This window comes from Schistocerca americana, chromosome 3 (genome assembly GCF_021461395.2).
Source record: "Schistocerca americana isolate TAMUIC-IGC-003095 chromosome 3, iqSchAmer2.1, whole genome shotgun sequence".
NCBI lineage: Eukaryota > Metazoa > Arthropoda > Insecta > Orthoptera > Acrididae > Schistocerca > Schistocerca americana.
Window position 1 is genome coordinate 149,058,512 of NC_060121.1, and position 72,089 is coordinate 149,130,600.

General features: G+C 43.8%; 1 protein-coding gene across 1 annotated transcript; it reads left to right on the top strand.

Moving 5' to 3' along the window:
• Positions 1-7,964: 7,964 nt before the first annotated feature.
• Positions 7,965-50,553, top strand: LOC124605933 (15-hydroxyprostaglandin dehydrogenase [NAD(+)]-like). Its single transcript, XM_047137891.1, has 6 exons — positions 7,965-8,057; positions 14,608-14,731; positions 19,594-19,700; positions 30,055-30,228; positions 33,621-33,775; positions 50,172-50,553. The coding sequence occupies exons 1-6, from the start codon at positions 7,965-7,967 to the stop codon at positions 50,287-50,289; spliced, it is 771 nt and encodes a 256-aa protein (XP_046993847.1). The 3' UTR covers positions 50,290-50,553.
• Positions 50,554-72,089: the final 21,536 nt, after the last annotated feature.

Below are 72,089 nucleotides of genomic sequence, written 5' to 3' on the forward strand. Positions count from 1 at the left end.
TGAGCAGGTGAGAAGAGAAGCTTCTGGAGTTTCATTGTTAAAAGAAGAGTGCAATTTACAGGCCATCTATTAAGACATAAAGGACTCCTGAACACATAGAGGGATATGTAGAGGGGAAAAAGACCAAGAGGAAGACCACGGCTGAGGTACATGGAGCAAATCGTGAAAGATGTGGGATGTAACACCTATAAAGAAGTGAAGAGAAAAGCTGAAAGACGCACAGAATGGAGACAAGCCGCCATTGTAGCTGTTGAAAACTAATCCTTGGATTGACCACTGCAGAAGAAGAAGAAGAAGAAGATTCATTGTATTACGTGTGAATAAAACAGCCCTAGGTTAACGGCAATAAGAGAAGCCTCTCACATATTGCGCCGTGACAGGTACTTCCCGGCTGACAGAATGAAATTTTCACTCTGCAGCGGAGTGTGCACTGATATGAAACCTCCTGGCAGATTAAAACTGTGTACCGAACCGAGACTCGAAGTCGGAACCTTTTCCTTTTGCGGGCAATTCTACCACCTGAGCTACGCAAGCTCGACTCACGACCCATTCTCACGGCTTTATTTCCGCCAGTACCTCGTCTCCTTTCCAAACTTCACAGAAGCTCTCCTGCAGACTCTGCTGAACTAACAAAAAAAAAATGGTTCAAATGGCTCTGAGCACTATGGGACTTAACATCTATGGCCATCAGTCCCCTAGAACTTAGAACTAATTAAACCTAACTAACCTAAGGACAGCACACAACACCCAGCCATCACGAGGCAGCGAAAATCCCTGACCCCGCCGGGAATCGAACCCGGGAACCCGGGCGTGGGAAGCGAGAACGCTACCGCACGACCACGAGATGCGGGCACCTGAATTAACACACCTGGAAGAAAGAATATTGCGAAGATATGACTTAGCAACAGCGTGGGGGTGTTAGAACACTTTCCCGCAAAAGAGAGAGGTCCCGAGTTCGAGTCTCGGTCCGGCACACAGTTTTAATCTGTTCGAAAGTTTGACTTCCCGGATGGTTTTTCACAAACCCAATGGTGCCACGTTGTGCAATAGGACGTCGCTTCCTAATGTAATGGAGCGGAGATGTTCCTTTCATTTAGGGAAGTCTGGAAGCTGACACTCCTCCTTGAACTAACCACAAATCTTTAGTCAGGGATACGAGCACTGCTAATGCCCTGATATACACCGTCAAACACAAACACCGTGGCTAGTTGCGCCGCTATGAGGATGCAAATTAGGTTCCTTTTAAATAGGTTCTGTAACGATCTGAGCGTTAGGTACCTTAGGGTCACGTGGCGAGTTAATGTTAATCAACAACGCCTTTAAGGCGACAAGCCGACATTATCAGCACCTCACTGAATTTGAATGAGGCCTTGGAATGTGGCTACAAGAAGCTGAATGTTCCTTCTGCGATACAGCAGAAAGGCTTGGCGGGAATGGAGGCACTGTGCATGATTGCTGGCAGCGATGATCGGTCGAATAAGGCCGAGTTCCGGACGGCCATGTGGCACTACCGAGAGCTAACACCATCGTATTTGGCGTATGGTTCTGGTGCGTCGTACTGCAGCAGCAATCTGAGCAGCAGTCGCCACCACGATGACACAACGAACTGTTACAAATCGGTTGCTTCGAGGACGGCCAGATGCCTTGTAGCGTGCGTTCCACTGACCCTAAACCACCACCACTTGAGACTCCAGTGGAATCAAGCGAGAGTTCATAGGAGCGCAGAGCGAAGGTCGGTTGTGTTTTCTGATGCCTCTGTGGCAGTGATGGCCGTGTGTTGGATAGAAGGAGACCAGTTGGCCTGCAACCAACCTGTCTCCAGCCTAGACACACTGCACCTATACCTGGTGTTATTGTTAGGAGTGCGATTTCCTATGACAGAAGGAGCACTTTCGTGGATATCACACGCGCCATCACAGTAAAGTTTTACGTCAACCTTGTGATTCGACTTTTTCTGGTGCCATTCATGAGGAGCATTCCAGATGGTGTTTTCCAACAGGATAACGCTCGCCCGCGTACCGCTATTATGACCCAATGTGCTCTATGGAGTGTCGACTTGTTGTTCTGGTCTGCTCGATCATCAGATCTGTCTCCAATCGAGCACATATGGGACATAATCGTACGACAGCTCTAGCGTCATCCACAACCGGCATTAACCGTTCCTGAATTATGTAATTCTGCAGGCTTTCGTGGCCTTTGTCACTGAAGTTAAAATCTCCTGGGTTATTAGGCCGCGTCATATTTCTACTAAAACGATCGACGTTTCGACTCCTCTACTGGGATCTTCCTCAGGATCTTATGGAGTCCACTACTGCTAGAACACTGTCAGAGACTGGTGTCGTGTCCTCTTATAGAGGGAGTTTTCTCGCGCTCATGCTGGAGAAGTGAGAGTATTGGTTACAGTTCTTGTGGCTACCACTGGGCCATAGTCATAGGCTAATATTCCCGCTCTGATGCGGAAGAAGGGGCGTTGTTAGCTAATCTCCTGTGGTTACCACTGGCGGCCCATCGTCATTGGATAGAAATTCACTATTCCACACTTACACTGGAAAAGGGAGTATTGGTTGAAATTCCTGCTACTGCCATTGGTTGGTCGTCATCATTGGCTAGATTCGAAACGGACAGAGCAAGAGAGGGGGAATGTTTACCCATAATATTATTGTCCGCCGAGGTGACTTACAGCGCACTGTTCATGTCGCTCGCACACTGCGGCCGCGTATTCACTTCCTTGATGGCGGGGAGCCATGATGCCGGAAGCCTATAGCCGTCCTCTCTATTGAAATTACATGCATTCTTGGAAATTTCAACCGCTTCTCGGACTTTCCTTCTATAAATGTTTGTTTCCTTAGCCAGTACACGTACGTTATTAAAATCGATGTCAGAGCCACAGTTCTCCCGATGTTCCGCTACTGCCGATTCTGAACTTTGTTTTAGCCGCATGTGGCGTTCGTGTTCCTTAATGCGTTTCTTAACAGTTCTTCCCGTTTCGCCTGTATACACTTTGCCGCAGACACATGTCACTTGATAGACGCGTGCATCGTGGAGGCAATTGGGTGCATCCGTTTTCCGTCGGAAAAAATCTTTTATTTTGTTTTAACTAAAGAAAAATGTCTGAACGCCATTTTTCTTTAGAATTATGCTTATGCATAAGCAGAATTCTAAAGATGCATTAGCAGAATTCTAAAGAAAGAAGTTAAATTTACAAAAGCGCTGGTGGTCGTGTATACACTTTCGAAGAGGAGTATCTTTCAATCCCTTCAGTGCAGTATCTTAGAACTACGCTGCAAAGTTAACACTGCTTAGTAATAACACATCACTTAAAGTTAAAAACTTACTAAAGTTAAAAAGATGAAGAAGCAAGCCAGGGCCCTACTGCCCCAATGAAAAACACAGAATAACTGGAAATGAAATGCGACAGATTACCTTCCATAGGGAAAACATCAAATAGCATAAGTAACTTCTTGAAGGCAAAGGGTTTCTCTGTGTTTTTCTATGTCCCTCAGACAATAGGTAGTTTCTTGTTCAATGCAAAAGACAAACAACCAGCTATCACAAAAAGGGGGTTTCATAAAATCACATGCCGTTGAGTGTCAGTCTTGCTACATTGGACAGACGGGGAGGTCAATCAGTACCAGGCTTAAAGAACACCACAGAACCTGGAGACTGAAAAGGCCTGGCTCAGCCTTTGCAGAACGTCGCCTGAACAATAACCACGGATATACAATAGATGTAAAAGTCTTATACACAGAGGAAAAGGGGGTCAAACTCAACCAATTACAAATTTTAGAAATTAAAAGACAGATGTATGTATCCCCAGACCTATTATGAAACGACCAAACCTAATTCAATTATTCACCTCTTTGAGATGACATCACAATCTCAGGATAGAAGCAAAACTTTGGGCCCCAGTAGTTAAAAGTTCTTGGCTGATGCATAACTTTAGGCTTGCCAGCATAGGGCAGACACCGACAACATCCATAGGAGAATGAAGAATGTGTATCTACATCTACATATTCATCTGCATGATTACTCGGCAATTCAAAATTAAGTGCTTGGCAGACGGTGCAGCGAATCACTTTCAAGCTATTTCTTTACCGTTCCACTCTGGAACAGGACGCGGGAAAAACGAACATTTAAATCTTTCCGTGCGAGCTGTGATTTCTCTTATTTTATTATGATGATAATTCCTTCGTGTGTAGGTGGGCACCAGCAAAATATTTCCACACTCTGAGGGGAAAGTTGGTGATCGAAACTTCGTGAAAACGAAAACCGCCATTGTTTTAACGATTGCCACCTTAACTCCGCATCATATCCGTGGCACTCTCTTCCCTGTTTCGCGATATACAAAACAAGCGACCCTTGTTTGAATTTTTTCGATGTCCTTCGTCGATCCTATCTGATGCGGTTCCAGCACCGCACAGTAATACTCCAGAAGGTGACGGACGAGAGTAGAGTAAGCGGTCTCTTTAGTAGCCATGTTATATTTTCTAATAATGTCTTTGGTTTGTTTTACCCACAAAATTATCTATGTGATCGTTTCAAATGAAGTTTTTCTCATTTGTAATCCCTAAGCATGTAGCTGAATTTATAGGCTTTAGATTTGTGTCCTTTTCGTGTAACCGAAACTTAGCGGATTTCTTTTAGTACTCATGTGGTTAACTTCACATTTTACATCATTTAGAGTCAAGTGTCACTTTTTGCACCATACACATATTTTAACTAAATTGTTTCACAATTTATTTTGATCACCTGATGACTTTATAGTACGGCAAAGGACAGCAAACAATCTAAGAGCGCTACTCAGACTGTCTCCTAAATCATTTATGTAGTTCAGGAACAGTAGACTGTCTCCTAAATCGCTTATGTAGATCAGGAATAGCACAGGGCCTATAACACTTTCTTGAGGAACTGCTGCTGCTGCTGCTCCTCCCGAACAGGCCATGATGGCCCAAAAGTACCGACCGGCCGCCGTGTCATCCTCAGGCCACAGCCGTCACTGGATGCGGAGATGGAGGGGCATGTGGTAAGCACACCGCTCACCCGGCCGTATGTCAATTTACGAGACCGGAGCCGCTACTCCTCAATCAAGTAGCTCCTCGGTTTGCCTCACAAGGGCTGAGTGCACCCCGCTTGCCAACAGCGCTCGGCAGACGGGGTGGTCACCCATCCAGCGGCTAGCCCAGCCCGACAGCGCTTAACTTCTTGGCGAACGCCAGCTATTAATTCTGTTCTACTCGATGAATTTCGCTCAGTTACTAGGACTGTGACCTTGTGACCTTCTTCATAGGAAATCACTAATCCAGTGGCGCTATTGGGACGATACTCCGTAGGCATGCAATTTTGTAGGATTCGTTTGTGAGGAACGGCGTGAAAAGGAAATCTAAAAATATGGAATCAATTTGATATCTCACTGGTATGGAGCAGCATGTCTGTCGGAAAGCACTACTGAGGAATGGTGTGCAAAGGAAAGATGCTGCTCCATGATGACGCACGTACCTATATCGCAAATGTAACGCAGAAGTTACGCCAATTCCAGTGGGAGGCACTCGAACAGCCACCCTACTGTACTGATCTTTCCCCATGCGATTATCACGCCTTCGCTTCCTTTAACAAAAAAGGACGAGGATCTCCCGAAGGCAGTTACGGAGTACTTCACGCAGCAGGACATCTTCAACCTGGTGCGCCGGGTACATGATTGCCTCAATACTCACGACAACTTTGCCTGACTGGCGCACCGATTTTGGAATGTACGGCCTTTGAAACTTTTTGATCGCATCTTATAGAAAGTGTTACACGGTCGTTTCCTGTGCAATCCCCTTTGTTCACCGATTGCATTTTCCTCATGTCCTACCAACAAACGGAAGTCGGCTACCTACTTTTGCTACCACTGACACGACACGGTCGTTACATTTCATATCCTTACAAATTATTAGACCCCAGGTAAGTGTGCATTGAGGTAATGCATACAGGGTGGTCCATTGGTAGTGACGGGGCCAAATATCTCACGAAATAAGCATCAAATGAAAAAACTACAAAGAACGAAACTCGTTTAGCTTGAAGGGGAAACCAGATGGTGCTATGGTTGGCCCGCTAGATGGCGCTGCCATAGGTCAAACGGATATCAGCTGCGTTTTTTTCTAAATAGGAACCCCCATTTTTATTACATATTCGTGTAGTACGCAAAGAAATATGAATGTTTTAGTTGGACCACTTTTTTCGCTTTGTGATAGGTGGCGCTGTAATAGTCACAAACGTATAAGTACGTGGTATCACGTAACATGCCGCCAGCGCGGACGGTATTTGCTTCGTGATACATTATTACCCGTGTTAAACTGGACAGTTTACCAATTGCACAAAAGGTCGATATCGTGTTGATGTATGGCTATTGTGATCAAAATGGCCAACGGGCGTGTGCTATGTATGCTGCTCGCTATCCTGGACGACATCGTCCAAGTGTCCGGACCGTTCGCCGGATAGTTTCGTTATTTAAGGAAACAGTAAGTGTTCAACCACATGTAAAACGTTAACCACGACCTGCAACAAATGATGATGCCCAAGTAGGTGTTTTAGCTGCTGTCGCGGCTAATCCGCACATCAGTAGCAGACAAATTGCGCGAGAATCGGGAATCTCAAAAACGTCGGTGTTGAGAATGCTACATCAACATCGATTGCACCCGTACCATATTTCTATGCACCAGAAATTGCATGGCGACGACTTTGAACGCCGTGTACAGTTTGCCACTGGGCACAAGAGAAATTACGGGACGATGACACATTTTTTGCACGCGTTCTATTTAGCGTCGAAGCGTCATTCACCAACAGGGACAACGTAAACCGGCATAATATGCACTCCTAGGCAACTGAAAATCCACGATGGCTGCGACAAGTGGAACATCAGCGACCTTGGCGGGTTAATGTATGGTGCGGCATTATGGGAGGAAGGATAATTGGCCCCCATTTTATCGATGGCAATCTAAATGGTGCAATTTATGCTGATTTCCTACGTAATGTTCTACCGATGTTACTACAAGATGTTTCACTGCATGACAGAATGGCGATGTACTTCCAACATGATGGATGTCCGGCACATAGCTCGCGTGCGGTTGAAACGGTATTGAATAGCATATTTCATGAGAGGTGGATTGGTTGTCGAAGCACCATACCATGGCCCGCACGTTCACCGGATCTGCCGCCCCCGGATTTCATTCTGTGTGGAAAGTTGAAGCATATTTGCTATCGTGATCCACCGACAACGCCTGGCAACGTGGGTCAACGCATTGTCAATGCATGTGCGAACTTTACGGAAGGCGAACTACTCGCTGTTGAGAGGAATGTCGTTACACGTATTGCCAAATGCATTGAGGTTGACGGACATCATTTTGAGCATTTATTGCATTAATGTGGTATTTAGAGGTAATCACGCTGTAACAGCATGCGTTCTCACAAATGATAAATTCACACAGGGACATGTATCACATTGGAACAACCGAAATAAAACGTTCAAACGTACCTACGTTCTGTATTTTAGTTTAAAAAGCTACCTGTTACCAATTATTCGTCTAAAATTGTGAGTCATGTGTTTGTGACTATTACAGCGCCATCTATCACAAAGCGAAAAAAGTGGTCGAACTAAAACATTCATATTTCTTTACGTACTACACGAATATGTAATAAAAAATGGGGGTTCCTATTTAACAAAACGCAGTTGATATCGGTTTGACCTATGGCAGCGCCATCTAGCGGGCCAACCATAGCGCCATCTGGTTTCCCCCTTCAAGCTAGACAAGTTTCGTTCTTTGTAGTTTTTTCGTTTGGCGCTTATTTCGTGAGATATTTGGCCCGGTCAGGATCAATGGCCCTCCCTGTATATATTTATGCAACTATGTTTTCCAGAGCTGTCAGAGAATCGTTTGCACCCTTCTCGTCCTGCCGCGCGTCACACAGCAGTTCTCTCGTGTTGCAGGATGGACCCCTCTGGCAAGGTGGCGCTTATCACGGGAGCGGCCGGCGGCCTGGGCAGAGCCTTCAGCAGGGCGCTGCTGTCCGCGGGTGCCAAGGTCAGTGTGTGTGTGGGTGGGTGTGTGGGCGTGAGTCACGTGGCCACAGGTCACGTGTTCGCGGCGTCTGGATCAAGGCCGGGGAAAGCGCGCAGCGTCCGCACCGCGCTGATAAGCCACGCTGAAGAGCGCGTCGCGGGATGTGCAGTGTTGCGCAAGCCACCGATTTGTCCGCAACAAGGTCGATCTTTTTCACACATCTGCCATTGTGCACCAGACGTCAGAAGACTAGTACCTCGTCTGCCTATTACTGGTTTGTGTAGTCGATGTTGCTAAGTCGCTCTTGTGGGGTGACATTCGACTCGTAGGTAGTCGTGCGACTCCTGGCATAAAGTACCTACGAGGGTAATCTCAAAAGTAATGTCTCCTTTTTTTTATAAGTAGATAGACCTGTTTATTTCTACAATGACGTACATCACTTTACAGCTTGAACATTTACCTACTATTCGACATAATCACCATTTCTGTCGATGCATTTTTGTAGATACTGTGGCAGTTTTTGTATGCCCATGTCATACCAGCTCGGCGCCATGCTGTTCTGAAAGTTATGAGCCTCTTCTTTCACCTCGTCGTCGGAGCTGAATCGCTAACAGGTACTGTGAGACTCTGAAAAACCTCAAACGGGCAGTTCAGAACCGGAGAAGAGGAATGTTGAGCAAGGGCGTACACATTCTTCATGACAACGCTAGCCCACACATCCCTCGGCAAACCGTTGCTCTCCTGCAACTGTTTCAGTGGAACACAATCACCCACCCTCCATATAGTCCTGACTTGGCGCTCAGTGACTATCACCTGTTCCCTGGGTTAAAAGAACATTTGGCCGGAAAGCGATTCAGCTCCGACGACGAGGTGAAAGAAGAGGTTCATAACTTTCTGAACAGCATGACGCCGAGCTGGTATGACATGGGCATACAAAAACTGCCACAGCGTCTACTAAAATGCATCGACAGAAATGGTGATTATGTAGAAAAATAGCTAAAAGTTCAAGCTGTAAACTGATGCAAACCATTGTAGAAATAAGCAGGTCTATGTAATTATAAAAAGTTAGGAGACCTTACTTTAGGGATTACCCTCGTACAACTCAATTTTCGTCTGTGAAAATGGAATCGATAAGCAACCTGAGCTATCAGTAATAGGAATCTAACCTGCATAATAGTGTGTACGCGTTATTTCACTGCCATTTAAGTCGTCAACAGATCGTTACACGAAAAGCTTAAAACTAACGTTTGGGTAAGCTATCTGACTGCGTATTCAAATGGTTCAAATGGCTCTAAGCACGACTACGTATTCAAATGGTTCAAATGACTAAGCAGTATGGGACTTAACATCTGAGGTCATCAATCCCCTAGACTTTGAACTACTTAAACCTATCTAACCTAAGGACATCACACATCCATGCCCGAAGCAGGATTGCACCCTGCGACCGTAGCAGCCGCGTAGTTCCGGACTGAAGCGCCTAGAACCGCTCGGTCTTCGCGGCCGGCGACTGCGTATTTGAATATGAAAAACTACAGGAACAAATGAACCTGTAAGAATGAATACCTAATCTATCTGACTTTGTATTTGAATAAGAATTCACAAGTGATACGTAATCTGGCTTGTGGAACGGCATTTACTGGATTAGAATACATGACATTTTGTGGTGTGTCGGTGTCTCTGGTTTGCCCTAAGTTTACACTCACCTCTTTAGGTGAGTGCCTTATTCCAATTGGTTTACAGCAATTCGTAGAGGCATGCAGCAGCAGCAGCTAAAGCTTATGGTTACGAAGAATGAATTTAATAAAAAGAAGTTTGCTTGGGACCTGTTAACTACTAAATAACTTGTAAGATGAGATTTCATAAATTAAGTCTAATTTAAAACCTCAGAAATCAAGACGTGTCACGCTGCCCTCACGTCGTTTATGGCAGATCTTACCACACTCAAAGCCTGATTTCATTTATATGGCCAGGAGAGATTTAGATGTCTTAACTATGCTTGAAGATGGAACTCAAGGTAAAATTCGCAAGCATAGCGTAAAGCGCAATTACAGGGTTAGGCTCTTGATTGTTAGCCCGAGTTTGCGATAATCCCATGTTTTGCTTGTCAGTTATAAGCCTCCTTACCCATCGAAAAATAATTATAATTCTCCACATCTAATTCATAAATATACTGTGGTTATTAAATGTTAATGTAACTTCGAAAGTGAAATAATTTGTTAATCTGGCACTCAGCCATTATTGACACTTACAAGATCATTGTCAAGCATTTCGCCATTATTAATACTTCTCCAACTATTATTGCTCATGATGATTTCTACAGTTTTTAAATAGATGTATGAAATCCTTTCTTGCATGTTATTTAATAGTTAACAGGTCCCAAGCAAACTCCTTTTTATTAAATTCATCCTTAGTAGCAGGAAGCACCAGCCGCTGCTGCTGCATGCCGCTGTGAATTGCTGTAAACCACTTGGAAAAAGGCAGTCATCTAAAGGGGTGAGTGCGAAAACTTAGGGCAAACCAGAGACACTGACACACCACAACATGTCATGTACTCTAATCCAGTACATTCCGTTGCACAAGCCAGATTCTGTATCACTTGTAAATTCTTATTCAAATACACAGTCAGATAGCTTAGGTATTCACCGTTATAGGTTCATTTGTTCCTGTAGTTTTTCATATTCAAATACGCAGTCAGACAGCTTTTCGAAACATAAGTTTTACGTTTTTCATGTACCGATCTGTTGAGGGTTTAAATGATAGTGAAACTGATGCGAATACAACACGCACGTAGTGTTATGTAGGCTAGATTCCGATTACTGATAACCCAGTCCATTTTCACACACGAACATAGGTTTTATTTCTCGAAGGTACGTTACACTGGTGGTGGAAGAAACTTCCTGCACCACTTTTTGACCAGAAAGAGGAAGAAAGGTGTTATTGTTGTTGTGGTCTTCAGTCCTGAGACTGGTTTGATGCAGCTCTCCATGCTACTCTATCCTGTGCAAGATTCTTCATCTCCCAGTACCTACTGCAACCTACATCCTTCTGAATCTGCTTGGTGTATTCATCTCTTGGTCTCCCCCTATGATTTTTACCGTCCACGCTGCCCTCCAATACTAAATTGGTGATCCCTTGATGCCTCAGAACATGTCCTACCAACCGATCCCTTCTTCTGGTCAAGTTGTGCCACAAACTTCTCTTCTCCCCAATCCTATTCAATACTTCCTCATTAGTTATGTGATCTACCCATCTAATCTTCAGCATTCTTCTGTAGCACCACATTTCAAAAGCTTCTATTCTCTTCTTGTCCAAACTATTTACCGTCCATGTTTCACTTCCATATATGGCTACACTCCATACAAATACTTTCAGAAATAACTTCCTGACACTTAAATCTATACTCGATGTTAACAAATTTCTCTTCTTCAGAAACGCTTTCCTTGCCATTGCCAGTCTACATTTTATATCCTCTCTACTTCGTCCATCATCAGTTCTTTTGCTCCCCAAATAGCAAAACTCCTTTACTACTTTAAGTGTCTCATTTCCTAATCTAATACCCTCAGCATCACCCGACTTAACTCGACTACATTCCATTATCCTCGTTTTGCTTTTGTTGATGTTCATCTTATATCCTCCCTTCAAGACACCATCCATTCCGTTCAACTGCTCTTCCAAGTCCTTTGCTGTCTCTGACAGAATTACAATGTCATCGGCGAACCTCAAAGTTTTTATTTCTTCTCCATGGATTTTAATACCTACTCCAAATTTTTCTTTTGTTTCCTTTACTGCTTGCTCAATACACAGATTGAATAACATCGGGGAGAGGCTACAACCCTGTCTTACTCCCTTCCCAACCACTGCTTCCCTTTCATGTCCCTCAACTCTTGTAACTGCCATCTGGTTTCTGTACAAGTTGTAAATAGCCTTTCGCTCCCTGTATTTTACCCCTGCCACCTTTAGAATTTGAAAGAGAGTATTCCAGTCAACATTGTCAAAAGCTTTCTCTAAGTCTACAAATGCTAGAAACGTAGCTAGTGGCAGCGTGAAATTCCTGATCGCCGCTGTGGACACTAGCGTCCTACACTACTGGCCATTAAAATTGCTACACCAAGAAGTTTAGTGAAAAAAATACGAGCTTACGGAATATCGGACCAGGTTTGTGATTGGATTCAGGATTTCCTAGAAGAAAGAACACAACATGTCATTCTTAACGGTTCAAAATCTGCAGATGTAGAGGTAATTTCGGGAGTACCGCAGGGAAGCGTGATAGGACCTTTATTGTTTACAATATACATAAATGACTTAGTTGACAACATCGGTAGCTCCGTGAGGCTATTTGCAGATGACACGGTTGTCTACAAGAAAGTAGCAACATCAGAAGACTCGTACGTACTCCAGGAGGACCTGCAGAGGATTAATGCATGGTGCGACAGCTGGCAGCTTTCCCTAAACGTAGATAAATGTAATATAATGCGCATACATAGGGGCAGAAATCCATTCCAGTACGATTATGCCATAGGTGGTAAATCATTGGAAGCGGTAACGACCGTAAAATACTTAGGAGTTACTATCCGGAGCGATCTGAAGTGGAATGATCACATAAAACAAATAGTGGGAAAAGCAGGCGCCAGGTTGAGATTCATAGGAAGAATTCTAAGAAAATGTGACTCATCGACGAAAGAAGTAGCTTACAAAACGCATGTTCGTCCGATTCTTGAGTATTGCTCATCAGTATGGGACCCTTACCAGGTTGGATTAATAGAAGAGATAGACATGATCCAGCGAAAAGCAGCGCGATTCGTCATGGGGACATTTAGTCAGCGCGAGAGCGTTACGGAGATGCTGAACAAGCTCCAGTGGCGGACACTTCAAGAAAGGCGTTACGCAATACGGAGAGGTTTATTATCGAAATTACGAGAGAGCACATTCCGGGAAGAGATGGGCAACATATTACTACCGCCCACATATATCTCGCGTAATGATCACAACGAAAAGATCCGAGAAATTAGAGCAAATACGGAGACTTACAAGCAGTCGTTCTTCCCACGCACAATTCGTGAATGGAACAGGGAAGGGGGGATCAGATAGTGGTACAATAAGTACCCTCCGCCACACACCGTAAGGTGGCTCGCGGAGTATAGATGTAGATGTAGATGTAGATGTAAACGGGTATTCATTGAACAAATATACTAGAACTGCCATGTGATTACATTATCACACAATTAGGGTGCATAGATCCTGAGAAATCAGTACCCAGAACAACCACCTCTGGCCGCAATAACGGCCATGATACGACTGGGCGCTGAGTCAAACAGAGCTAGGATGGGGTGTACATGTTCAGCTGCCCATGCACCTTCAACACGATACCAGAGTTCATCTAGAGTAGTGACTGGCGTATTGTTCGGTCACTATTGACCAGACGTTTTGAATTGGTGAGAGATCTGGAGAATGTGCTGGCCAGTGCAGCAGTCGAACATTTTCTCTATCCAGAAAGGCCCGTACAGGACCTGCAACATGCGGTCGTGCATTATCCTGCTGAAATGTAGGGTTTCACAGGGATCAAATGAAGGGTAAAGCGACGCCTCGTAACACATCTGAAATGTAACGTCCACTGTTCAAAGTGCCGTCAATGCGAAGGTGACCGAGGCGTGTAACCAATGGCACTCCATACCATCACGCCGGGTGATACGCCAGTATGGCGATGACGAATACACGCTTCCAGACAGGAGCGCCTGCGATGGTGTACTCAACGACGAACCTGGGTGCACTAATGGCAAAACGTCATTTTTTTGGATGAATCCAGGTTCTGTTTACAGCATCATGATAGTCGCATCCGTGTTTGGCGATATCGCGGTGAACGCTCATTGGAAGCGCGTATTCGTCATCGCCATACTGCCGTATCACCCTGCGTGGTGGTATGGGGTGCCATTTGTTACACGTTTCGGTCTCCTCTTGTTAGTATTGACGGCACTTTGAACAGTGGACGTTACATTTCAGATGTGTTACGACCCGTGGCTCTACCCTTCATTCGATTCCTGCGAAACCCTACATTTGAGCAGGATAATGCACGACCGCATGTTGCAGGTCCTGTACGGGCCTTTCTGGATGTAGAAAATATTCGACTGCTCTCCTGGCCAGCACATTCTCCAGATCTCCCACCAATTGAAAACGTCTGGTCAATGTTGGCCGAGCAACTGGCTCGTCACAATACGCCAGTCACTTCTCTTGATGAACTGTGGTGTCGTGTTGATGGTGCATGGGCAGCTGTACCTGTACACGCCATCCTAGCTCTGTTTGACTCAACGCCCAGTCGTATCAAGGCCGTTATTACGGCCAGAGGTGGTTGTTCTGGGTACTGATTTCTCAGGATCTATGCACCCAAATTGCGTGAAAATGTAATCACTTGTCAGTTCTAGATAATATATTTGTGCAATGAATACGATTTTATCATCTGTATTTCTTCTTGGTGTAGCAATTTTAATGGCAAGTAGTGTATTTTGAAGCCACTTCGTGTGTTCACTTTGTTTACGCTGCTGGCAGCGAGAGGGCTGAGCGGCCGCCATGTTGGCAGGTGGCTCTGTCGGACGTGGACGCGGCCGTGGGCCAGAAGTTCGCGCAGGAGCTGGAGCAGCAGTTCGGCAGCGGGCGGGTCGTCTTCGTCAAGGCGGACGTCACCGACCCGGCACAGCTGGAGGGTGAGTCAAGTGGGGCCGTTGGCGACAACGCTGTTTGCATACTAGCAACTGATATTTGAAGATTTCAGGTGTTTCTTGATTTCACACCTGAGGATCTTTCTCTGCCGTACTAGCAAGTTTTCAACTCTACGCCTCACATGTCTTCGCCAACTGTCTGTTTTCCAGGCATTGACAAGGTCTTACCCTTTTGGGAAACGCTTATTTTATCATAATTGAAGAACTACTGAAAGCAATCGAAAGAAAGGATGTAACATCTAATGCTCTAGTCTTCATTAACGTTAATGGTATAGTGTACAAATATAAACTAAACCAGCTGTCTCACACGAAAAATGTATGGAGAAAAGAAGGAAGTAGGTTATGCGTTGCACAGAAATTCTGCATCACTCTAAGAATTGCAAAGTTAGTTAGTTAGTTAGTTAGTTGGTTACGTGTCCCATTGATCAATCGTATGGTACGGTAGCCGTTATGATGTGAAACATGTCAAGTGCACAAGAAATGCACATATGAAACAAAATTTTTAATATATATTTATATATTACAATACAGAGTTAAAGATTAATATTTATTTTATGTACCCCATTCTCTTAAATGGCACAAAATGCATATACTATATTTATAGATTTATTTATTCCTATTCAAGAATTCACCTATGGTATAGAAGAAGTTGTCAAGGAGGTATGATTTCGATATGTCTTGAAGCTATTACTGCTGTCTGTCAGACATTTTGTTTCATCTGGTAATTTATCAAAAAGTTTTATAGCAGCATATTTTACCCCTTTCTGTGCCAAAGATAGGTTAAGCAAAGGATAGTGTAGGTCTTTCTTTTTTCTGGTATTGTAATCATGAATGTCACTGTTGATTTTAAACTGGTCCATGTTGTTGAGAACAAATTTCATTAGTGAGTAGATGTATTGTGTGGCTGTTGTAAGAATTCCCAATCTTTTAAAAAGATGCCTACAAGATGTGCGACTACGAACCCCACACATTATTCTAACCACTTTCTTTTGAGCAGTGAATACTTTTTGTCTGAATGTTGTTACACCAAAATATTATTCTGTATGACATCAGAGAGTGAAAGTATGCAAAGTACGTTAGCTTACTAATTTCTATATCCTCAAAATTGACAATTATTCTGATCGCAAAAGTTGCTGAACCTAGTCGCTTTAGGAGATCCAAAATATGAATTTTGCAATTAAGATTCTCATCTGTATGTACACCTAAAAACTTAGTATGCTCTACCCTGTCTACTGACTTCTGTTGATGTGTTATATTTACTGAAGGAATTGTACTTTTTGCAGCAGAAAATTGAATGTACTCTGTTTTTTGAAAGTTTAGAGCAAGCCGATTTGCAGAAGACCTTATTTGTATCATTTTCAATATGACTTTCTTTTACTGGATTAATAATGATGCTTGTATCATCAGCAAACAGTGTCAGTTCAGCTTCCTGTTTCAGATAGGAAGGGAGGTCGTTCTCATATATCAAGAACAGGAGGTGACCCATGACTGAACTCTGTGGAACACCTAATGTAATTTCACCCCAGTTAGATGAAGCGACAAACTTATTTAAATTACTTGATTCATATAAGGAAACTTTTTGCTTCCTGTTCTGTAGGAAATGAAGAGATAGAAATTGTAAATAACTTACAGCACTTGAGTAGCGCTCTTTGGGCATTGGAACAGACAACAGAAAGAGACCAAACTCTACCGTGTAGTGTGTCAAGTACATTGGAATGAAATATTCTCACAGCCTTCTAAACGCGACATGTACCTTTGTGGCCTATGATTTAGAGGCAACAGCAGTCACTGGATCAGCTAAACACATCTTCAAGTAATAGAAAGGAAGGATCTTCTGTTCTTGTTCTGATATGACAAAAATATATAAAACAAAGTTTGGAAATATCTGATTACAACAAGGATATGCAATAATTTGTTTAAGATACATGAAGTAAAACGATTGTAATGGTGTATCATATGAAGGGAATGGATCTTCACAAAAGCCTGAGCACACGTTGATTTGAACATTTCTGGAAAAAGACCAATAGCTAGACGTCAAAAGCATATTTTTAACGACATCAAAACTAAAGATGGGAAATGGATCAAATGTGTAGCTGTAGGAGAGGCTTGTGCAAATCACAAGTTGCTTTCGGTGTAAAGTAACGAATATAATGATTTCAGCCATGTTTAAGATTACAAACAATTCATATTGAAGACACAATAATGAATCGTTTCACCATTGCTAACTACCAATATTTAGCGATTTGAAAGTCATGAAGTATCTATAAGAGTAGACTTCAAATCACTTGCAGATGCAGGCACGGAGACTGACAAGTAATTAGAAATTGACGTTCAAGGAGAGCCCCAAAGCACCATGGTCTGGAACCGCGCGACCGCTACGGTCGCAGGTTCGAATCCTGCCTCGGGCATGGATGTGTGTGATGTCCTTAGGTTAGTTAGGTTTAAGTAGTTCTAAGTTCTAGGAGACTAATGACCTCTGAAGTTAAGTCCCATAGTGCTCCGAGCCATTTGAACCACTTCATTTGAGCACCATGGTCCATCCAGAAGGGACAGCATTTTGTTGGACAACAAGGTAGGAAATGTTTACACAGTTGAGACGCTAGTGTAAGGCTCTTACAGAACATGCAGTTGAATTGAAGACGCAAGCTGGCAAATCAAAAGTAAGCAGCTGCCTAGAGAAAAATTTTGCAGAACGGCATTGATTATCTTTCAGACCCAACGCCAGTAAACGCAACTCAACTAGACCACTGAAATGCATGAAATGCAGCTGATTACCGCCACTTGCAGAGAGATTTTTTTTCTGTCGAGCAGCATGGACATCATGCACTGCAGACACCATCCACAGACCTATCACCACCTGCTAATACCACGAACTAAGGAACTGCTATCAAATTCTAGCTTTGTATGCTTTGTTAAAATTCATTGTGAACCTTCAGCTGTCCTTTATTTTGCACAGTGGGTTTCGCTACTAGTTTCAATAAAATGAGCATTATCAAGCATAAGCTGGCATGAACAGTTGGAAAGTTATATTATAATAAGAGTAATCTGCTCTTTTGCAATAATAGCTGTGTGCAATAGATTTAATAAAGAAGCAAAGTTCAGCACGACAGCTATTCATCCTCTAGCTACTGTGTGACTAGCTGTCATTGTAATAATAGCTCTGCACAACAGATTTCATAAAGAAGCGAAGTTCGCCACGACAGCAAGTCACACTCTAGCTAGTGTATGACTAGCTGTCTTTGTGAGCTTTGCGTCTTTATGAAATCTGTTGTACACAGCTATTATTGTAAAAAATTTTGTACTACTATGGTGGACACAAAAGAGCAAATTATTCTTATTATGGTGCAACTTTCCAGCACTTCATGCCCGCTTATGCTTGCTAATAGTTGCTTGACCAAAACTAGTAGCGAAAGTTCACCATTAATTTTAACAATTAATTGAGAGCGTTATATCCCATCCTGCAACATACATGATTCTCTATGTTTTATTTCTCTGAAAGTAATAACTTACACCCAAAGAATTAACCATGAGATAATTATTAACACAGTAGCCATATTAACAGTATCTTAAATCTTAGTGTGTGATGGAAAGGGAATATATCACAGCAAATGTTGTAAAGTGTAACAGCAGTCATTTGGCCCATTGTACAAATCAGAATATCTTATGAAAACAAACAGTTTTAATGTAATTACATTTCAGCAGTTGGCACACATAATATGCTAATTTGTTATTGATTGCAAACGCTGCAGTAAGGCACATTTTTTATAGTTAATAAATGTAAGTGATACAAAATTATTTTTAGAGTAGCACAACAAGACCACTACCAACTCATTAGCTTCTCAGTGTGTGCGTAACAGAAGCAACACTAGCTATTATAACTATCACAAGTGGTTCTGACAAATTATTTACTATGTAAATGGTGCACAGTATAGAGGTAGTGAGAATATTGCTTACTACAAAGTGAATACACTAATTTAGAAAGCTTACCTTCATTATTTTTTGTTTTATCTAGAACACTCATTTCTGTAAACATAGAGTTGGGCTCTCCCAATGTGTACTGCAATAGCAAGTAAACAAATGACGGAGACAGCTCACAGATCGCATTATTTCAAAACTACGTTTTGTCCGAGACAAATGAATGGTGACAAGATGTTTTGCTCCTAAGTCTAGATGGAACTGAAGACGCCAGACTGGCGAGCTCATATAAAAGCAGGAGCAAGGTAGTCTTTCAGGAGAAATGTATCTAAGCCAGGATCTAACGAAGAGAAAAATCAACGGAAAACTTATTAGGGGAATGAAAAGCAGTTGCCTAGGACAGCTGTGCGTTCAACAGTCCACAACCCGTGGTGTTGCGACAGGTCTGCTACCGTTCCCGATTTTCCGAGCGTGACCAGCTCTGTTCCATTATAGAAGTCACCAGAAAGAAACAAATATTCAGTACACAACTACTTACTTTCATTGGTTGAATTTTGCAAATTCTTGGTACATGCAGATCAGGTGAAGCACGCGCCAGGAATCACATCAGATGTAATTGGAGACACCCGATGTACTGTATACCTGGGCCATCTCTGTCATTTGTTGTATCTGTCCACAGCCGGGAGAGACGAATGATATTCTGTTTGACTACGGGGTATCCGCATATTTTTTACTTCGAATTACATCACGTCACTCCGCTGCTCCCGTTGCCAGGCTCACGCTTGACTTGACTCGTCTTTGGTATTCGGTGCGTGAAATTTTTGAAAACGGAGGCATAACAGCGGGTGCCATGTACATAGACGAGCCTGATAACGTGTGTGTCGCAAAAGGTGGTGCAATGTGTTCATACTCCTGTTTGTTTCATTTTTCAGAAGTGTTCAAAAAAGCGAAAAGCACCTTCAAGCGCCTGGACATCGTCATCAACAATGCTGGTATCATGCGGGACAGCATCTGGGAAAAGCAAATCGACATTAATATGGTAAGTCACATAGAGGTCGTACTAAGTACCAAGCAAATGAAAAAGTCTTCCAGACAGAATATTTAGAGTGTCAGTCGACTCTTTTGTATATTTTTGTTATAGGTTCTACTGGTTTATTTATTTCGTGTCATAAAAGTTCGATAGGTGTTCCAATCTAGCTAGACAGGTCCGGTATGGAACAATATAAAACATACAGCTAACAAACTAATTTAGACATACACTACTTGCCATTAAAATTGCTACACCAAGAAGAAATGCAGATGATAAACGGGTATTCATTGGAGAAATATATTATACTAGAACTGACATGTGATTACATTTTCACGCAATTTGGGTGCATACATCCTGAGAAATCAGTACCCAGTACAACCACCTCTGGCCGTAATAACGGCCTTGATACGCCAGGGCATTGAGTCAAACAGAACTTGGATGGCGTGTACAGGTACAGCTGCCCATGCACCATCAACACGATACCACAGTTTATCAAGAGTAGTGACTGGCGTATTGTGACGAGCCAGTTGCTCGGCCACCATTGACCAGACGTTTTCCATTGGTGAGAGATCTGGAGAATGTGCTGGCCAGGGCAGCAGTCGAACATTTTCTGTATCCAGAAAGGCCCGTACAGGACCTGCAACATCCGGTCGTGCATTATCCTGCTGAAATGTAGGGTTTCGCAGGGATTGAATGAAGGGTAGAGCCACGGGTCGTAACACATCTGAAATGTAACGTCCACTGTTCAAAGTCCCGTCGATGCGAACAAGAGGTGACCGAGACGTGTAACCAATGGCACCCCATACCACCACACACGGTGATACGCCAGTATGGTGATGACGAATACATGCTTCCAATGTGCGTTCACAACGATGTTGCCAAACACGGCTGCTACCATCATGATGCTGTAAACAAAAGCTGGATTCATAAGAAAAAATGACGTTTTGCCATTCGTGCACCCAGGTTCGTCGTTGATTACACCATCGCAAGCGCTCTTGTCTGTGATGCAACATCAAGGGTAACCGCAGCCATGGTCTCTGAACTGATAGTCCATGCTGCTGCAGACGTCTTCGAACTGTTCGTGCAGATGGTTGTTGTCTCGCAAACGTCCCCATCTGTTGACTCAGGGATCGAGACGTGGCTGCACGATCCGTTACAGCCATGCGGATAAGATGCCTGTCATCTCGACTGCTAGTGATACGAGGCCGTTGGGATCCAACACGGCGTTCCGTATTAACCTCCTGAACCCACCGATTCCATATTCTGCTAACAGTCATTGGATCTCGACCAACGCGAGCAGCAATGTCGCGATACGATAAACCGCAATCGCGATAGGCTACAATCCGACCTTTATCAAAGTGGTGAACGTGATGGTACGCGTTTCTCCTCCTTACACGACGCATCACAATAACGTTTCACCAGGCAAAGCCGGTCAACTGCTGTTTGTGTATGAGAAATAGGGTGGAAACTTTCCTCATGTCAGCACGTTGTAGATGTCGCCACCTGCGCCAATCTTGTGCGAATGCTCTGAAAAGCTAATCATTTGCATATCACAGCATCTTCTTCCTGTCGGTTAAATTTCGCGTCTGTAGCACGTCATCTTCGTGGTGTACCAATTTTAATGGCCAGTGGTGTATTTATAAAATGCAGAAAGCTACACGATTTGACCCCAGTATCGGACACACTGCGTGCATCTGCGTTTGCGCTATCACGTCCTATGTTGAAGAGTGCTGGATAAGCGCGCACTGTGCGCGATGGGCTACATTTCGACGCAGTCACACAGGTCACTGCCACTCTGAAAGGAATGCCCGCTTTATTAAATATCTTTTATTATGGTTGGATCTATGGTTGGGGACCGCCCAAGTGCACAGCCGGTCTTGTTTTCTCTCGAGACGCTCGCGGAGCTGTTTATCTCTTTCTGGAATTGACTTTCTGCCTTGCTTATTGTCTCTTGTAGAGCAAATGAATGGTTCAAATGGCTCTGAGCACTGTGGGACTTAACATCGGAGGTCATCAGTCTCCTAGAACTTAGAACTACTTAAACCTAACTAACCTAAGCACAGCACACAACACCCAGTCATCACGAGGCAGAGAAAATCCCTGACCCCGCCGGGAATCGAACCCGGGAAGAGCAAATGGCTTGAGTCGTGACACCACAATTGCAAATCATGTTCAGAAAAAACAGAACACCTTGAACGACTAGAGACAGGACGCTCACATTCACAGTACATCTACATTAATATGTTCTGCAGAAATGATCAGCATTTCAGTCACCTCGGCCCATCGTGTGTCCTGTTGCCTAGGAGGCGCAGGGTCTCCCATGGGTCCTGGTAACTTGTTCCGTGCGAGATTCTATCGACGCGCATAAGGCGCGAATTGGCCTCCTGTGGTATAGCCATCCATGCTGCATTCACCTGGTTCCAAAGTTCAACTGTGGTGGTTGCCATTGAGTCACAGCACTGCACCCGTCATTTCACCATATCCCACGTGACATTTTCGATTGACGACTGGTTATCTGGCGGACCAGGGCAAAAGGCCGTGGTCCGTGGAATTCTTCTATTCCTAACGTTTCGTCCAATACTACGTTGGACATCTTCAGAGGTAATGCTGGTCCTGCTGAGTCGGCAGGACTCAGCAGAACCAGCCATACCTCTGAAGATGTTGTAAGTAGGCTGTTTAGGTTTTTTTATTGGTAACGCCAGCTCTGTATAAAAATCACTGGCTGTGCTGTGTGCAGTCTGTGTTTAGTTTGCATTGTTGTCTGCCGTTGTAGTGTTGGGCAGCGGCAGCTGGATGTGAACAGCGCGTAGCGTTGCGCAGTTGGAGGTGAGCCGCCAGCAGTGGTGGATGTGGGGAGAGAGATGGCGGAGTTTTGTAATTTGTCATGAACTGCTATATATATTATGACTATTAAGGTAAATACATTGTTTGTTCTCTATCAAAATCTTTCATTTGCTAACTATGCCTATCAGTAGTTAGTGCCTTCCGTAGTTTGAATCTTTTATTTAGCTGGCAGTAGTGGTGCTCGCTGTATTGCAGTAGTTCGAGTAACCAAGATTTTTGTGAGGTAAGTGATTTGTGAAACGTATAGGTTAATGTTAGTCAGGGCCATTCTTTTGTAGGGATTTTTGAAAGTCAGATTGCGTTGCGCTAAAAATATTGTATGTCAGTTTAAGCACAGTCATGTATAAATTGTTCTAAGGGGACGTTTCAATGTCCATCGTAGTATTGGACGAAACGTTAGGAATAAAAGAATTCCATGGACCACGGCCATATAACCCGGAAGAATTATCAACAACAGTCTGGGATGTTGTTGTTGTTGTGGTCTTCAGTCCTGAGACTGGTTTGATGCAGCTCTCCATGCTACTCTATCCTGTGCAAGCTTCTTCATCTCCCAGTACCTACTGCAACCTACACCCTTCTGAATCTGCTTAGTGTATTGATCTCTTGGTCTCCCTCTACGATTTTTACCCTCCACGCTGCCCTCCAATGCTAAATTTGTGATCCCTTGATGCCTCAAAACATGTCCTACCAACCGATCCCTTCTTCTAGTCAAGTTGTGCCACAAACTTCTCTTCTCCCCAATCCTATTCAATACCTCCTCATTAGTTACGTGATCTACCCACCTTATCTTCAGCATTCTTCTGTAGCACCACATTTCGAAAGCTTCTATTCTCTTCTTGTCCAAACTAGTTATCGTCCATGTTTCACTTCCATACATGGCTACACTCCATACAAATACTTTCAGAAACGACTTCCTGACACTTAAAGCTATACTCGATGTTAACAAATTTCTCTTCTTCAGAAACGATTTCCTTGCCATTGCCAGTCTACATTTTATATCCTCTCTATTTCGACCATCATCAGTTATTTTACTCCCTAAATAGCAAAACTCCTTTACTACTTTAAGTGTCTCATTTCCTAATCTAATCCCCTCAGCATCACCCGATTTAATTTGACTACATTCCATTATCCTCGTTTTGCTTTTGTTGATGACAGTCTGGGATATTGTGCAGCAAGTGTATGGGTATGGATCACATAAATGACACAGGTCTCAATGCCCTTCACACGCACCAACTGTGATTTGTGGGTATACCCAATAGCACACCGCACCATAACGCCTTGAGTTCTCATTGTATGTCATGTGCGAATGCAGTCACTGTGATACCTCTCCCTCTATCTGCGGCGAACCAAAATGCGGCCATCTTTTCAAGCAAACAGATCCTGGATTCGTCCGAAAACATTATCGGATGCCATTTCTGCCCCCAGTGACGTCGTTCCATACACCATTGCCGTCTAGCATGTTCCTGCACATTCGTCAAATGTAGGCGGAGAACTGGACGACGCGCACGTCACCCATGACGTAATAAACAGCGGCGGATTGTCACCCCTCACAATGTACGATGTGTTACACAGTTCCACTGTTGCGCCAGAGCCGAGGAAGACGCAGATCTGTCCTGTAATTCCATTCGGATGTGGCCTCGATCTCCTCGGGGTGTTGTCTCGGTGGTGCGACCTGACCCATCTCCTCCTGTTCTACACACACTACCGAAACACTAAGTTTCACAAGAGCAGCAATTTCCCGGATGGATGCATCACGTTCTCTCATGCCAATAATGCGCCCTCTTCCAAACTCACTGGGTTGACGGTACGGTTCGCCCGTACATCTGCGAGGCATCCTGCTCGTCTGCTCAGGTCACACTGATCCATCATCTTCGGTTTATGGCGACACCGGTAGGTGGCGTTGCGCCGCGATATCGATAATCATTTCTGCAGAACATTCTAATGTACATGTTCTATCAATATGAACGTACCATCTCTAATTGTTCAAGATGTTCTGTGTCTTCTGAACATGAGTGTACTTGTTTTAAAATTAATGAAATGAATAATATCTATATTTCAATGCCAGTATACTGTATGAACGTAAAGTGTAATTATTGTTGTTGTTGTGGTCTTCACTGCAGAGACTGGTTTGATGCAGCTCTCCATGCTACTCTATCCTGTGCAAGCTTCTTCGTCCCCCAGTACTTACTGCAACCTACATCCTTCTGAATCTTCTTAGTGTATTCATCTCTTGGTCTCCCTCTACAATTTTTACCCTCCACGCTGCCCTCAAATACTAAATTGGTGATCCCTTGATGCCTCAGAACATATCCTACTAACCGAGCCCTTCATTTAGTCAAGTTGTGCCACAAATTTCTCTTCTCCCCATTTCTGTTCAATACCTCCTCATTAGTTATGTGGTCTACCCATCTAATCTTATGTAGCACCACATTTCGAAAGCTTCTATTCTCTTCTTGTCTAAGCTATTTATCGTCCATTTTTCACTTCCATACATGGCTGCATTCCATACAAATGCTTTCAGAAACGACTTCCTGAGACTTAAATCTGTACTCGATGCTAAAAAATTTTTCCTGCTTCAGGAACGCTTTCCTTGCCATGGCAGTCTATATTTTATGTCCTCTCTACTTCTACCATCATCAGTTATTTTGCTTCCCAAATAGCAAAACTCATCTACTACTTTAAGTGTCTCATTTCCTAATCTATTTCCCTCAGCGTCACCTGATTTAATTCGACTACATTCCATTACCCTCGTTTTGCTTTTGTTGATGTTCGTCTTATATCCTCCTTTCAAGACACTGTCCATTCAGTTCAGCTACTCTTCCAGGTCCTTTGCTGTCATCGGCGAATTTCAAAGTTTTTATTTCTTCTCCATGGATTTTAATTCCTACTCCAAATGTTTATTTTGTTTCCTTTACTGCTTGCTCAATATACAGATTAAATAACATCGGGGATAGGCTCCAATCCTGTCTCACTCCCTTCCCAATCACTGCTTCCCTTTCATGCCCCTCGACTCTTATAACTGCTATCTGGTTTTTGTACAAATTGTAAATAGCATTTCGTTCCCTGTATTTAACCCCTGCCTCCTTCAGAATTTGAAAAAGAGTATTCCAGTCAACATTGTCAAACATTTTCTCTAAGTCTACAAATGCTAGAAACGTAAGTTTGCCTTTCCTTAATCTATCTTCTAAGAGAAGTCGAAGAGTCAGTATTGCCTCACGTGTTCCAACATTGTACGGAATTCAAACTGATCTTCCCCGAGGTCGGTTTCTAACAGTTTTTCCATTCGTCTGTAAAGGATTCGCGTTAGTATTTTGCAGCTGTGACTTATTAAACTGATAGCTCGGTAATTTTCACTCTGTCTACACCCGCTTTCTTTGGGATTGGAATTATTATATTCTTCTTGAAGTCTGAGGATATTTCGCCTGTCTCATACATCTTGCCCACCAGATGGTACAGTTTTGTCAAGGCTGGCTCTCCCAAGGCTATCAGTAGCTCTAATGGAATGTTGTCTACTCCCGGGGCCTTGTTTCGACTTAGATCTTTCAGTGCTCTGTCAAACTCTTCACACAGTATCATATCTCCCATTTCATCTTCATCTACATCCTCTTCCATTTCCATAATATTGTCCTCAAGTACATCACCCTTATATAGACCTTCTGTATACTCCTTCCACCTTTCTGCTTTCGCTTCATTGCTTAGTACTGGGTTTCCATCTGAGCTCTTGATATTCATACAAGTGGTTCTCTTTTCTCCAAAGGTCTTTTAAATCTTCATGTAGGCAGTATCTATGTTACCCCTAGTCATTTATGCCTCTACATCCTTACATTTGTCCTCTAGCCATCCCTGCTTAGCCACTTTGCACTTCCTGTCGATCTCATTTTTGAGACTTTTGTTTTCCTTTTTGCCTGCTTCATTTACTGTATTTTTGTATTTTCTCGTTTCATCAATTAAATTCAATATTTCTTCTGTTACCCAAGGATTCCTACTATCGCTGGTCTTTTTACCTACTTGATCCTCTGCTGCCTTTACTATTTCATCTCTCAAAGCTACCCATTCCTCATCTACTGTATTTCTTTCCCTCATTCTTGTGAATCGTTCCTTAATGCTCTCCCTGAAACTCTCTACAACCTCTTGTTCTGTCAAGTACTTGTCGAATCCATGGCACGCAGAGTTAGTGGTGGATTTTGTTCCAGAGGTGAACCAACACGATTTTAAGTAGGTGGTCATAATGTTATAATGAAAGCCATATCTTATTCCGGTATGGAGAAAATAGAAGTTAAATAATTTATTTGACCGCGCTGTCTGAGTGCACCACGCGCAAGTATCCTGCAGTTCAGTCGTGAAGAGGAAGACATTTTGCACCAACAGTCACATAATAGAATAGGTGAAACGCTTCTTCATATTTAGGCCAGAACTTGACAGAAATTTCGTTACACTTACACTCTAATAGCGCGATTACCTAATTTCGACTAAGTGTCATTGTCAAGCACGTGTAAAACCAACATGGAGAATGACTACATTGTCTGCATACATCGCCACGTATAAATAACACATTACACCCCACACACTAGGATAAACATTATTGTAGGAATGCATTACTTAAATTTGTAACATCTGTATTTCATGTCATTTCCAAATCAATCTTAATTAGAAGTAAAAACTAGCTATTTTACGTCATTTTACGAAAGGACCCACACTACAGTGACACCTTTTAAGGTCGTATTCTGAATTTTACTCTACCTGCAACAACATGGTAACTGACAGGAGCTGGTAATTTGTTGTTACAGATACATATTCATCCAAAGACTCTCGATAGCACGTATCATACGTTACGTGCATCAATACAAACACCTGAACAGTGTTTCATAACTGTCGTCTCTGTTGTAAGTAAAGTTGATTTATCCGTTCACTGTCCCAGAAAAGGAAAAATTAAGAAGTAAAATAAAATCGCTGGACGAAAACACCGATAGTTACAAAACAAAATGGCTTCATTGTCATCTGACGCTAAAAATAGCAGCAGTTCACAGCTTGCACATGTGAAGAATAATGAATTTAAAAGCTTATGTGATAAGTTTTTAACGGAAGATTCATCACAACTTGTTTCATTATGGTTTCATTTCAAAAAAGTTTCTGTGTAGTTAGATTACTTCAATTTGATGAACTCCAGCTCGAGCAGTAGCGAAAAGCAGCTATCGTTTCACGATTACTCGCTTTCAATAAGGCATCGAGCGCAACGCTCCACCTCACACAAACGAAAGGAGCCGCCATCTGCTTTCGTTTATGTATACTGTCTACTCTATGGTTTAGTAATATTATAGTTCTTTATATTACGTCAGGCTTCGTGAGTTAGTTCCACCCAAAGCGCATATCGATAGGGCTTTGACTTCCTCAACAGGAAATGTCTTCCTTTTTAATCTTAGAATGTATCTGATCAGAGAGTTTACGTTAGCTGTTCACAAACAAACTTACTCCACTTTACATATGATGGCCCCGCTACGCACAGCCCGATGTTGGTAACGTGTGGCCCTCAGCTAAGTGATGTAAGCTATCACATTGCAGGTTGAATATGTGATTTGTACGGTGGTGTAATACTTCGTTTTTCCATAGCTCTGAAGATGATCGCGTTGGTCGTGCGAAACATGTCAAAATGCTGCTCCGCAGTTTTAATTTGTATATTTTAAGTCCAGGAAAAGTTATAGTTACAGTGTACGAGTAGATATATTGTGTGCAATGCACGTAACTATAGAAATATGTATGTTCACATTAACTCTTCTTCTCTGTATGTCTATTCTATGTCTCATTTTTGAAACACATATTTATTTCGGGTACAGCAGAATAAGTGAAAGGCAACTTACTTACCTCTGGGATTGTTTTAAAATTATGCTTATCTCTTGTGAAATACACTACTGGCCATTAAAATTGTTACACCAAGAAGAAATGCAGATGATAAGCGGGTAGTCATTGGACAAATATATTATACTAGAACACACATTTGATTAAATTTTCACGCAATTTGGGTGCATAGATCCTGAGAAATCAGTACCCAGAATAACCACCTCTGGCCGTAATAACGGCCTTGATACGCCTGGGCATTGAGTCAAACAGAGCCTGGATGGCGTGTACAGGTACAGCTGCCCATGCACCTTCAACACGATACCACAGTTCATCAAGAGTAGTGACTGGCGTATTGTAGCGAGACAGTTGCTCGGCCACCATTGACCAGACGTTTTCAGTTGGTGAGAGATCTAGAGATTGTGCTAACCAGGGCAGCAGTCGAACATTTTCTGCATCCAGAAAGGCCGGTACAGGACCCGCAACATGCAGTCGTGCATTATCCGGCTGAAATGTAGGGTTTCGCAGGGATCGAATGAAGGGTAGAGCCACGGGTCGTAACACATCTGAAATGTAACGTCCACTGTTCAAAGTGCCGTCAATGCGAACAAGAGGTGACTGAGACGTGTAACCAATGGCACCCGATACAATCACGCCGGGTGATACCCAGTATGGCGATGACGAATACACGCTTCCAATGTGCGTTCACCGCGATGTCGCCAAATACGGATGCGACCATCATGATGCTGTAAACAGAACTTGGATTCATCCGAAAAAATGACGTTTTGACATTCGTGCACCCAGGTTAGTCGTTGAGTACACCATCGCAGGCGCTCCTGTCTGTGATGCAGCGTCAAGGGTAACCACAGCCACGGTCTCCGAGCTGATAGTCCATGGTCCTGCAAAGGTCGTCGAACTGTTCGTGCAGATGGTTGTTGTCTTACAAACGTCCCCGTCTGTTGACTAAGGGATCGAGACGTGGCTGCACGACCCGTTACAGCCATGCGGATAAGATGCCTGTCATCTCGACTGCTAGTGATGCGAGGCCGTTGGGATCCAGCACGGCGTTCCGTATTACCCTCCTGAACCCACCGATTCCCTATTCTGCTAACAGTCATTGGATCTCGACTAACTCGAGCAGCAATTTCACGACACGATAAACCGGAATCGCAATAGGCTACAATCCGACCTTTATCAAAGTCGGAAACGTGATGGTGCGCATTCCTCCTCCGTACACGAGGCATCACAACAACGTTTCACCAAGCAACGCCGGTCAACTACTGTTTGTGTATGAGAAATCGGTTGGAAACTTTCCTCATGTGTAGGTGTCGCCACCGGCGCCAGCCTTATGTGAATGCTCTGAAAAGCTAATCATTTGCATATCATAGCATGTTCTTTCTGTCGGTTAAATTTCGCGTCTGTAGCACGTCATCTTCGTGGTGTAGCAATTTTAATGATCAGTAGTGTAAGATCTACGTTGGCCTACAGACTGCAGGTCTAAAGAGTAAATTGAAAATCGATTTACAAGTGTCTTTATTGCTGTTATCACAAACAATGTCGTTTTCAACTTCCTGGTTTCCACAGCAGTCTTGACGTTGTGAATGCCAGACAGATGCTGGGTAAACGGCAGATGGGTGTTTCCTTCCCTGTTCCGCTGTAATCATCAGGCTGCTGGTCTGTTCCACAGAAGGGGGTGGTGCACGGGATGCTGCTGGCGTTCAAGCACATGGGCAAGGAGGGCGGCGGCCCCGGCGGGCTGGTGGTCAACGTGGCGTCCATCGTGGGCGTCTCCGTGGTGGCCAACCTGCCCATCTACTGCGGCACCAAGCACGCCGTCGTCGCCATGACGCGCGGCTACGGGGTGAGTCCAAGCGCTGCCACGCCCACTGCACCGCGTGCCTCACTTGCAGTCTGTTGTCTCTTGTCTCCAGTGCCGGCTCGAGTCTGTAACTCATTCGGTACACGAAAGTCTGCGCACCACAGTGATCCGATAATTAACTCCTTCAGTCTGATGTAATTAAATTTTCCTTGAGACATTTGAGTCTCAGCTTTATCCACTATAATACTAAAAGCTGAAGAAATGAATTAAAATCTGTGCCGAGGCGAGGACTTCAACTCTCCTGAAGATGTAAAACGAAGTATGTTTTAGGGAGGCGCTTGGGCTACGGTAGTGTCTGGAAATGCGTTATGTACACTGCTGTAATGGCTAGCATACCTACATAGGAAGCAACAAGACTGGAGTAGGATAGTTGGTGATGCTGTGCTACCTGTGCTGGTGTGGTGGTGCATGCAATGGCTAGCACACCAATGCAAGAGACATGGGTTCAAGACGCGGCCGTGGCACAAATTTTAATTCTTCATTTTATATCATTATCGTACTTCAGTTTGGTTGCATTTACAAATTCGAATTATAGCGTCTGTCTTTTTCACTTTTAACCGTGTTTGTTTATCGAAATTTTACGTTAGCTACATTGCATGACCAAAAAAAAATGAACCTCCCTCGAGGAGAGGGGGAAACGAAATGAAATTTCGCTCGTTGAGTGGTTACATGGATTTTTTTTTCCAGATTACAAACGATGTTGAGATCTGGTGATTGTGGTTGTCAGGAGAGGTATGATAACTCATCCTTGTGCTCACAAAAACAGTCCTGGACTATGCTAGCTGTGTGAACGGGGTACTTGTCTAGGAACACAGAGTCACCACTGGGGAACAAACACTGCACCGTGGCAAGGACCTGATCAACCAAAATGCTCACATAATCCTTGGCAGTAATGCAACTTTACAGAGTAAACGTGGGGCCTATGGAATACCACAATATGACTGCTCAAAACCATCACCAAACCCCTGTCATGTTTCATTCTTGGGACGTGAACGCGACTAGAAGTTGCAAAGAGTGTGGAACAAGACTTATATGACCGAATGACTTCTTCCATTGTTCCATAATCCATGTATTATGGCTGGCCTTCTACGTTTTCAAAGTACGGCCATTTGCGTCACTAACGAGTGTTTTTGGAATTCCATCTCGCCCTCAATTCTCTGTTTATGGAGTTCCCTTCGTGTTGTTTTGATGCGGACAGGGCTCAGAATTGTGACATTCAGTTCTGCAGTGACTTTTGCAGCTGTCATCTGTCTCTCTTCTTTACACTTTTCGTCAATGACCGTTTGTCACGATCAGTCCACACACATTCAAGTCCGCTTTGTGACTTAGCGGATCATATTTTTCCATTTTCTTTAAATGCGGTATAAATCTTCGCTACTGTGTCTCTTGAAACACCAAACATTTTGGCTCCCTTGTCTGGTACCGCGTGCTGCGGAATTTGAATCCCCGCCAGACTTCATGGACGTCGAAGACCCCTAGAGGTCTCTGCACCATCGCGCCGTAAGCTGGGGCGGCGCGCGCCTCCTGTTCCGCTTTTAGTGTGAGGGCGCCACAGTGGAACACATGGTTCTAGCGGCCAATAGCGGCGACCCCGATAGAGTACTTAGGCGCGTGCCTCTCGCTCAGCCAGTTCTACCTCACCATTTATGGCCGTCCTATCCACCTCACGCCTACCCTCAAATACCTTGGCCTCACACTCGACCGCCACCTCACCTGGACTCCCCATCTCCTTACCATCCAAAACAAAGCTCACAACCGCCTCCGCCTCCTGAAACTCCTGTCTGGCCGGACGTGGGGTCTGCATCCTTCCACCATCCTTCACACCTACAAATCCATGATCCGCCCCATCCTTTGTTACGCCAGCATCGTTTGGATTTCCGCCCCTCCCCAGTTCTATAAAGCCCTCCAAATCCTCGAACGCCATGCACTCCACTTCGCCTTCCGCATCCGCCTTCCGTCCCCCATGCGCATCCTCTATGACCTCATCCCCTTCCCCCACCATCTCCTTTTCCTTGAACACATCTGCACACTATATATTGTCCGCCGCCTTGATCCCCCCTCACCCCCTGGTGTCTCCCTTCCTCTCCACTCCCAACCAGTTGCCGCGCCTTTACCGTTGTGTCCCTCCCTCTCTCCATCTCCACACCCTCCATCTCCTTTCCCAACACAACTTCCACCGTCTACCCCTCCCGGATGATGAGCTTCGCCCTGACATCTACCCTTCCTACCAACTCTTCCTGCCTCCTCCTCAGGGCTCCCTCTCCTCCCCCTCCCTCCTACTGAGCGGATTTCCCCTCCTACTCCCCCTCCATTTCTTGTGCCTTCTTTCAGTGTCTCTGCGCTCCCTCCTGCCCTGTCTTCCCTTTTCCTCTCCCGCCCCATGTGTCTCCTGCCTCTTCGTGAACCCACGGTTGCCCCTCCTCTCTTCATCCCACCGCTTCCCCAGCTGCCCCATGCTCTCCCCTCCTTTTCCATCCTCTCTGACCTTTCCCTCGGCAGGTCCCACCTGGTAGTTTTATTCTTCGTCGTGTGTGCATGCGCATCCAGTGTCTTCTCTGTGTTTTAAGAATCGTGTCACTCGGCTGAAGAGCGGCGGATTGTGCTGCTGACAGCCCTCCCCTGCCCATATGGGGCAGGGGAATGAAATCACAATAAAGAAAAACAAAAAAAAAAAAAGCTCAGCCAGCGAGTCTAATCTCGCGTACGTCTGTAGACACATCGCCTCGCGTTAGACAGCTTGCTAACTTACTTGTTCTGTGTACGAGTGGACTTGTTTGTTAGGTTTCCTTGTGACTTTGTTGTTCGATGTTGTCGTTCGCTCTGTCCTTCGTTGGTCGTGTCTGTCCTTTCCCGTTGTGTTGTTGTTGTTCGTTCTGTCCTTCGCTGGTCGTGTCCGTCCTCTCCCGTTGTGTTGTTGTTGTTCGTTCTGTCCTTCGCTGGTCGTGTCCGTCCTCTCCTGTTGTGTTGTTGTTCGCGGGCCTCTCCGCGGGTCCCGCCGCGCTTTCCGTCGTTTTCACCCCACGACCGTCCCGGTCGCAGTTACACCACCTTGGTTATGCAAGCACCCACCACACGAGTGCCAACAATTTGCCCACGGTGGCATTCGCTTGTCTCCGAGACAACTATATGCAACATTGTTTTGGGAACGATTGGCACTTGCAGTGTACTGAAGACATAGCATATGCGCCGTTCGTGGTCAAATACAACAGGACCCGTGGGCTTGGGCAGTATCTGCATTTGTGTTCAAGCGAGCATTTCACGCGGTGTTTTCGTGTTTTTATCCAATCCCTGTATTGTTAAATGGAGATTTATGCCTATTATTTTCCCTGCAGCTGGTAAGGTGCCGTATTGCCAGGAGTGACGTGGTGTTTCAGATGCCAGTGAACGTGGAGCGCACGGGCGTGAAGGTGGTGGCGCTGTGTCCCGGGGCCACCGACACGCCACTGCTCAATGACGCCAAGCACTACCTGCTGCACCCGCAGCTCGCCGGCGACCTCCAGAACGCCATCGACACCTTCGGCATGAACAAGTGAGTCTGATGACCACGTCCAACAAAACGCGCGGTACCTACTTTCTCCATCTCCGTATTCTCCATCACCTTCTCCATCTTCTTCATTTTGAACTCTATCTCATCCAGAATGCCATCGACTGTTCCAGCATGTAGAAATGAGCCTGGAGCCATCAGCTATCACAATGGACTGTGGCCTCTTTCATAATGCTGTACAGTCTCCCTCATCATCTACATCTACAAGCCCATCACCATCATCTTCTCCATCACCGTCACCCTCTACATTATCTCCCGAATGTTGCTGACACCTTCGGCATTTACAAGTGAACTTGCTGGCCACATACAGCAAAACGCACAGTGACCACTTCCACAGTGCTTTAATATCTCAGCCACTATCTCCGTCATGGTCTGTGTCACCGTCTCCGTCATCTTTTCCATCACCTTCTCCACCACTTTATACATCTCCATCGTCATCACCAGCTTCTCCATACCTACAGCCTTTTCCATCTGAATAACACCATCGGTACCTTTGGCACTTAAGAGTGAGTCAGCTGCCCAAATCCAGCAACAGTGCATGGTGACCAAGAAGTCAAGCCTCAACCTGCCTCTGCAATTTTACCTCTACAGCTTAACATCTAAGCGTCCCTTCATTACCAAATGAATCGACGATTTCTTGATGCGCCGGCCGCGGTGGCCCAGCGGTTCTAGGCGCTTCAGTTCGGAACAGCACGACTACTACGGTCGCAGGTTCGAATCCTGCCTCGGGCATGGACGTGTGTGATGTCCTTAGGTTAGTTAGGTTTAAGTAGTTCTAAGTTCTAGGGGACTGATGACCTCAGATGTTAAGTCCCATAGTGCTCAGAACCATTTGAACCATTTTCTTGATGCCTCAGAATTCCTATCAACCAATCTCTTCTTTTACTCAAGTTGTGCCACAAATTTCTTTCCTTCCAGCTCAATCCAGTATCTTCCCATCAGTTATTCGATCCAACCATCTAATATTCACCAGTCTTCTACAGTACCACATTTCAATAGCTTCCATTCTCTTCTTGTCTGAACTGTTTACCGTCCACATTATACTTCTTTACAAGGCTAAATTCCAAAAAATAACACTTGATAATACTTTCTAACCCTTAAATTTATATGTGATATGAGCAAATCTCTCTTTTTCAGAAAAGCTTTCCTTGTTACTGACAGTCTCCATTTCATATCCTCCCTAACAAAAGTTATCTACTACTTCAAATATCGCCTGATTTAATTCGACTACATTTATTTACCCTTTTATAAATTTTGTTGATATCCCTTCTACGTTGAGAATTTCAAATACTTTCTCTGAACCCACAAATACTATAAACATAGGTCTCCCTTTCTTTAGTTTATATTCTGGTAGCTCATAGTCACATTGCATCACGTGTTCCTGCATTTCTCCGTAATACAAACTGATCTTCGTCAGCGTCTACCAATCTTCTGTAATTAATCTGTGTTAGTATTTGGCAGCTAAGACTTAATAAACTGACGGTTTGGTGATATTCAAACCTGTAAGAATCTAACTTCCAGCAAAATGGAGTTATTACAATGTTCTTTAGCTCTGACGTTATTGCGCCTTATGTATCTTGCACAGCACTTGGAATAGCTTTGTCATGCTACACTCCTGGAAATGGAAAAAAGAACACATTGACACCGGTGTGTCAGACCCACCATACTTGCTCCGGACACTGCGAGAGGGCTGTACAAGCAATGATCACACGCACGGCACAGCGGACACACCAGGAACCGCGGTGTTGGCCGTCGAATGGCGCTAGCTGCGCAGCATTTGTGCACCGCCGCCGTCAGTGTCAGCCAGTTTGCCGTGGCATACGGAGCTCCATCGCAGTCTTTAACACTGGTAGCATGCCGCGACAGCGTGGACGTGAACCGTATGTGCAGTTGGCGGACTTTGAGCGAGGGCGTATAGTGGGCATGCGGGAGGCCGGGTGGACGTACCGCCGAATTGCTCAACACGTGGGGCGTGAGGTCTCCACAGTACATCGATGCTGTCGCCAGTGGTCGGCGGAAGGTGCACGTGCACGTCGACCTGGGACCGGACCGCAGCGACGCACGGATGCACGCCAAGACCGCAGGATCCTATGCAGTGCCGTAGGGGACCGCACCGCCACTTCCCAGCAAATTAGGGTCACTGTTGCTCCTGGGGTATCGGCGAGGACCATTCGCAACCGTCTCCATGAAGCTGGGCTACGGTCCCGCACACCGTTAGGCCGTCTTCCGCTCACGCCCCAACATCGTGCAGCCCGCCTCCAGTGGTGTCGCGACAGGCGTGAATGGAGGGACGAATGGAGACGTGTCGTCTTCAGCGATGAGAGTCGCTTCTGCCTTGGTGCCAATGATGGTCGTATGCGTGTTTGGCGCCGTGCAGGTGAGCGCCACAATCAGGACTGCATACGACCGAGGCACACAGGGCCAACACCCGGCATCATGGTGTGGGGAGCGATCTCCTACACTGGCCGTACACCACTGGTGATCGTCGAGGGGACACTGAATAGTGCACGGTACATCCAAACCGTCATCAAACCCATCGTTCTACCATTCCTAGACCGGCAAGGGAACTTGCTGTTCCAACAGGACAATGCACGTCCGCATGTATCCCGTGCCACCCAACGTGCTCTAGAAGGTGTAAGTCAACTACCCTGGCCAGCAAGATCTCCGGATCTGTCCCCCATTGAGCATGTTTGGGACTGGATGAAGCGTCGTCTCACGCGGTCTGCACGTCCAGCACGAACGCTGGTCCAACTGAGGCGCCAGGTGGAAATGGCATGGCAAGCCGTTCCACAGGACTACATCCAGCATCTCTACGATCGTCTCCATGGGAGAATAGCAGCCTGCATTGCTGCGAAAGGTGGATATACACTGTACTAGTGCCGACATTGTGCATGCTCTGTTGCCTGTGTCTATGTGCCTGTGGTTCTGTCAGTGTGATCATGTGATGTATCTGACCCCAGGAATGTGTCAATAAAGTTTCCCCTTCCTGGGACAATGAATTCACGGTGTTCTTATTTCAATTTCCAGGAGTGTATATTGCCCCAACTATCCCAGTATATTGAGGAATTTTTTCCTTATTTCGACTTGTGTGGTTCCGTGCTCTGTCAATTCAGTTCAATATCTCATGTATTATCCAAGGATAAGATATGTTACCCAATGCGATATCAGATTCTTCTCACAGTATCGCTTCTCTTATTTTATGTTCATCTACTTCCTCTTCTGTTTCCATAATATCATCTGCAGGTATCTTTATCCATCTTTCGACCATGTCTTGTTTGGCCACTATCTCATTATCTAGCTCTTGAGGTTCATATAGCTTCTTCCCTTTCCTACTGAAATTTCTTTAGTTTTCCTTTAGGTAATGTCGCCTCATGGTCTCCTCTACAGCTTTGTATTCTCCTCGAGCTTTGCTGTTTTTTCACTTTGTCAGTCTCATTTTCTAGACTTCAGTATTCCCATTTGCATGTTCTATTTCTTGCATTTTTATACGCTTTCCTTCTGTCAGTTAATTTCAATAACTCGTCTTATCCATATATTTTTACTGGGCTTTGTTCTTTTGGGTATGTGATCCACTGCTGGCTTCACTCTTTCATCTCTCAGAGCTACCCATTCATCTTCTGTTGTATTACTTCGCCCTGTTTCAATCAGTTGCTGCCTAATACTCCCTTCGAAGCTCTCAAGAACCTCAAATCGCTTCAACATATCCACGTCCCTTCTTTTTAATTTACTAGCTTCTTACAATTTCTTCATTTTTAATCTGGAACTAGTAATCAATAAATTTCTGAAATGTTTATGATGTGGCTTCGAACTCTCGTCTTACCATTAGATAAACTGTACGCAACTTTCCATTCTGTCCAGGCCTCTTACACGTACACAATCTTGTTTCATGTGGCTCTGCGTAAAATTAAACAAGGTCGCTTCTCCTTTTATTCCTTTCCTCCAGTTAATATTCTGCTATCATTCTTCCTTCTGTTCCTTTTCCTACTCTCTAATTCCAATTTCACATCAAAATTAAATTTTAGTCTTTTTCAAAAATTTGAAAAATTTCTTATCTTCTCGTATATTCCTTCAAGCTCTTAATCACCAGCGGAATTAGTAGGCTAATAAACTTGTCCTACTGTTTTGTGTCGACTTTGTGTCCATGGCTGTGATAATACGTTCACTATGCTTTTCACAGTAGCTCACCCGCATTTCTATTTTCTTATTTATTATTAGGTCTAATACTGCATTACCTCTAATTGATAATACATTGAATAGATTGTAGTTTCCGTACAGAAATCCTCTTCTCCGCCCACCACACTTCATTAGTTCCCACTGTTTCTAATTTTATGTCTGTCTTAATTTCTGTACATCCCGGATTAAGTGAACCAACATTAAATGCTTCGACGCGTAGAAAGCTAGTTTTGTTTTTCCCGATGACAACCTCCTCCTGAGTAGTCACCACCCCGAAGATGCAAATGGAGGGTTTTTCCCCCTCCGGAATGTTTTACCCATAAGGACACCGTCTTCATTAAATCACATAGCAGAGCTGTACGTCGTGACAAAAAGTAAGGGTTACAGTTTACCTTTTACTTTCAGCTGTACACAAATTGTGAATCCACTTCGTAATATTTACTAATGCTGTAATCGTCAAAACGTGTCTCTTCCTTCAGACTTTCATGCATGTCTTAATGTCATTATGATGTAATACATAGTCTCCGTATAAACACAGACATTGTGTAAACCATTTCTGCTTTTGCCTTGCTTTCCTGATTTTCAATTCCTTTGAGTACCTGGGCGCTCTGCCACTGACAGCTTACAGCCTTTGCCTATAACAAAAATGTCTCAGGTTTTTGCTTTTTCTTTCGATAAGATTCTACTACGCTGGCCATTGAACGCATCATGTATTACTCTTTTGACAGCCACTGCCCTTCCTTCAGAATCTCTCTCTATACATGGTGAAGAAAAAAATTCCGTACTTGGTGGTCGGCATGCGATTGCTCCTCGAAATTCAAGACAGAAGTGTATCTAGCAAAACCAAGCCCTGCCAATAGGTTTAATAGGAATTCTATTAAAAACATAAACAGGGGCTGGCAATGCTATAACAGCGTGCAGCATGGCCAAGAACAGGGGTAGTATAAACTCTGCGTTGTGTATGATCTGTCCCATTAGCTCAGTGAGGCGTGGAAATGCCCTGCATAGCGATATGCAGATTCGGGGACCTTAAGAGTCGCGTTCGCGCCAAACATAATTTTTGCAGTTCAAAATGGTTCAAATGGCTCTGAGCACTATGGGATTTAACTTCTGAGGTCATCAGTCCCCTAGAACTTAGACCTACTTAAACATAACCAACCTAAGGATATCACACACATCCATGCCCGAGGAAGGATTCGAACCTGCGACCGTAGCGGTCGCGCGGTTCCAGACTGTATCGCCTAGAACCGCTCGGCCACCCCGGCCGGCTTAATTTTTGCAGTTAAAACATCAAACTGTATCCAATTTACACCTTCACAGTGCCGTATATTGTGTATTTCTTTCTATTACTGTTACGTCTATTTAAGTATTAAGACATAAGATGAACTTCTTACAGACGTAAACGACCACTTTGTTTCGTCCATGGCACAAATAAAGCCAATAGAAAACAATAGTGGATACAACAACATCGTCTGTGTTCAACGAGCTACAAAAAACATAACAGGTAGGCTATAATAGATTGAAGATATTGCTATGCGTATGACGTCCCGGCTTACCTGCAAAGAGCTGGTGCATACAAGTACGAGCAACCATCTCTTTGGAGGAGATGTTCAAAGCGATCACTTTCGTATACATCCATGGGTGGATTACTATAAACTTGTTCCTTTAAGTGTCCCCCACAAATAAAAACCTAGTGAATTAAGGTCCGGGGGACGCAGAGACCAAAACATTGAACCTCTACGACCAATCTATAACCCAGGAAACGCTTCATTTAAATAGTTACGCACATATATTCTAAAGTATGTCAGTGCACCATCGTACTGAAACCATTGCTATCGCCAAACACCAAGTTGAACGTTTCCTAATGCGTCAGGCAAAATATCGCAAAGAAACGTAAGACACAGGGGCGTATTGAACTTGTCAGACAACAGGTAAGGGCCCAAAAGCCAAAATTCCAGCCTGCAGTCTTACTCCAAGGCGTAACTGAAAGCCGCCTTGACAGGCGACATGTGGGTTGTATTCCGACCAATAACAGCTCTTCTGGAGATTGAAAATACCTTCCCGAGTGAAGCTAGAGTCATCAGTCCATATCACAATATTTGTAAATTATTCATTATCTTTCGATTGATACAAAAGCCATTCACAGAAATGTACTCGTCGAATGTGGTCTTTTGACCGTTGGAGCTGAGTTAACATATACTGATATGGACGCAGTTCTTCGTTGTGTAATACTTCAACGACCATTCTTTGAGATATCTGGAACTGCCATACAATATCACAGGTACTCCACCAAGGTGATTGGTGAACGGTTTCAAGAATCGCGTTCTGTGTTTGTGGAGTACGTCTAGCCCTTGGACGATCTCTGTCCATTACTTGTGGACGAAGGTTACCGGTTTCCCGTAGGCGGTGCTCGAGATGACGAAAAACATTCTTATCATAATGATGCCTTTGAGGGTACTGTGCTGCATACGCAGCAGCAGCAGCAGCAGCAGCAGCTCGGTTTTCGGATGCACCCAGCACCAAAAGCATATCGACGTATTCAGCGTTTGTGTACTCCATCGGGAAGCCGCCCTACATCAACCTGACAGGACCAATTATGCTTGTGCACTGCATAGACACATACAAAACTCCGTCCGAACAGGCCTTGGAAGGCCCAAGGGTACCGATCGGCCCACAGGCGTCACTGGAAGCGGCTATGGAGGGACATGTGGTCAGCTCACTGCTCTCCCGGCCGTATGTCTGTCTACGATACCGGAGCCGCTACTTATCAATGAAGTAGCTCCTCATTTTGCTTGACAAGGGCTGAGTGCACCCCGCTTGCCGACAGCGCTCGGTAGACTGGATGGTCACCCATCCAAGTGCTAGCCGGCCGTGGTAGCCGAGCGGTTCTAGGCGCTTCAGTCCGGCACCGCGCCGCTGCTATGGTCGCAGGTTCGAATCCTGCCTCGGGCATGGATGTGTGGTAGTTAGGTTTAAGTAGATCTAAGTCCTAGGGGACTGATGACCTCAGACGTTAAGTCCCATAGTGCTCAGAGCCATCCAAGTGCTAGCCCAGCCCGACAACGCTTAACTTCGGTGATCTGACGGGAACCAGTGTTACCACTGTGGCAAAGCCATTGGGCATAGACACATACACGCAGTTAAATAGATCCCATTGTCATGTGATAGGATATGGTCACATGAAAAAATGGTGTCCTGCTTGTAAACGACAAGAAGTATGGAACGGACGTCTAAAAAATAAAAAAAGAACCTGACGAGGATTCGAGCTATAGCTTCAGATGTGGGTGTGATGCCCAGCAGTCAACTTTTTTTTTTTTTTTTTTTTTTGGTCATCAGTCTACTGACTGGTTTGATGCGGCCCGCCACGAATTCCTTTCCTGTGCTAACCTCTTCATCTCAGAGTAGCACTTGCAACCTACGTCCTCGATTATTTGCTTGACGTATTCCAATCGCTGTCTTCCTCTACAGTTTTTGCCCTCTACAGCTCCCTCTAGTACCATGGAAGTCATTCCCTCATGTCTTAGCAGATGTCCTATCATCCTGTCCCTTCTCCTTATCAGTGTTTTCCACATATTCCTTTCCTCTCCGATTCTGCGTAGAACCTCCTCATTCCTTACCTTATCAGTCCACCTAATTTTCAACATTCGTCTATAGCACCACATCTCAAATGCTTCGATTCTCTTCTGTTCCAGTTTTCCCACAGACCATGTTTCACTACCATACAATGCTGTACTCCAGACGTACATCCTCAGAAATTTCTTCCTCAAATTAAGGCCGGTATTTGATATTAGTAGACTTCTCTTGGCCAGAAATGCCTTTTTTGCCATAGCGAGTCTGCTTTTGATGTCTTCCTTGCTCCGTCCGTCATTGGTTATTTTACTGCCTAGGTAGCAGAATTCCTTAACTTCATTGACTTCGTGACCATCAATCCTGATGTTAAGTTTCTCGCTGTTCTCATTTCTACTACTTCTCATTACCTTAGTCTTTCTCCGATTTACTCTCAAACCATACTGTGTACTCCTTAGACTGTTCATTCCGTTCAGCAGATCATTTAATTCTTCTTCACTTTCACTCAGGATAGCAATGTCATCAGCGAATCGTATCATTGATATCCTTTCACCTTGTATTTTAATTCCACTCATGGACCTTTCTTTTATTTCCATCATTGCTTCCTCGATGTACAGATTGAAGAGTAGGCGCGAAAGGCTACAGCCTTGTCTTACACCCTTCTTAATACGAGCACTTCGTTCTTGATCGTCCACTCTTATTATTCCCTCTTGGTTGTTGTACATATTGTATATGACCCGTCTCTCCCTATAGCTTACCCCTACTTTTTTCAGAATCTCGAACAGCTTGCACCATTTTATATTGTCGAACTCTTTTTCCAGGTCGACAAATCCTATGAAAGTGTCTTGATTTTTCTTTAGCCTTGCTTCCATTATTAGCCGTAACGTCAGAATTGCCTCTCTCGTCCATTTACTTTTCCTAAAGCCAAACTGATCGTCACCTAGCGCATTCTCAATTTTCTTTTCCATTCTTCTGTATATTATTCTTGTAAGCAGCTTCGATGCATGAGCTGTTAAGCTGATTGTGCGATAATTCTCGCACTTGTCAGCTCTTGCCGTCTTCGGTATTGCGTGGACGATGCTTTTCCGAAAGTCAGATGGTATATCGCCAGACTCATATATTCTACACACCAACGTGAATAGTCGTTTTGTTGCCACTTCCCCCAATGATTTTAGAAATTCTAATGGAATGTTATCTATCCCTTCTGCCTTATTTGACCGTAAGCCCTCTAAAGCTCTTTTAAATTCCGATTCTAATACTGGATCCCCTATCTCTTCTAAATCGACTCCTGTTTCTTCTTCTATCACATCAGACAAATCTTCACCCTCATAGAGGCTTTCAATGTATTCTTTCCACCTATCTGCTCTCTCCTCTGCATTTAACAGTGGAATTCCCGCTGCACTCTTAATGTTACCACCGTTGCTTTTAATGTCACCAAAGGTTGTTTTGACTTTCCTGTATGCTGAGTCTGTCCTTCCGACAATCATATCTTTTTCGATGTCTTCACATTTTTCCTGCAGCCATTTCGTTTAGCTTCCCTGTACTTCCTATTTATTTCATTCCTCAGCGACTTGTACTTCTGTATTCCTGATTTTCCCGGAACATGTTTGTACTTCCTCCTTTCATCAATCAACTGAAGAATTTCTTCTGTTACCCATGGTTTCTTCGCAGCTACCTTCTTTGTACCTATGTTTTCCTTCCCAACTTCTGTGATGGCCCTTTTTAGAGATGTCCATTCCTCTTCAACTCTACTGCCTACTGCGCTATTCCTTATTGCTGTATCTATAGCGATAGAGAACTTCAAACGTATCTCGTCATTCCTTAGTACTTCCGTATCCCACTTCTTTGCGTATTCATTCTTCCTGACTAATGTCTTGAACTTCAGCCTATTCTTCATCACTACTATATTGTGATCTGAATCTATATCTGCTCCTGGGTACGCCTTAAAATCCAGTATCTGATTTCGGAATCTCTGTCCTACCATGATGTAATCTAATTGAAATCTTCCCTTATCTCCCGGCCTTTTCCAAGTATACCTCCTCCTCTTGTGATTCTTGAACAGGGTATTCGCTATTACTAGCTGAAACTTGTTACAGAACTCAACTAGTCTTTCTCCTCTTTCATTCTTTGTCCCAAGCCCATATTCTCCTGTAACCTTTTCTTCTACTCCTTCCCCTACAACTGCATTCCAGTCGCCCATGACTATTAGATTTTCGTCCCCCTTTACATACTGCATTACCCTTTCAATATCCTCATACACTTTCTCTATCTGTTCATGTTCAGCTTGCGACGTCGGCATGTATACCTGAACTATCGTTGTCGGTGTTGGTCTGCTGTCGATTCTGATTAGAACAACCCGGTCACTGAGCTGTTCGCAGTAACACACCCTCTGCCCTACCTTCCTATTCATAACGAATCCTACACCTGTTATACCATTTTCTGCTGCTGTCGATATTACCCGATACTCATCTGACCAGAAATGCTTGTCTTCCTTCCACTTCACTTCACTGACCCCTACTATATCTAGATTGAGCCTTTGCATTTCCCTTTTCATATTTTCTAGTTTCTGACATTGCACGCCCCGACTCGTAGAACGTTATCCTTTCGTTGATTATTCAATCTTTTTCTCATGGTAACCTCCCCCTTGGCAGTCCCCTCCTGGAGATCCGAATGGGGGACTATTCCGGAATATTTTACCAATGGAGAGATCATCATGACACTTCTTCAATTACAGGCCACATGTCCTGTGGATACACGTTACGTGTCTTTAATGCAGTGGTTTCCATTGCCTTCTGCATCCTCATGTCGTTGATCATTGCTGATTCTTCCGCCTTGAGGGGCAATTTCCCACCCCTAGGACAAGAGAGTGCCCTGAACCTCTATCCGCTCCTCCGCCCTCTTTGACAAGGCCGTTGGCAGAATGAGGCTGACTTCTTATGCCGGAAGTCTTCGGCCGCCAATACTGATTATTTATCAAAATTTAGCCGGTGGCGGGGATCGAACCCGGGACCGAAGAAGTTTTGATTACGAATCAAAGACGCTACCCCTATACCACGGGTTAGCTACAACGGGTGGTATGGCAGTGTGATGTGGTACACGTTCGTCTGTACATTCTCATGTGCTGCACAATGTGGCAATGTTGCCACCTCTTCGTTTTCATACATGTGTTTTCAAAATGCACCCGATCTGATTTTGCTAGATAAACTATTGACTTGATTCTGGATGAGGAACCGCATGCCGATCTCCAAGTGCGGCATTTTTTCTTCACTCTGTACACAGCTGTATTCTTCGTTTTATATGTATTGTGCAGTAACGGCTGTATCCTTAGAAGTTTCTTTATAGTGTTTGTATACCAAGAAAGGTTCCTCCAATGATGAGCTGTTCTTATTGACACATATCGATCCATTGGATGGTCAAGTAGCCTTCTGAGTATGAGCGACAGTGCTCCTACACGCGCCTGCCCGTATATACGCAGTGCTGAACCTCCAGGGGTTCAGAAGACGACTGCACGGAATGTACAAGACGTACGGAAAAATGACACGTGTCAGTGGATACAGCATCTCTCCAAGTTTTTGACTCACATTATAGGCGCTCAAAATAAGAACCGTATACGACACGGCAAATGTTAATACAGGCGGCAGGGCACATGCGTATAATTAATTAAACTCGTTGCTGCCGTAGCTATGACAGCAGCCCGCTTTTGGAGATCTGTTCATTGGGTCGCCTGTCTGCAGGCGCGGAGTAATTCGGTGCGACAGTACGGAGCGGACGATTAGTCTACGTGGTCTGACTCGCTTGCAACTACGCCACGGCACGCGTTACGAATAGAAACTTGGAGAGATGGTTGGTTGGTTGGTTTGGGGAAGGAGACCAGACAGCGTGGTCATCGGTCTCATCGGATTAGGGAAGGATGGGGAAGGAAGTCGGCCGTGCCCTTTCAGAGGAACCACCCCGGCATTTGCCTGGATTGATTTAGGGAAATCGCGGAAAACCTAAATCAGGATGGCCGGACGCGGGATTGAACCGTCGTCCTTCCGAATGCGAGTCCAGTGTCTAACCACTGCGCCACCTCGCTCGGTTGGAGAGATGCCTGATCACCGATCTGTGACATTTTTCTGTATTCCTTGTGTATATACTGACAGAAAAAAAATCCCAACAGAAAAATAACAATCAATATACAGTAACGAAATTTCGGGAATACATTCGTCTAGGTAATATATTTAAGTGATTAACATTCCATAATCGCAAGTTAAGTACGCGCGAGATAAGCCACTAGACATGTGGAATGGTGAGATGTTAATAACCAGCGTAACCGCCGGAACTTGCGTGCTTTGTGTTGTACAGGTTCCAGATGTCAGTTTGTGGGATTCAGTTCCTTGCCTGTTGCAATGGTCGGTCAATACAGGGATGGTAAATGCTGGAATTGTCCTTTGATGGTGTCCTATATGTGCTCGATTGGCGACAGATCTGTTCGTCGAGCTAGTCGCGGCAACATGTTGACATTCTGTAGAGCATGTTGGGTTACATTAGTGGTATGCAGACGAGTGTTATCCTGTTGGAAAACACCACCTGGAATGCTGTTCATGATTGGCAGCAAACCAGGTCGAATCACTGGACTGTCGTACAAATTTCCAGTCAGGGTGTGTGGGATAACCACGCGAGTGCTCGTGCTGTCTTACGAAATCGCACCCCAGACCATACCTCCAGGTGTAGGTCCAGGCAGACAGGTTGGTTGCAGGTCCTGCACTGGCCTCCTTCACACACGGCCATCGCTGGCACTGAGGCAGAAGAGGCTTTCATCAGAAAACACAACAGACCTCCACCCTGCCCTTCAATGAGCTCTCCCTTGACACCACTGAAGTCGCAAATGGCGGTAGTTTTGGGAGAGAGGAATGTACACTACAATGCATCTGGCTCGAGGCTGTCCTTAAAGTAACCGATCTGTCATAATTGGTTGAGTCACTACGGTGCCAACTGCTGCTCTAATGTCTGCTGCAGACGCAGAATGATGTGCCATAGGTATACTGCTGTAAGGTCAGATTCGCACCTTACATGAGACCTTTACAAATCGCAATGAGAAGGTGAAGATGACACCTAACGTAAATCGACAATTATGAGAACATTTGCCTATCAATATGTAATGTAAAAAGGGATGACAGTCAATCGACGGAAATTAATACACCATTCCTATGTCTTTGAGTAGAAGGTAGAAAAGGGAACACGAGTCGCTTTTAGTTTTGTAAAGCCAGCTCCACAATGGCGTAGCGAAACTGTGCTGCAGGAGTTACGCCGGCAACCACCTAAAGGGGTGGGAGAAAGGAGGACAGCGACCCCGGGCCAGGTGATTCAAGCTGGAGGGCCGCCTGAAGCGAGGGCATCACTACAAGAGCAGAGAAGAAGCTTTAGAAAACTGCGTTTCGAAATTCCAACGGGATACGAACAAAAGCAAGTGACGCATTTTCGTCCAGCGAGTGCGACACACGGAAAGGTCAATGTACTCTCGGCGTCTAGAATGGGCACAAAACGCCCAACTGGCGGAAACTCACTAGGAAGGAGAAAACTACTGAAGTTTCGACGCAGTTTGATAGAAGGGACGTTGTCATTGGTAGAGGATGTTTCTACAAAATGAGAGGAACGCTCCTATTGGTCGAAAAAAGCCTTGATGTGAAAAAGGAACCCAAGTGGAGGGAGGCAGTTCTGCCATGAGTAGGACAAGAGGGAAATTTTGGAAGGGACTCTTCTCTGAACTGGCGTCAAGCGCAGAACGGAGTGCTTAACGCTCCGTACGAAGCAGAGAAGAAATTGGTGTGGACACTGCATTCACTGTGGCTGCACTCCAGCTAAAATTAGCTGTAGCAAGTTTAGCTCCAACTGTGGAGAAACAAACCAGCCAGATTAGTTAATTGTTCTTGCGAGAACTGAGAGGTCACTTTAATATGCACGCTGCTCCAACCATGCACGTGTATATCGCCACATAATAAGACTAGGGCTGAGTACATGTTTTCTAGCATAACGAGAAACAGAGGGAAAGTTCTGCTGGAAAGTTCAGCAAAGGCCAGATTAGTTTTGTAGGAATTTCAGTGGGAGAGAGCTGCCTTGCAGACAGCAGCACGTCGCAGCTTAAGGTAAATATGCGTGCAGAGGTGTGAACTTTGTTGGTTCCCCAGCTTGCGTCCACTGTAAACTCGAGCGGCCTTGGGTAATCTTGCGCTAAAATTTGTCACTTGGCAAACCATCCACCGTAGACTTGATTGTCATCCTAAATAGTACCGAACTTTGAACCGGAATCGGTCGATTTTCGTAGTACTGACCAACATCATAACGTATGTGTAGGAGCAATTTTGTAAAGAAACGTCCTATTAAACTTTCATATTATTGTGCTTAGAATTAATGTAAAGAAACTTCGAATTAAACTTTCATAATATTGTGCTTAAGATTAATGTTCTTTCAGAGAGTTAATATTTAAAATTGTTGTGTATAATCTTATTTCACTTTTTAGTGTTGGCAAGATGCGTTATCCATTGCCCTGTTTCTATGTTGGCGAGTTGAAAACTGTGTGAGAAGCTGTAATTTGGTGAGAAATATTGCGGCATTAAACTTGTCATTTCACCTCACACAGTTGTTCTCAATTGAAGAACAAGCATAAACGAAACCCCCGGAACCATACACTGCAAACACGACACCCTTCCCTCTGGGCAGTACCACGTGGCCGCCTGGAGCCAGATCTTGTTGCCCCTGTACCTTCCTGTGAGCACCGCTGCCAGCAATCAGGCACAGTGGCTATATTCTTGCCAAGTGTTTCTGCAGACGGAACATCCAGCTTGTCGTAGCCCTATTACGCGACCTCGTTCAAACTCAGCGAGGTGCTGATAATGGTGTCGTTGTCGTCTTAAATGGATTCTTGACCAGCATCAACTTACTATGTCCAGTCTCAAAGGTAACTACCGTCCTCACCCGCTACGGAGCTTATTTAAAGCAAAACTGGTTTGTATTCTCACGGCGACGCAACAGCGCCACTCTTCTGCGACTGGAGCGAAATATGAATAGATCTCATCTTTCATATGTCGAAACATGCCTACCAACTTTCATTTGTTTCACACAACTCCTATTTCGTGTTATGATTTTTTTTTTGTCGCAGGATGTAACGAGTGTAACTGCTGATATTTTTATATACGGCACGTTAATATGTATAAATATCAAGGTACTTGTTGTTTTTCCTCTGTGTCTAACACTCTTCCCACAAACACGTCACAAACGTTATGACCTGATGTGTTCTGCACAGTCGTAACTGCAGCACCGAGTGGACTGCTGCTGTCACTATAGAGTAACTGTTTCGTGTCCACCCTTCAACACCTGACCTGCTGCCCAGGGGAAAATAAGTATTAATGGCTTGCTCTTGTCACACATATTTGGGGGTACTATCCAACCTAAAAACATATAGCTCCTAATAGCTACACTACTGGCCATTAAAATTGATACACCAAGAAGAAATGCAGATGATAAACTGGTATTCATTGGACAAATATATTATACTAGAACTGACATGTCATTACATTACTGCTAGTGATACGAGGCCGTTGGAATCCAGCACGGCGTCCCGTATTACCCTTCTGGACCCACCAATTCCATATTCTGCTAGCAGTCATTGGATCTCGACCAACGCGAACAGCAATGTCGCGATACGATAAACCGCAATCACGATAGGCTACAATCCGACCTTTATCAAAGTCGGAAACGTGATGGTACGCATTTCTGCTCCGTACACGAGGCATCACAACAACGTTTCACCAGGCAACGCCGGTCAACTGTTGTGTGTGTATGAGAAATGGGTTGGAAACTTTCCTCATGTCAGCACGTTGTAGGTGTCGCCACCGGCGCCAACGTTGTGTGAATGGTCTGAAAAGCTAATCATTTGCATACCACAGCATCTTCCTCCTGTCGATTAAATTCCTCGTGTGTAGCACGTCATCTTCGTGGTGTATTGTTATCACAAGTGCCTAACGGTCACTCACATCAGTTTCAGTGAGAAAATTTCGAAAAAGGCCGGATCTATCTGGTGACATTAAATCTATTGTACTGATAATTTACACGGCTGATCCCGGCGGAGGTTCGAGTCCTCCCTCAGGCATGGGTGTGTGTGTTTGTCCTTAGGATTATGTAGGTTAAGTAGTGCGTAAGCTTGTGGACTGATGACCTTAGCAGTTAAGTCCCATAAGATTTCACACACATTTGAACATTTTTTTTTGATAATTTACTTGCGAAACAATATTAAAATAAAAGATGCTACACTCTTTCACCATCCACTGACCATTTTAATTAGCACTTAGTTATCGGTGATCACACAGTCGTGAATGCAGTAGTCCATGAAGACAGCTCTTGTTATTCAAGGAAACAGAGAACCTGTTACACAAGGAACGTTCCTAAGCTCCCTTCTGAGGCTTTTTGACATTACAGCAGACTGTTTATCTTGGTAACTAAGCATTTCCAAACCCGTCTTGATATTACTTCCCTTCCTCTTTATACGTCATTAAGCCGATGCTTCATTGTTGCTCACTGTTTTCCATACACCTCGTGTGTTGCAAAGTAGCTATGAGGAGGGAGAGGTGGTGAGTCGTACAGAGCAGCCACTGCTGTGTTGCAGGCCGGAGCAGATCGCGGAGGGCCTGATGCACGTGATCCGGAACGCCGAGTCCGGCTCTGCGTGGGTCTCGAACCTGGGAGACCACTACGAGGTGCACTTCCCGCAGCTCCACAAGTGAGGCGCGTCCGCCACTCCTCTAGAGCTGTACTCGCCCGCTCTACGCACCCTTTACAGTGTATGTTTTATTTGCCTGTACAATAAAATGTGAACCAAACAATTCCTACAGCAACTCTACTTCATGTGTCTGACTCCATTTTCTCATACATTGTTTCCCGTTACCTAGTCTCTGAAACAGCTTGTGCTACTGTTTTACGACACTGATTATTGCACTAAAAAGGTAGTGTTCAGGAATTTGAAGTGTAATAAAATGGTTTGTATGACTTTTAGCGTGACAATTATTGAACTGTATGAAATAAAATCGTCTAACTTCTGAGCGGCTTGCGTTAGAACTAGAGACGGGCAATCTCGTTCATTCTTGAGAACTAATACACTGGTGATCGCTCTTTTTTGGGAACCGTTCATTTTTACTCGTTCACCGTTCATTGGTGCTTGGTATGTGGTTCTTATGAAAAACTGAATATTTGTAGCATAGGTGACTGAAGATGGAAGGCGCCCATCCCCCCCACCCCACCACCACCACCACCCCCTCCCATGGAGCACAGAGTTTTTATTCATAACAGAACTCTCACACGCTTGTAATTTTCGTGATTCTGTAAAACGTCTCGTTAAGCCAACTGTAGCGTTATGTGGCTGATCGCATTGATGCGCCACCCTGTACCACTGAAATAATATTGTAGAAGTTTTCTCTTTACAAAATCTGACACCAAACACTCTATTACATAGCGCGGGCTTCATTCGGTTGTAAGTCGGTCTGCCCTCCATAACAATGAACAAGCCTTTTTACCTTGGATCAAAAACGACGGAAAATGGCCTCTCTTGTGTGCCTTGCCTTTTTACAAGTATTTCTTCTGCTGTTTATCGAAATAGTGAAGTAAGCTGATATGCCATTTTGTTACCTGAGAAGATGTGTATATTACATAACACGTAATTTTTATGTAATTAACGTAGCTATAAATACATTTTAGCCCTCTGTTTCCTGACGTAAGAAAAAATTTACTTTTTAACATTTTCTTTGCAGAATTTATGCTATTGTGGCCTCAAATGACGGTAGGATTTTTTGTAAAATTTTATTTTATTTTTCACAATTTTTTTCCTCCTGGTACTCAGAAGTACCGTCAGACTCCATGGACAGAATCACAACATGCGCAGTAAAATGCTCCAATTTTTATAAATTGTGTTTTATTCCACATAAATATTAAATATTTTTACATTAGAATATTAATTAACAGAAATACGATATTTCTGATTTTTTTTTTTTTAATTTCGCATAAATTTATTCTAGAGCAACTTCACAATACATAGTAACTTAGCTATACATTTTTGACAGTATATACATATCACATATTTAGTGATACTTCATGAAATTGTAGGAAACTTCTTTTTCTCATTGCAGCACAATACATGTACTACATTGGGAATGTGGTCTCGACTGAATTTTATTTTTTGCACACATTTCGCATCGTCCTCTTTTACAACTGAACACTACAAAATGGTTTCCTCGGTTGCCAAGACGTACATCCTTCGGAACAGAAAAGTTATCCTTCCTTCTCTTTGGGAGAGTTATTCCATCTTTACCAGAGTTTCTCTTTTTGAGATTTGGCACTTGCTGTACATTCGTTAGCCCTAGTGCCACAGCACGCCTGAATTCCAGCAGTGGCAGTGCCCCATGTAGATCACTGAAAATGGCGTAAGCATTGACAAAAGCAATTTCTATTGCTCCCCAGAAGAGACGGTGCCAACATTTCTTTGATCGCTTGCCAAGACCATAAATTGAACGTAATCTGTCTGCATGATCAACACCACCCATGTTTTTATTGTAATCACATACAATAACTGGATATGGTATAGTCATACTAGTTCCATCTTTCTGTTTTCTTGTCACTACTCTCTGTTCAGTGCCATGAAAGTTTGACGCAAGATACACTACTTTATTTTCCTTCCATTGAAATACTGTTAGGTCTAAAGATGAATCTCTGTGATTTGATTTACTCATTTTTCTTTAGGTATATTCCCCGGCAATCCTTTCCTGTTTGTCCTAATTGTTCCACAGGCAAATGTATTTACCGATTTCTGTGTGAGAAAAAGTGGACAGAACAACTAGTGAGAGGTAACGCACTGTTGCTACAATAAAGTGTTCGCACAACCTGACGGTACTAATAAGTCCGCCTTATATTTTCCACTTTATCACATTCACTTGTGACGTAATGCTTCAAACTATTACAAAACAACAAAGAAGGTAAGTACGTACAATGGAAAACTCAACGGGAGTTTCAATAAATTCCCCCAAATTCAGGCAATACCATGGAAACAAGCACATACAATCTTCTGTTTTCACAGCAGCGCGCGAAAAACAATTTCAAGCTCTGAGTGCCAGAGAGATCTATGTATTGCACAATAACATCTATGAAACAGTAGAGCACAGTTACTGTTACGTACCGACAGGCTCTCAGATCACGAAACTGCACCACGAGAAAATAATGAGAGTCAAAACTTACTGGTACTTTTAAGTACCGTCAGGCAACAAAGGGTTAATTACCAGTAGTGGACGCTGAATAGAATACAAAACAAACCAGAAGTTTAAAGTTCAAAAAAGGTTTGAAGCAGATGAATGGGGGTGAGCAGCGAACGGAACAACTCGATACTGAACTAACCATGAGCAGTCGGCAGTGGAACTGAGACGAGTGGCCACGCGAAGAAGGACGAGTCCGGCCGAGCGAGACAGACGGGAACGGAACCGAGGCTGGAACGACACCGGCCGACGTGCTGTTGCGGGAATGAGACCGACCGTTTCCCGTTCCCGGCAACTATCAGTAGAAAGCCGCGACCGAAGTGAACTATGAAAGACCGTTCCTTAGAATTCGTTCCTCGCTCGTTCCGTTCATCTTGGTGAACCGTTCCTTTGGACCAGTTAGTTCGCGAACGACCCATCTCTAGTTAGAATGTTCAAACTGCACGGTTGTCTGCGGGGTATGATGGGAATTCTCTCCCATGAGGCACCGCCTCATCGTAGCACTGTCCGTGTGGGCGGGAGAGTTTGTGTGCTCCAAGGAAGCTGAGAGCTATATCGGCGGTAGCGTAGCTACTGGCAGGTCCAACCTAGCCGGGCAGGTCTCAGCAGAGGAGCCAGACAAAGTGTGCCTCACAACGACCCGTCTTACATCCTATATCCTATACATCCTATTCCATACCCTCTCCTCAGTTACCATTCCTTTTATTTCTCTAATTACCTTAACGCACCAGTGCCTTGTGGTTGGTCTCGGGAGGGATGAAGGCTAAGGGAGAAAACCCTGAAAAAAAAAAATCTGGAGTGGGGCCCCAAAGGCGGTTGGAAGGCATACTACGTCCCCTTTCGACAGCTCCTGCAACCGAAGTGATACCAGACGTATTGGTTTGCCTTTCCTCTGGATATTATCATTTAGGCCGAGAGGGAAACCGTGATGATTGGGCAACTCACGTGTCTTCATATTTATCGCTCAGGCTTGTAGCATCCTGGAGAGGACACTTCAGCGACGTCCAAGGACTTCGGCACAACACGGGAAGAGGCAGTTACCGGTTATAAGCTCTGTCTGATTGGCGTAAGACTCGAGTGCCAGGGGCCACTTCCGACGGTGGGAGAGATCATTGCATCTCATTGGACTGCTACCGCCCCCCTCAAGCTGGGCAGCCCCCAGCCAATAAGGTGCTGTCCAGCCACTATCCGTCTGCTTCACGGGGTGTGTGAAGCTTAGAAGTAATCTTCGACAAGCGGTTTGATATAGTACACCTACCAACAACAAAAATGAAATAATAAAGAAATCACTATTTCGTATTGGCACCTGGAATGTTAGGACCATGTGTCCAAGGTACATTGACAATGCCCAAGAGGTTGATTTCATCCGTAAGACTGCCGTTATTGACAGAGAGCTCCATCGTTTGAATGTAGACATCGCGGGACTGCAGGAGGTGCGGCTTCCAGACGCGGGCTCTATCAGGGAGGATAATTACACATTCTTCCGGCAGGGGAAGTCTCAAGGCGAGCCAAGACTTCATGGCGTAGGATTTTCTGTTAAAAACGCCCTCCTGGACTGTACTGTGCCACCATCCGGTGGAACATAGCGAATTATTGATTTGAAAACATGCTCCTCAAGTGGCACTGTCAACATCCTAAATGTGTACGCTACTACCTTATCATCCAGCATGGAAGAGAAGGATCTGTTTTATGACTTACTCAGTGACAGAATAGCCAAGGTACCTAGCACCGAGACACTGTATATTCTAGGGGACTTTAATGCTAGAGTTGGATCAGATAACGACATATGGCCTAATTGCCTGGGACATCATGGGGTGGGGAAAATGAATGAAAATGGCCAGAGACTGCTTGAAGTTTGCTGCTTTTATGGACTCTGTATCACAAACACATATTTCCAGCTTAAGGATCAGCACAAGGTGTCTTGGAGACACCCACGCTCTCATCACTGGCATCAACTTCACTTAGTCATAGCTAGGTGTACTGGTCTCAAAAATGTGCTACTGACACGAAGTTATCATAGTGCTGATTGCAACACTGACCACGCCCTGGTGGCGTGCACATTGAGGCTCACTCCTAAGAAATGTCACCACGCTAAACCGAGAGGTCATCCCCGTATCAACACAGATCATGTTCACGACACACCAAGAAAGCAGGATTTTGCCAGTAATTTTGAGAGTGCTTTCCCAGGAAACGTGCAAGCAGAAAGGAATGTTGATAAGAAATGGGCAAAACTCTCGGATGCAATCTACAACTCAGCAGTATTGGCCTATGGAATAAAAGGAAAAAGAAATAAGGACTGGTACGAGCAAAATTTGGAAGAAATGGAATCAGTCACTGAGGCTAAACGGAAAGCCCTGCTTGCTTACAAAAGAAACCCAAATGAAAGAACTCGAGATGACCTACGAAAAGCAAAGAACAGGGCACAGCAAACATCCAGGAGATGCGCAAATAACTACTGGCTGAATTTATGTGCAGGTATACAGAAAGCGGCCGATTCTGGGAATGCTAAGGCAATGTACGATGGTATTAAGAAAGCAATTGGACCAACTGTCAGAAAAACAGCTCCTCTGAAGTCCAAGACGGGTGAAGTCATTACTGATGAAGGCAAACAAATGGAACGCTGGGTTGAACGCTACCTCGAGTTGTATGCAGCCGAGAATGAAGTTAGCAAGGATGCATGTGACGCCATGAAACAAATGCCAGTTATGGAAGAACTAGATGCAGTGCCTAATATGGAAGAACGTAGTAGAGAAATAGATTCTCTTGCTAACGGAAAGGCCTCAGGTGAAGATGGGATCCCTGCAGAGGTTATTAAGTATAACAAGTCTGTTCTTCTCAATCATTTATATTCGCTTATCACAACCAGCTGGGAAGAAGGTTATGTCCCGATGAGTATGCGGAATTCGAGGATAGTTACTCTATATAAACAGAAAGGGAACAGAAGTGAGTGTAACAATTACCGAGGCATTTCATTACTAAGTGTAGCCGGGAAAGCTTATGCAAGAGTCATCCTAATGCGATTACAGATCTTAGCTTCCAGAATCTACCCAGAATCTCAGTGTGGCTTCAGGCCCGGCCGATCAACCGTAGATATGATCTTCTCCTTAAGACAGCTACAAGAGAAATGTCGTGAGCAGCAGAGGCCACTTTATATTGATTTCATTGACCTTGTTAAAGCGTTTGATTTAGTGAGAAGAAATGGGCTTTTAAAACTGTTGCAGAAGATTGGATGCCCACCTAAACTACTACAGATAATTGTCTCTTTCCATGAGAAAACACAAGCAACAATTTGCTTCAACGGTAAAACATCAGAAGCATTCCCTGTTAATAGCGGTGTGAAACAGGGGTGTGTGTTAGCTCCTACATTATTTGGGATTTTCTTTTCCCTTCTGCTCACATTTGCCTTTGAAGACTGTGAGGAGGGAGTGTATCTACATACGAGGTCTGATGGAAATCTTTTCAACAAAGCTCGCCTCAAGGCCAAGACCAAAGTAAATACAGTTGTTATCCGTGAGTTGTTATATGCGGACGATGCAGCTCTAGTAGCGAACACAGAAGACGAGCTGCAGTATATTATCAACAAATTATCAAATGCCTGTGAAAAATTGGGTCTACTCATCAGCCTTCAAAAGACTAAGATCATGGCGCAGAGCACTACCAACCTTCCATCCATTAGCATTGATGGCAATCCTCTCCAGATAGTTGATGACTTTACCTACTTGGGGTCCACAATATGCAGCAACTTGTCCATGGACACTGAACTTACTAACAGAATCGCAAAGGCATCATCTGTCATGGCTAGACTGAAAAACAGAGTATGGAACAACGGACTGCTTACCACAAAAACTAAATTAAAAGTCTACAATGCTTGTGTTATAAGCACCCTTCTCTATAGCTGTGAGACATGGACAACTCTTTCTAGGCATGAATCTCGACTCAACAGCTTCCATCTCCGCTGTCTCCGAAAGATCCTTCAGATCTCTTGGAGAGATAGAGTACCCAACACCGAAGTCTTTCATCGTGCAAGCACAACCAGCATCTTTGCACTCCTGGGTCATCGATGTCTAAAATGGTTGGGACATGTCAGGCGCATGGATCCTGAACGGATACCGAAACAGCTGCTGTACGGCGAACTTCAGGAAGGTGTGAGGCCAGTGGGAAGACCGCATCTTCGTTTCAAGGATGTCTGCAAGAGAGACCTGACCAAGACCAGAATCAATCCAAGTCGCTGGGAAAGCATTGCAGATGACCGTGTCAAGTGGCGAGTAACTGCGCAACGGCGTCAAGCTCTCAGAGGACGAACGCACACAGGAACAAATCAGGAAGAGGACAAAGCGAAGAGACAGAGTGGCTTCTGTTCGAAGTCCCTCAAATTTCACATGTCCAAACTGCAGTAGGGACTGCCACTCTCGAGTGGGACTTTTTAGCCACAGCAGACGCTGCAGACTCTGAACCAAGCATGCTACACCATCATCCCTCAAGGATGGACGGATGCCATTAAAAAAATGATGGGAATTAGTACGCGCATGCACACGTGCCTTACTGTTGTCGGCCATTTGCTCGTGAAAATGTCACACTACAGGGTGTCTGAAGGTATAGCCCTTCTGAAAGCCTACTATGCGAGCAACAACAGCCCAGCTGCGGCTCAAAGGAAGTTTTACGACCGGGTTCAAGCTGAAGACAACCGGTACAAGTGTGCTAACAATCAAGTACTTGATTTGCAAGTTTGAGGGATGACAGTGTTGGCAACGTCAGTCGTCCAAGGAGGTAAAAACGCCTGTAAACATCGTGAAGACACGCGCTGTGTTTCGAACCAGACCCAGGAATTCGACCAGACGAGCTGCAAATCAGGTGGGAATCAAGCAGGGGACACTATACAAATTGTTGTTGAAGACCTGTATCTCTTCCCATACAGAATTCAAATCCGTTAGCCATTAAGCCCTAGGGCCATGGAACAGCGGTTGTGTTTCGCCAACACTATTGTCCACAGAATTGACGTACAGGACTTTGATGTGAATATGGTTGGGTTTAGCGTCGAATCCCAATTTGGATGGGTTCATCAATAAGCAAAATTGGCGCATTTGGGGGACTGAGAATCCACATTTCGCGACGAGAAGGCTCTTCAACCTCAATGGGTGTCTGTGTGGTGTGCAATGTCCAGAAACGGAACAATCGGTGCGATATTCCTTGATGCCGCAGTGGCTATCGAACGGTATGTGAAGGTTTTGGAAGATGATTTCATCACTATTATCTAAAGTGACCCTGATTTTTGACAAGATGTGGTTCAAGCAAGACGGAGCTCGACACCATCGAAGCAGGAGAGTGTTCGATGTCCGATAGGAGCACTTTGGCACCGCATTCTGGCTCTGGGGTACCCAGAGGCCAGTGGCATGGCCCTCGATTGGCCATTGGCCAGTATATTCACCGGATCTCTTTTTTGTGGGGCTGAGCTGAAAACAGCCGTTCAGGAGGTCATCGACAGCATCGATGTTTCGCCACTTCATCGGGTCATGAAGAATTTCGCTTTTCGTCTGCGCCACATCATCGCCAATGATGTCAGGCATATCGAACATGTCGTAACCTAAATCTGAATATCTGTAGTGACGTTTACATGTTGAATAAAGTGTGTGCACCCCGTTTGTTTGTAACTAATTTAGGTTTTTTTCGTGTAGTTCAATAATTGCCACCCTGCTTCTACTCCTGCGGTAACTTGGATTTCAATCCCCGCCACAATTAGGCGGGCTCACTCTGCACTACAGAACAACGTTATACGTAACACAAAGTAGCCTAAAATATGGACACTGGACTCGCATTCGGAAGGACGACGGTTCAATCCCGCGTCCGGCCATCCTGATTTAGGTTTTCCGTGATTTCCCTAAATCACTCAAGGCAAATGCCTGGATGGTTCCTCTGAAAGGGCACGGCCGACTTCCTTCCCCATCCTTCCCTAATCCGATGAGACCGATGACCACGCTGTCTGGTCTCCTTCCCCAAACCAACCAACCAACCTAAAATATGAGGTCTGTTCAAAAAGTTCCGGAACATTTCTAATTTCGCGCCAATGCTGTGCTGAAGCGAAATGCGGTTGGCATTCCTATACACGCCTGCTTTTAATGTGTTACTGCCGGAAATTGTATGTCTGTTAATTATTGTTCGGAGCTGTAGTAAGTACAACGTTGCGTCGTACAGTATGTGAATTTGGCAGAGTTAGGGGAGCAATGCGTCTCCATTAAATTTTGGGTGAAACTCAAGAAAACCTTTCCAGAGACACACTAAATGATGCTGGAAGTCAACGGTGGTGAGTGCTTAAGCCGTACTCGGTGTTACGAAATGGTTCAGACAGTTTAAAAATGGCTGTAAGGAAGTTACAGATGATCCTCGTTCAGGATGTCTACCGACGACGTTCGTGTCAGGAAATTGTGCGTGCCAGTTGAAGACTGACTGTCCGAGAGATTGCAGAAGAATGAAAGTCATGAAATCCTGACACAGCATCTTTGAATGCATCGTGTTGTCGCCAAGTTCGTCCCCACGGCTCATCGATCAAGACCAGAAAGACCTTCGCTTCCCAATCTTTTTTTCTTAAAGAGCTTTTGGATCACGCAAAAGAGAACGAGAGGTTCTTTAAGAGAATCAAAACTGACAATGAGAAATGAGAAATGCGATACTGAGGTTCAATCTTCACATTAGGTCGGGAGAGGTCAGGTAAAATGTCAAAACCATGCTATAGTTTTCTTTGACTTTGAGGGATTAATTAATCATGAATTCGTGCCACAGGGACAAACTGTTAATCGATAGTAATATCGGAACGTGTTGCGACGCCTGCGAGATAATGTGAGAAGGAAACGGCCCGAAATGTAGCGATCCAATCATGGCTCTTGTATCACGATAACACGCCCGCACAATCACCCCTGTTGGTGCGTAACTATTCTAGAAAAGATGAAATCACTGTGCTGCAGAATGTGGTTGAAGTGGGAAAATGTGATGGCATGTCGAAGGTAAGCAGCAGCATAACAAACAATTACACTACTGGCCATTAAAACTGCTACACCACGAAGATGACGTGCTACAGACGCGAAATTTAACCGACAGGAAGAAGATGCTGTGATATGCAAATGATTAGCTTTTCAGAGCATTCACACAAGGTCGGCGCCGGTGGCGACACCTACAACGTGCTGACATGAGGAAAGTTTCCAACCCATTTCTCATACACAAACAGCAGTTGACCGGCGTTGCCTGGTGAAACGTTGTTGTGATGCCTCGTGTACGTAGGAGGAATGCGTACCATCACGTTCCCGACCTTGATAAAGGTCGGATTGTAGCCTATCGCGATTGCGGTTTATCGTATCGCGACATTGCTGCTCGCGTTGGTCGAGATCCAATAACTGTCAGCGGAATATGGAATCGGTGGGTTCAGGAGGGTAATACGGAACGCCGTGCTGCATTCCAACGGCCTCGTATCACTAGCGGTCGAGATGACAGGCGTCTTATCCGCATGGCTGTAACGGATCGTGCAGCCACGTCTCGATCCCTGAGTCAACAGATGGGGACGTTTGCAAGAAAACAACCATCTGCACAACAGTTCGACGACGTTTGCAGCAGCATGGACTATCAGCTCGGAGACCGTGGCTGCGGTTACCCTTGACGCTGCATCACAGACAGGAGCGCCTGCGATGGTGTACTCAATGACGAACCTGGGTGCACGAATGGCACAACGTCGTTTTTTCAGATGAATCCAGGTTCCGTTTACAGCATCATGATGGCCGCATCCGTGTTTGGCGACATCGAGGATAACGCACATTGGAAGCGTGTATTCGTCATCGCCATACTGGCGTATCACCCGGCGGGATGGTATGGGGTGCCATTGGTTACACGTCTCGGTCACCTCTTGTTCGCATTGACGGCACTTTGAACAGTGGAAGTTACCTTTCAGATGTGTTACGATCCGTGGCTCTACCCTTCAAAAATGGTTCAAATGGCTCTGAGCACTATGGGACTCAACATCTGTGGTCATAAGTCCCCTAGAACTTAGAACTACTTAAACCTAACTAACCTAAGGACATCACACACATCCATGCCCGAGGCAGGATTCGAATCTGCGACCGTAGCAGTCGCGCGGTTTCTGACTGAGCGCCTAGAACCGCAAGACCACCGCGGCCGGCTCCTCTACCCTTCATTCGATCCCTGCGAAACCCTACATTTCAGCAGGATAATGCACGACCGGATGTTGCAGGTCCTGTACGGAGCCTTTCTGGATACAGAAAATGTTCGACTGCTGTCCTGGCTAGCACATTCTCCAGATCTCTCACCAATTAAAAACGTCTGGTCAATGGTGGCCGAGCAACTGGCTCGTCACAATACGCTAGTCACTACTCTTGATGAACTGCGGTATAGTGTTGAACCTGCATGGGCAGCGGTACCTGTACACGCCATCCAAGCTCTGTTTGACTCAATGCCCAGGCGTATCAAGGCCGTTATTACGGCCAGAGGTAGTTGTTCTGGGTACTGATTTCTCAGGATCTATGCACCCAAATTGCGTGAAATAATCACATGTCAGTTCTAGTATAATATATTTGTCCAATGAATACCCGTTTATCATCTGCATTTCTTCTTGCTGTAGCAATTTTAATGACCAGTAGTGTAGTAAATAGTTGGAGCATATTCCTGAAACTGATCTCACGTGGAACACACATTAAAGCACAAATATTTTTGTTTGATACTGTAAGTAGGCTGTTTAGGTTTTCTTATTGGTAACGCCACCTCTGTATGAAAATCACTGGCTGTGCTGTGTGCAGTCTGTGGCTAGTTTGCATTGTTGTCTGCCATTGTAGTGTTGGGCAGCGGCAGCTGGATGTGAACAGCGCGTAGCGTTGCGCAGTTGGAGGTGAGCCGCCAGCAGTGGTGGATGTGGGGAGAGAGATGGCGGAGTTTTGAAATTTGTCATGAACTGCTATATTTATATATGATGATATAAAGGTAAATACATTGTTTGTTCTCTATTAATATCTTTCATTTGCTAACTATCCCTATCAGTAGTTAGTGCCGTCCATAGTTTGAATCTTTTATTTAGCTGGCAGTAGTGGCGCTCGCTGTATTGCAGTAGCTTGAGTAGCGAAGATTTTTGTGAGGTAAGTGATTTGTGAAAGGTATAGTTTAATGTTAGTCAGGGCCATTCTTTTGTAGGGAATTTTGAAAGTCAGATTGCGTTGCGCTAACAAAATATTGTGTGTCAGTTTAAGCACAGTCATGTATAATTTTTCTAAGGGGACGTTTCATATGTCGACCCTTAGCCGAGGATACCTCACTGGAATCTTCTGATTTTTTTTTTCTTGTAGTTTGTGTAATTGGTGTAGCTATTGTTTATTGATAGCGCGTAATCATAGAGAGAATTTCCTTTGTAGTTGTAGTTTTTCATTGTTGTACAGTAAAACAGTTGTGGCATGCATGTAAATTTGCACCAAGTATTTCGCAGCTGCGCTGGCAATTAAGTAGACATTATTTTCATTGCTATGTTATTTTATTTTGCTCTTCAAATTGTGGTTTTCTGTGTTATCGTGTGAAATATTGTGACAATTATGGCGTGTGAAAAACGTGATACTAGGCTCCAAAGTAAACTGAGAAATGACAGTGAAGACGAAGGCAGTGTGTTAGCGCCGCCGAGTAATGAATTTACTAATGTTCAAAGTAGTAATTTGGTAACTGTGCACAGGGAAATGGAGCGGGCGTCAAACAATGGCGTGGACAGTGAAACAATTAGTGAAGAGGGAAGCATTATCGATCGATCGGTCGGCAATAGCTCGCCTCAGGAAGCCGAAATGACACGACACGATCTCGCAAATACTGTAGATTCAGGTTTTGGATCCTCACCGTTTTCTCAAATAAGTCAAGACACATTTTCTGCTTGTCAAAATGTGAATGTTGCCGGTGCAACTTCACTGCCGAAAAGCACTGAGGAACATGTTTCAGACACCAGTGCATTGTTATTACAATTAATGCAACAACTGGGACAAAAGATTGAAAAGTTAGACACAATGGAACAACACCAGAGACAAACACAGCAACAGTTAGACACAGTGGAACAAAATCTCAAAAAGTTAGACACAATGGAACAACACCAGAGACAAACACAGCAACAGTTAGACACAGTGGAACAAAATCTCAAAAAGTTAGACACAATGGAACAAAATCAGAGACAAACACAGCAACAGCTTCAAAAGTTAGACTCATTGGAACAAACTCTTGAACAAACGCGTAAAGATTTAACTACTGAGTTACATAACATTGAATCGAAATGTCAAAAAGTCTGTAATGACGTAAAAACTCAAATTTGTGAGCATTTTCAACCTATTTTTTCGCGGCATGAAAATGCATTACAGAATCACGAAGCAGCCATAAAAGAACTGCAAATTATTGTTCATGAAAATCATGAGACCTTGCAAGCTAAATTTGACTCAGTTGCATCTACCGATTCGGTTACGCAACTTGCAAAAACTCAGGAAAACTTTAAGGACACAGTAGATACTCTGAAATTTGATTCAGAAAAACACACTGAGGAAATAAGTACACTATCGGAGAAAGTAGCCGAACTTTTGGATCAGTTCACTAATTTATCTACGAAGGTAGATGATAATCTGATTGACGCAAGACCGGTAGTCTTTAATGACACGGAAGAGTACGAACAAATTAGGAAATTCAAACAAAATCAGAATCAAATTAATACACAACACCAAAGAGAAATCCGGGAAGTACAAGATCAGCTGACACAGGTAATACAAGAATTACGTATTTCAGAGGACACTCGCGCTCCAACACGGGAAGAGGGACTTAGAAATACGGAAAAGCCGCAAAATAATAACACAGGGCATTTCGGAAGTTATGAAAGAAATTGGCAATGTGCACCGAATTTTGAGATGGAACGGCCGACACGACCTAACAATGACCGATATGCGACTCGCTGACATGATGATTTTGACTATAAGCTGTTCATTACTACACGTAAATTCAAAACATTTAAGAATTCTGGCAACGACATTCATCCACAAGCATGGCTCCATCAATTCTCTCATTGTTTTCCTCCCAACTGGTCATTGGAGCACAGATTAGAATTTATGTGTGGCTACTTAGAGAATGAACCAGCTGTAAGAATGCGATCGGTAATTCACGATTGCCACAGTGAAGGAGAGTTTTACCATGCCTTCCTCTCAGCATATTGGTCTCAAGCTACACAAGACCGTGTAAAACATAGCATCATGATGATGAAACACTTTGAACAATCTGAATTTTCCAGTCTTGTCAAATATTTTGAAGACATGTTGCATAAGAATCAATATCTTTCAAACCCATACAGCCCCTCAGAACTCATCCGCATTTGCTTACTCAAATTGCCTGAACATTTACGACATATTATTTTAGCAGGACGTTGCAAAGACGACATTGAAGCATTTCAGGGACTGTTACAAGAACTAGAAATTGACACAGACAGTCGCCGGATGCGAAAACAGGAAAACAATCACTACAGGTCACATCCGTCAGAATTCCGTGACGACAGAAACAATAACTGGACACAACAAATCTATTCGTACAACGCAAATTGTGACCAAAACAGACACCACCCATATGACAACCACTGGCAGAGTAATAATAGTTACAGAGAAAGATCGCATTTCCGTAGTAATGACTATCACAGAGACAATCAGAGAAACAGACAATATGGGAACCAGAACAATTATTATCAAGGGAGGCAGAATAACTTCAGATGCAACAGTTCGGCGCAGAGTTACGATTCAGGGAGAAATTCTCCACCACATGACCGACAAACAAGAAACTATGTAAAGTACCGACAAAACGACAGACGTGAATTTCATCAGAACTGGCGGGATTCTAACAGAGCTGGGCCCTCTCGGCAAGGTGAATTTGTAGAAGTTAGGTCTCCTAATCCCAATAACGACGCGCGCCAACAAAGCAACAGACAATGACTCGCACCGCAGGCACCCACGTGCGCCGGCTGGCTCAGAGAAAAATAACATCGAAGCTAACCTTGAGAAAAATTCCAGTATTCTTTACCGACGTATACTGCATGATAATTGCGTTCAAGCTGAAACTCTGAGTACTATGAAGAGTAAAGGATTGCACGACACTTCACATGTAAAACCGCTTATTGAGAGATAATCTGCTTTTTAACTTCGTCTTTGCCATAAAACTTTTCACTTTACATTGCTAGTATGCTTTGTCAGACTTAAGAAACTGTTAACATGCAAGAATGTTTGAAGTTCACTATCCAGTCTAGAACCTAGGGAACATTTTTAAACAGAAATTACGATTGCATTGTTATAGTGAACAGACGACACAGTGTTGTATTTGTACATTCTTGCTTGTTAGTTGCACGTTTACGTAACGACTATAAGGCTCACATACTTAGAACATTTACCAGTACTGCTAATGAGATTTTAATGCAACATTTCGGTTTACTTGCGAATACATTGTGGATTCAAGGTGCTTTCTGAGAGATACCAGGTGACACAGTGGTTAGTTTATTTGACAGCTCCACGATTTTCTCACGACGCTACTAATGAGTGACAATTTACAATGTTGCTTTTGTGGTGTATCTTTTTATATCTGCACAGTTTTTCTGTTTTATTCTGGAAAGTAAAACATGTTTTAGTAGTAACTTTTGTGGTATAGCTACAATGAGACTGCCTTTTCCGTAGCACAACAATACGTTACAGCACAGTACTTTCCTCATCACGGCAATAAGCGTAATAACTAAGACATTTATACGCAAAGCATTTCACTTTTGTTTATCATGAGGTAAGTACATTGACTTCTGCAGAACTTAGCTTTCGGAGGACGATAACTACGACACTTCCACAGAGATTATGTTACAAGACGCACAGTTTAGCGCTACAGTACACGTATTTGAGTGATCAATTTTATACTTAAAACATTTATTTTTAAAGATTTTTGAATTACAAAGAAAGTTTTCCGTGATATATTTCATTCCATTGGTGTAATCTGTAACACCTGAGGGTATAATTACATTAATCCTCAGGGGGGTACACGCCTACTTTGTGTACCATGTGTTTGGCAAGCACAAGGAACCCTAGCTAATATGGTATTTGCTTATACAACTTTACACATCGGTACCATATTTCTCTAACACACAAATTACACAGCTATCTGATCATTTAACTGAGAGAGACAAACATTTATTTTACTATATCAGTGACAGATGTTTACGTAATTACACAGTTGGATAACTTCACACTTATGAAACTGTATTTTGTCTGTACTTTGTAAACTGTTCATATTTTTTCGGAATCATTGTGATACTATGAGAGCTCTGAATGATGTATTTGGTATGAGATCATGATTTTTAAAGTACGTTTGAGGCAGCTGACACTTTTGACATGAGCAGAGAATTTTTTTAGGCTTAGAAATTATTGGAGGAAGTTACGACGATTTTGAGATTTGACTGAAGTGTTATGATGTTATTATTACGACGACGATGTGTATTATGTTGTTGGGGAATGTTTATTATGCTACGTATTTCTCATGATGAAATATTGAAGAAGTGTCGACGAATATGTATATGTATAATGAGGTAAGGAATAATGAGTAGTGTTTAGGGACTCTGATTTATGAAAAGGATGTTGGAAACCAAGAAACGTACTTTAAGAGTTATGAAATGTGTGTGTATATGCGTGAATGTATTACAATGCAGACGAAAATTTTTTTGGACACTGTTATATCAATAGCATTTTGTTTCTACAGATTTGTAACGCAAATTCTTGACCTGTGAAATATTTTTATGTGAGACTGTCACTGTAGCGGAAACTGCTGTCGTAAATATTTCCGTAAGAAAGTTAAGTGACCACCTGCACGTAATGCGTTGCAGGCACCCACCTGGGCGACAGCCGCCGGAAAAAAAGCCATTAGCCTTTCAGCGGCACAGGTAAAAAACAAAAAAAACAAAAGGGGGGGCCATTATACTCGCTATTGACATTTCCCTGTCGAAAGCATACTGTGGAGCTCGTAATTTATGATATTTACTGAAATGCTTATGAATTGATGGGAAATATTCTTACATCTGCAAACCTGATAATGACAAGTGTCTTTCTACGAGAGTTGAGAGCTACTGACTTACGAAATGCCACATAGCTATTAATGATGTTTTTATGATTTGGTTTGGGTAATTGCTTATTTCATTTGACATCTGTTTTTCAGCTGTGTTGCAGCATTGGTTTCATAAAATAAAATTAAATGCATTTGCTAATGTGAACACTTTCTGTCAACAGATCTATTAAATAATAATTTTGTGATCCACATTCTTCAAAAAAGGTGCACTTGGAAAGGATAGAACAATAAGAAGGATCTAGTAACAGTAACACATAATTTTCTTTTCAAGTACATGGCAATATTTTTTTTACAATAAGTTGTTGTGGTGCACCACTTTAATTACATAGACATTAAGATGTGATTATACATTTCCCTTATCTGCATTGTTGTTTTTACTGTAATATTTTTTCTGCTTGAGCTATGTCATGTTTAGATATAAGCTGCTGTTTGCCAGGCATAGTGCTACTGAACTTTAATTTGTGTTACTCTGCTAAGCCAGATTTATTTTTTTGTTGCTGCACATTGGCTCATATTAGTTGTAATGTTGCATTGCTTGGTAATTTAGATTTACTGTAGCTTGCTTTGCAATTTTCCAATTTTTTGGTCATTGCTGTTTGTGTTACTTATTTTGTGCTGCTGCATTGCCTCGTCCCTTAGTTTAGCATCTGAGCTCAGTAGATTTAAGTTAGCTTAAGAGGGGGTAACCTCTAAGAGAATGAGTTGCGATGAATTGGAAGAAATGCATTGAGAAAACAGGTTTAGGTAGGATTTTCTTGGAAATAAATGTTGAGGTAAGAAATGTGTGAACATATAAATACAGAAAGCATGCTTAGATAGAATTTTTTTGGTGGAAACAAAGGATGAAATAAGAGGAAAGATATATGAAGTTTTGGGTTGGACTGCAGTACCAAATGTTACACTGAAAACGAACCCTGTCCTTTCCTATTGGTGTTATCCCACTATGTGTTTGTGTACCCTTGTGTATTTGTTTTCTTCCTGTCTCTGTGTAGTTTCATAGAATTTTTTCTTCTTTTAATATTAAGCTACATTCACTATGATGAGGAATACTGTTATCCTCGAATATAATTGGCATTAATAATATGTTATTTACTTTGTAAAGATGTTAGACATTATTAATTCTGTTCTGTTCAATGCTCATGTGTGAAGTTGATGTTTCAAAAGTTATTGTGATCCTTTATGTATGTACTCATGTCATAATTCCACTGATGTATATGTTTATTTCTATTCTTTTGTAAAGCCTGTGTTACTACAAATGTTATCTGTATTGTTATGTTCTTTAATGATGTATTTTGTACCTTTGTAATTGTATTTTCATGTTGTAAATTTATAATTGTACAGACACCAGTTCTTCAAATTAAGTTACATTTCACTGCACACGTTTCTGTTGGTCATAGTATATGGACAATATGTGAGAAGTAGGGACTGTTAGTGTTTGCATGTGTGTTAATAATTCAGCAAGGGACTGGATAACAGCATTGCTGGTTCTAAGGACAATTCCAAACACTTTCTGAGTGCACAAGTGGTGGTTTATGGACTTGCTATATTCTCTGCAAGACTCTTCGATGGTGATTGTGCACCTGCACAGTCGCAACAGATGGCTGCTGGCCATTTCTACAAGGACTACAGTGGGTCTACACCTTTGCTGACTCACCAGTACCATTATTTCTACAAGGACTGCAGTGGGTCTGCACCTCTGGTGGCCCACCAATACCATAATCTCTACCAGGACTACAGTGGGTCTGTTCTGTGATGACCTACCTACCAATATTCTTCAAAACGTCGAATGACTCTGCTGTGGGTTTGCTATGTTGTGGCCCATTACCTGTCTGCATGTCAAGAGTCAGCACTGTCTTTCCGTTGGAAGGACAACACTACTTCTTCAAGACTGCATGGAAATCCACTACTTCTATGTGCATTTTCTTTTACTGCTCAGACTTTGAGAAAAACTCTGCATTTTTACTGTGATGAACAATGTGGACTGTCTTTATGGACTGTGAGAAATTTTTAGCTTTTGCCCAACATTGTATCAATAAGTGTGTGCATTTGATTTCTTTGTTATTGTAATTATGAAAATTTTTTTTCAAATCTGTATTGGCCACTGCCCAATCCAATTTGTAAAAATTTTTGTGGGGAGCATGGGGGCTATGTAAGTAGGCTGTTTAGGTTTTCTTATTGGTAACGCCACCTCTGTATGAAAATCACTGGCTGTGCTGTGTGCAGTCTGTGGCTAGTTTGCATTGTTGTCTGCCATTGTAGTGTTGGGCAGCGGCAGCTGGATGTGAACAGCGCGTAGCGTTGCGCAGTTGGAGGTGAGCCGCCAGCAGTGGTGGATGTGGGGAGAGAGATGGCGGAGTTTTGAAATTTGTCATGAACTGCTATATTTATATATGATGATATAAAGGTAAATACATTGTTTGTTCTCTATTAATATCTTTCATTTGCTAACTATCCCTATCAGTAGTTAGTGCCTTCCATAGTTTGAATCTTTTATTTAGCTGGCAGTAGTGGCACTCGCTGTATTGCAGTAGCTTGAGTAGCGAAGATTTTTGTGAGGTAAGTGATTTGTGAAAGGTATAGTTTAATGTTAGTCAGGGCCATTCTTTTGTAGGGAATTTTGAAAGTCAGATTGCGTTGCCCTAACAAAATATTGTGTGTCAGTTTAAGCACAGTCATGTATAATTTTTCTAAGGGGACGTTTCAATACGAGCGAACGATACTAACGTACCGATCATTTTTACCAGGAAATTGGTGGACCAAGGAATGCATCATGGATGCGAAATTACTCACACACAAATAGTAGTATATGAATCATCAAAGCTTACTCGTGACTCACAGCGAACAGAATCACGAGAGGTAAGTGGACACACGATGCATGATGTGGATTGTATTCGATTGAAGGCCGATTTCAATTCTATATAAATTTACGTAAAACGTCACTCGCGAGAATTCCGCACTGCTCCTAACGGTTTAGTTTACTCGCTCTAACTCAAAATCGAGCTAACTCCCACCCCAAAATCATTTTCAACTGCGTACAGAAACAGCATGTCACACTTACTTGGCCGCTGAGCAGCGACCGCTTTCTGCGGCTGGACTCCTCCGTGCCCTGGTAAGATTCTGTCTCGAATGTAAACTGCCTCGCCTCTGCGCACAGAGAGCGAACAGTCTTGGTGGGGACGCACTGACCAACCACCAAGATGATTTTGCCATCTGGTAGCAGATCGAGTACGGTAAATCGCGATGTTAAGGTGACCCCACAAGAAAAAAACATTATGCTGTCAGGCCAGGCGATCTTGGGGATCATACAGTATCATCGTGCCTAGAAATAACACGGTTACCAAACAATCGTCGCACAGCTCCCGTTGATATCCGTACCGTACGTGCCGTTGCTCCGTGATGTTGAAGGCAACAGCTGGCAGGAAAATGGGGCAGCGCATGCGCAACAAAAAAAAATGGTTCAAATGGCTCTGAGCACTATGGGACTTACATTTATGGTCATCAGTCCCCTAGAACTTAGAACTACTTAAACCTAACTAACCTAAGGACATCACACAACACCCAGCCATCACGAGGCAGAGAAAATCCCTGACCCCGCCGGGAATCGAACCCGGGAATGCGCAACAAAACTTTTCGTTATGGCAACATGCTGATAATTACATACAATGTCTGTTACCGTGACCATCTTCAAAAAAGTAGGGGCGTATAACAACAGTCGATGACACGGCGCACAATGCAGTAACCTTGCCGCTGTGCGGTGGAGGTTCGTGTAGCTGACGTGGATTTTGCTGAGACCTACAGTGAAAATTCTGTCTATTGAAAATTGTACAGGTGGAAATGAGCTTCGTCCGACATCCACAGGTTCTTAATAAAACTGTCCTCGTCGTGCATGTTGGCTAACATGCGTTCAGCATATTGTCCATGCATTAGCAGATAATTAGATTGAAGTTGCTGAACGATCTGCACCCAGTACAGATGGAACTTTAAATCCTCTTTCGATATTCGATGCAAGTGTAGAGACTCTGCGTGACGAACTAAGCAGTTTACGAAAGCAGTTTAACTTTTCTCTCGTACGAGCGAGATCGGGTCTTCTTGCATACTGCTTTTCCAATTCAGAACCGTTGCTTCAAAACTGCGAACGCAAGTGTTGACTGCATGCCGGCCAATGTTGGTTAGTTAGGTTTAAGTAGTTCTAATTTTTAGGGAACTGGTGACCTCAGAAGTTAAGTCCCATAGTGCTCAGAGCCATTTGAACCATTTTTTTTTCCACTCGCGAACCGAGCGAGCGAAAACGACTGTCCATATCCCTCCGTACGAACCGCGATTACTCTCATCTTCTCTGCGTGTTCCTCAGCAGCAGTAGAATCGGTCTGCAGTCACTCACTAATGCAAGTTTTAAATTTTCTCGATAGTGTTTCGCGAAAAGAAATCCGAGTACTGCTAGAGAGTTTGGGATACCCACCAGATCGGGTGAAAGGAACGCGTCGAAGCAATTCAAAGGCGTGATGCGTGATTTGTTTCCGGTAGGTACGGACAGTACGAGAGCATTAGGAAGATTCTTCGTGACGTAAATGGGAATCCCTGGAAGGATGAGGATGTTCTTTTCGCGAAACACTACCAAGAAAATTTAGAAAAAAGACGAAAATCATTTTTTTGCCGCAATATGCATGTAACTATGGATCATCTAAAGCAGGGGTGGTCAGCCTCTTCGGCAGGCGGGCCAAATTTTTGAGAGGAAATTACCTCACGGACCGAATTACAAATTTTTGTTTTGTGAACCAAAACAAGCAATAAATATTTATTTTTTAAAGACGAAAGAATTTTTATTATACAGCGTAATGAAATATCATGTTAGCGGGATGTCTGGCTTTGTTTGACTGAACTAAGTGAGTCAATGCTGATGTCAACTGAAGTTGCTGCTACATGCAAAGGTTTTCCAGGTGAACATCAGTAATTCGAGTTCTCATTTGTGATTTGATGTAACTCACCCGACTAAAAAGCTGTTCACATACGTGAGTGTTACCAGATAATGAAATCATTTTTAAAGCATGTTTCTGAAACGAAGGATATTTCTTCTTGTCTCAATATATTTTATAGAACTCTTCAAAACCAACATGATTAAATTTCTCTTTTAACTGTGCATCACATTGCATTTCTCAGTA

Bases quoted from the DNA above. Each gene is read 5' to 3' on its own strand.
- LOC124605933 (XM_047137891.1), top strand. From the start codon at position 7,965: ATGGACCCCTCTGGCAAGGTGGCGCTTATCACGGGAGCGGCCGGCGGC. The intron at 14,732-19,593 runs GTGAGTCAAGTG...TTCATTTTTCAG, and splicing joins CGACCCGGCACAGCTGGAGG to AAGTGTTCAAAAAAGCGAAA. The intron at 19,701-30,054 runs GTAAGTCACATA...TCTGTTCCACAG, and splicing joins AGCAAATCGACATTAATATG to AAGGGGGTGGTGCACGGGAT.